Raw genomic sequence first — 72,089 nt, forward strand, 5'->3', positions numbered from 1 at the left:
CTCACAGTCGGTGTCCTGCTGTCCCTCTGCGCACATTCCTCTTTCTTCCTTTTTGCTCCGTCTCCCTGCACCCGCATCTTTCTCTCTCTCTCTCTCTCTCTCTCTCTCCTCCTCATCTTTTCTTCTTTTTTTACAAAATAGTCTCTTACCCTTCCCTTTTACTCCGTCAGGGGCCCTAGTTGTAACATTAACACAGAAATTATGTTGACAATTAACTTGGATCAGCGGCCTGTGTTTAATGATCAGTGAAATGGAACAAGGGAGGGAGGAAGGGAAGGGAGAGAGAGAGAGAGATGAGGGAAGAGGGTTGATCCAAACACCTTCTGTTTCTTCTTCTCCTCTCATCTGGGTGACTTTGTGGTTGTCAGCAAGTTTGGCGTTCGGTGTAACACCGTCGAGGTGCGCGACTGCTGACCCCCGACACAAGCTCACCAAACAGCACCCAGAGAAAAGACCTCTATCAAATGGTAATTACACTCCGTACAGACATGTGTTCGCCTCCTCCTAATCCTTTCGTCCGCTCTTTACGCCTAAAACCTCTCTATCCAAAAGTGGACATGCAGGACAATGGAATAAATCCCCCCACCATAGAAAACACACACACTGAGTCATGCAGGTACGGCCAAACACCTGACCCACCGGCCACCTGGCCCCTCTCTGCCTTTACAATGGCCGGTCCTCCTTAGAGTGTACACTTCATTACAACATAGATTGGATTATGTCTTCCAAAAACAGACTGAGCGTGTCCAATCACTCAAGTGCGGCTTTGAATGAAGAATATTCACCTTATGTCTAGACTGGCAGGTTGGGAAGGGTGACACACACACACACACACGGGCACGGACTCGCGTGTGGAGGTGGAGACACACACACACACACACACACACATACACACACAAACTCACCCTCCTGGGGAGTGGTACATGGGGTTGATGGGGAACAGAGGGACATTAAAAGAGAACAGAGGGGGGAAACGAGAGAAAGCGAAATATCTTTTAAATGACATCCCCATTGTGAGCCGGAGCAGGACGATGGCACTTTGCAAAACTGCTAACAATGAGCGCAGGCGAAATCCCTTATCCTACAGGGGCCCGGCAGCATGCTCTCCATTACCATAGTCATTTAAATACAGTAATCTCATTTTCTGCATCAGCCGAGGGGGCATGCTAAATTTCCCAGTGTGAAGGGAGGAGGGGCTGGGGTGGGGGGGGTGGGGGGGTTACGGCGTCCAGGGCAAGGGGGTACGGGTGTGCAGGATTAGTGACTTTTTCCCAATCTGTGTGTGTGCATATATGTGTGTAAGTGTGGTGGTAGTGTTGGGAGAGGGGGGGTATATATATATATATGTGCAAGAGTGTGTGTTTCAGAAGGGGAGGTGATGGTGTAGGGTGTGTGTGTGTGTGTGTGGGGGGGGGGGGGATGGGGGTGGTATAGTAGCTTTGGGGATATCATATCAGATCTAACAACAAAAGAGGAGCAAGGGGAAAAAAAGCTGTTTCCACACAAGCTGTTTTCATTCTTCTCTGCTTCCGGTCCAGTGGAACAGTTGATGAAGTTTAAATGAAGCAGAATTAGGAGATCAAGCAGACGGGCCTGGTGTTGATGGTATCTGCGAGTCCCCTCCCGGCCCCCGGCCCGCACCCGGGGAATTGAACAGGGGACAGCTGACCTGGATGAAATCGAGAGAAAGAGAACCAGGGAGAATGAAGGGAGAGAGAGAGAGAGAGAGAAAGGGGGGGGAGAAAAAAAGGGAATAGCGAAGGGGAGGGGCTGAAAGAGATAAGGGGATGAAGTATCCCCTAAATGTGATAATCTCCAATCACCTCTAACATCAATTCTGTCAAGGCCTCGGTTAATGAGCTCACAGCCGATCAAGCGTTATCCCCCCCCCCCTCTCCCTCCTCCTCCTCCTCCCTCTGATTCTCCCTTTCTCTCCCTCGCAGTCGCTCTCATCATCATTGTTGTTCTTTTGATTTAATCCCTCTTACTTCAGCTGATTTGAGCAAGGGGGGGGGGGAGGAGGGACGGAGGGGAAGGGAAAAGCCTATTACCCAAGCTTCTCTGCTCTCAACTATCTAAATGCTAACGATGTGAGGGAGCGAGAGAGAGAGAGGGGAGAGGGAGAGAGATGGAGGAAGAGTGAGATATAGGGAAATAGGAATAGAGAGAGAGGAAGAGAGGCATGGGGGGGGGGGAGGAGGAGAGAGAGGAGAGAGAGGGAGAGAGGGATGTGTTGGTAAGAGAGGACAAGATGCGGCTGCAGCAGAGGGGGGCTAATCTGCTGTTGCTTGGGGTCTCTGGGAGCGGTTTGGTTATTTTGAAAGCGGGTTAGCCGAGGAGAAGCCCGGCATCCTGTGTGCTGACCCTCCATCCCCGGGGTCAAAGCACCTGATCTGGGCTCTTACTTCCACTCGAGCAGTTCTGACACGCTGCAGTTGCACCGCGGCACCCGTCGCGCGCCGGGCTGCAGTGCGCTCTCATTTCTACCTACTTTTCACTTGGGCTATTGATTAAAACATAGGGGAGTGCGTCTGTCTACTACACAGAATTAGATGGTATAGATTGATTCTCTTTGGCTGGTGTAGTTGGTCGGAAAAGACTGGGGTAAAAGCTGTGGGTCACCTTGAACTGAGAGTAATGTCTGTTTCGATCTGGCTCTCAGCGGCGCACCGAGGGACCGGAGGCATTTTCAATTGTTTTGTCATGAGTTTTTCTTTGCTCACTCTGTCTCCGGAACAATTGTTTTCTTGGTTAGACTTCTTGATACAGTACCCAGAGGCCCTAAAAACAACTGAGTAAATATTTGGCAATTGCTTGAGCTGAAATAATGATTACGTGCCAAGGTTTGGCACAACCAGATATACAGTATCTGTGCCACCATTCAAACCTACTGAGCTTTAATTGGACTGCAAATTCTCAAAAGGCAGCGCGCAAGATCCAATGTTCTGTAGTTTAATTTCATTTTTTTGTGAACTTTACAATTACTCGGCGGTAGGTAGCGGGCGCCTACTGTACGCCTCATGACTTAATTGCCTTGCAAGTTTGCACTGTAGCTCAACTAATTTACATGGTGATATGAGAGGAAGAAACACTGTGCAATGTGCCACTCTTTCAACTGTAACAATCATTTTGATTTAGATATGTTTTCACTGCCAGGCATTCAACATTTCAATTCATCTTGAATACACAAGAACAATGGGAGGAATTTGCTCGAAAAACACACACACACACACGCACACACACACACACACACACACACACACACACACACACACACACACACACACACACACCTGCTCGTTCAAGTCTGCCTGAGAGGGAGTCACTTGTTCTGTGCATAACAACTCTACCCCTCAGATTCTCCTCTTTCAAGAATCCCATTTGATTTCATATTGGCCAATGAAACAGTGGAGGGTGAGAGGCAAGCGAACAATCAATCTTTGTAATGTGATCCACGGATTGAGTACGGTGAGTAAATGTTTGCACAGGCAGCCATCCAAGCCTGCAGTCAAACGAATTCTGGAGAAAAGGAATCTATCCAGGGCAGGCCTCTCTCTTTATCTCTCTCCTGCCCGACAGCAGCAGGGTATCAAGCACATTATATTCCAGCGCTCTGTGCATTTTTCATATAGGCTCGCCTTTTATGTTTTATGTACGCCAGCTCAGGGGAGAACAGCTGTGTGGGCGCCGCATCCTCTGTAAGTTTAGAGGGAGAGAGAACTCATTTCAGTGGGAGAAGTGGAGCAGAATGCCAAACGCAGGCGCAACGGCAAGCACAGTACCTGGGAACAAACAGGAGCGGTGCAGACCAAGGCCTGCCTGAGCTATTACATTACCATAATACACGGAAACAACACCTCGCATGCTGTTACAGCAGTAATTTAAAAACAGATTGACAGGATTTACAAGTTCTCAGCTTATCTTCGCCGTGACCTCCGTGACCTCTATCTTTACTGTGAACTTTTTGGAGTAAAATCATACATCGAAGGCTTATCCACAGATGTTGCTGTAGTTTTCCAGGATAATCTGGTATTATATATAATAATGGAAATTGATTTCTCTCATGTTGCATTTCATTCTGTGGAACCAGGCTGAGACGGACGATAAAAAAATATAGTGTGATTTTATAATTGACCCTACTTGCTCCTTCATGCAAAATTGTTAAATCTGTTTGATCCCCTCCGGCTCCTTCAGTGGCTGTAAATGTTTTGCAGTATGAAACACTCCTTACATGTAAGATCCCATTTGATAAAATATTGTAATAAGAGCAACAGATCTTCAAGATATTAGATTGCAATTTAGTTTATGTGTTGTCTATGTGTTGTTAATGGTCAACTTTTTGTATTCCACCTGTCTGATCAAGGCTCAAGTGAACAAAACAAAAAAATTATCACAATGACACTATGGCTGATAAGATTTTAGAGTTAAACCTAAAAATGTAAAGGTTATAATATGTGTCAATATGTCATAAGGCTTAATGACAAATAGTTTAAATGTAATAATTCAAATGTCACATAGTTTCTCAATATGTTTGAGCTTCAGAAGGCTATTCAAATTTTGAATATTATACTAATTTCTTCAAACTGCAAGGACTATTAACTAAAAAAAATGGGTTAAATATGAAATCAGGGATCAGTAGATCCATCACAATTACATATAAAACATATTTTCATGTAAATTAACTTAATATGATTTTATAATACAAAGATGCATATTAGCTTTAAAAAGTGGGTACAGCAGCTACATCAGAGAAGCAAAGCATCGGTCATACAGTATACTGCAGTCATATTTTTCAATGAATGGACATCGCATCATGTTTTTGGACAGGTTTAATGAAAATAAAACTCAAAATTGACTGACTTTGAAAGCTTTCACGTTTTTGATACGATCATTTCAACTTGAAATACAATTCACTCCTACAGACACATCCACCTGTCGCAAATAACCAATATTTAGGCATATTATTTTGAGTATTTTATATCCACCCAAACTAATATTTTGTACCTTTCTATGTCTGAAAGCTCATATTACGAACTGCCCATTAGCAGTATAGATAGACAAAAATATATAGGACCTATATGTTAATTTTGCATGCATAGTCTAACAAGTGGAGCAAAAACAGAATATGTAGTTATGTGTGGTAGGTGCAGAACCTGGCTCATTTTTAGGATATTATACTTGTATTAAACTTCAAAATGGTCCAACTTTGCACACTGGAAATCTCCGCAAAAAAAGAGAACGCCTCTGACTTCCCACGGACTGTTCCTCCTTCAGACTGAGCAGCTGATATCCTCTTGTTTAGAGGGCGACACTGCCACCCAGTGTTACATGCTGAGAAGCAGGAGTTACTGTGTGTTATAAGTTTGTCCTTTCTACCAGCCACTCCTCCGGCGCCCAGCCACACAGCAGTGAAGGCCCCATTCTGCTAGAATAACCGTGTTTGCTGTTAAAGTGGATGAGGGAAATTGACTGGGTGATGCTGGGATTTATCCATCAAAGTGGCTTGTAAATACCAAAAATTAAAAAAAAAACATTTTTTCCCCCCCTGAATGGTGTATTACACCTGCTGTAGGTCTAAATGAGAGTGACATACAAGGGGTTCACCGTTTTGTTTCTTTTTCATAATAAGCTCAAGGTCTGCATGTAAGCCTATCAGGCACTGAGGATTTACCTAAATCTGTTTTGCCCTTCAGACCAAAATGGCAGAGAGGATCAAGGAAAACAGCCAATAGACATTGTACAATGATAGCCTATACTCTGTACATTGGATTATAAATGAGTAAAATGAGGGGGAAACTATAGCTTCTGGAAAAAAATAAAAAGCAACCATCAACTCCAGACTCATGTAAAACGCACATGCGTCTGTATTTTATAGATGTGTGTTTAGGCTACAATTACCGTTATATTTTAAAAGGCACGCGTCTGAATCTGAAGCCAAATATGAACTTCTGAATTTCAAATTTGCCTGGCGCGACAATTTAAAAATAGACCTTGAAGCTGTAGTGGATGGTTACTCACACATGTCTGGATGACAGCTGTAAAGCACATATAAATGACAAATGTAAAGCACCATTTCTTCCTATCTCATAGTTTCCCACATCCTGTAGTCTGTGCCCTCGCATTCTCAAAAAACAATTTGGCAAGGTCTACCTAGAATTAAAAAAAATATATAGGTCTATATGTACTGTCGCGTATGAATTGGTCATTATCATCATGTGTGACAGATGATGAAGTTTTCCCCTCTAACATTAGTATGTGAATGAAAAAAATAATTTCAACAGACTGATGCGTTGGAGAAAGGGGAGAATAGGTGACTTTCTCCTGCAGAGCAACAGAGAAGCATTTGGGAACATTTCGTTTTTTGTAATTATTACTAGCCTATTTATAATTTGGACTGGATAACGGGTGAGATTTGTTGATCAGGCCACTGAATCTCATATGGGTCCTGTAGTCTATAGGCTGTTCTTTATGTTGATTAAATTGTCTTGCTCACCGCCCTCATTTTTACTGCCGATAACAATTTAAATTGCCAAACACAGTAGGAATGAGGCTTTCTTGACATTTTGTTTAGAGACACTGTGAAAATACTTTCTAGATAGATGTCATCTGTTGTTGTGTTTTCTTTCTCTCTATAAGGCAATGCTCAATAATATTGTGAAAATGTTTTAGTCAGAAAAACGGTTGATACGACTGAAGACCCTGCAAGTGTATTAGAAAATATTTCTTATACTGAGAAATGTTCAAGTGCTCGATAGAGACAGAGGCGTTTCTGTGGTTCCTACTCCCGGGAAGCTTTAGGAAGAAGGGGATAAAATCTCTTTTCCAGATGTTTTTTTCCCCCTGTTATTTCAATTTTGTACCTTAGTGTAAATTTTTGGATCTTCCTTTTCACTTTGATGGAATGAATTGCTTTGTGTAGATTTCAGAAGAATCCCGCATGGATGCATTATGCAATCCGTTTGTAACGCAAGAAAAAGAAAAAGTGCAAAAGACTCATCATGACCAAGCATCACATCTCAGTGACAGCGGCTGAGAGCTGGCAGCAGCTTAAGCAGTGGAGAGAGAGAGAGAGAGAGAGAGAGAGAGAGAGAGCGAGCGAGCGAGCGAATGAGCTCTAGTACTTGTGGTGCCTGCTGGGCCCTAAAGCCCGCCAGGTATAGCCTAACCCATATGTGAGAATCAGGGGAGGAGCTATGGGTCTGTCCGTCACGCACAATAGCTCTGATGTCACTGATCGGATTTTGACAAACTTCGGGGAATGATCCGCGTCATTGCTCCTCCATTCCGTCATTTTCAAAATGACTCAACGCACAGACCTTGCATTCTCCGGGGAATCCTGCAGGACCCGTGGGACCCCGATGTAATATTTTGCAGTGTAGGACTAAATCTTAGTGCTGCGGGTGGGAACAGGTGGTCCAAGAATCACCTGAGGGATGTTGAATCCCTTTTTTTAAAGTTTCAGCACCATGGGATGGGAACAGCACTGGAAAGCAACACTTGGCGCTTCAGTTCAGAACCAAACAAGTGGAGAGTGAGTAGGTGGATCACGCTCTCTCTCTCTCTCTCTCTCTCTTCAAAGACCCTAACTGTACCTTGAAACTATTGTTCCCATTCCCCTTTCCTCTGAAGTAGGTTGTAAAATTACTTGGTAAATCTATACAATATTCATCTGTTTAATATGAATTACACAGGACAATGTTGACAGATCCCAACAGAATGAATTAAATCACTATCATTCACGACTCAATTTCACAATCGTTTCTCATTGGCTAGAATGTTACAATATGATGTCAGAGGACAAAACTTTTCAAGAGCAAATCTTTTAGAGTCCGTGCGAGAGAGCGGGATGAAACCTTTAGGGTGTGGGTGGGAGTGAGTTGAGTGAGGGAGTGAGCGGGAGTGTGATGGAATATCTATTTTATTATCTATCTCTATTTTCAAAATTACACTCATCAGTCCGGGGGGGGGGGGGGCAGTACATAATATGTTTCCTCATCCATGTGTCTCAGATATGGGCTTATCAGATTTTGACAAAACTCTGGGGAAATAATGAATCTCACTTCTGCATTCCAGCATTTAAAATGACACTGATTGGCACAAGGGGGAGCTGCAATTACCAGCTTAAAACAAAGTGACATATTTGTTAATGATTGGCCCAGACGGGGACTTCATCATTCATAGGGGACTACACTTTTTGCCTCGTCATAGGATAAATCAGAGGTTCCCAAACTTTTTCACGCCAACGGCCCCAAAATAGATGCATTACACCATGGACCTCCATTTGGGAAGATTTTGTCCTTTGTTTTCTGATACGACTTGATACACAGTTACATAATTGTCCATACTGTACTGGGGTGATAACCACAGCGGGTACAGTGAAACCTCTGATCAGAACGCTTTGTCACAGTCACATTTTGTCATTGTGCTAACTTATGGTATGTGAACTATTCCTCATATGCAGGAGACACACTGGAACCACCTCAACGACCCCTGGTGGTCCCCAGACTTCATCTTGGGAAACACTGCAATCAATTACAAAACTTCACCCTGATAAACAGAAATCCAAGATGTTTCTACATAAAATAAAGCCCCGCTAAACGGTCCTGGTAACATCATATATACAGACTCCTGCATTGATGCCAACTGTACTATATTTTGGGATTATTGCCCAGGGAGCTCAAGTATAGTATAATACCTTGGTAAAACCAGCTGATGCCCATTGAGCGATGCTGTGAGCTCCCAACTTCTCCAGAGGAAATGTTCAGTTCAGAAAATCTAGGAGGCAAAGACCCTAGATTATTTCATCTTTACATGTGTTTCCAGCAGCCAGATTCTTCTTTCCCTTTGTGGGCGGGCATGCAGACCTGAGAAGCACTGTGATAACTTGTGTGATAACTTGGTTTGATGTGATATCAAAATGCATCACAGCGATGTCCCTTTTGTACGTCTCTTACTGTGAAATACTGAACCAGCTGATGTCTGAGCTATATTCTTTCAGGGATAATACTCCAAATGAGAAGATAGCATCGGTTTGCTGTAATCCCTGTGTAGGCAGCACGGACTAATTGGTTCATAATTGATTCTTTTGTTCACCTCAATCCCTATCATCATGAGGTTTCTCACCTCCATTATTGGCCAAGGAAAGATGGAGCGATGGAGAAATAGACAGAGAGAGAGAGAGAGAGAGAGAGAGAGAGAGAGAGAGAGAGAGAGAGAGAGAGAGAGAGAGAGAGAGAGAGAGAGAGATAACGAGAAGGGCAAAGTACCCTAGGATTAGCAAAAAGGGTGGATAATAGGGTGCGAGTGTGACCACAGACACAGTAGCCTATCAAGTGAGAGCGAAAAAATGAGAGGAGGATTGGAAATGAGTGAATCATATGCTGTAACTTATCCTCCCGGCTCACCAGAGACCAAAGATCCTTTAGCATTAGGAGCAAGAAGGCCAAACTCCAGGTAGCCGCTGGGAGAAGGAAGAACATTTTTTCACGCATGAGAGAGTATTGCCACTGCTTAACTGGCCACCGGCAACCCATCACTGGTACACTGGTCCCTGCTCGGTGCTTTGTCAATGTGCTGTGACTAATCCAGGAAGGGTCCTGCATTCCCTCTACTTACCCTAATTAAAAGAGGATTAGTCGGCACAGAGTTCCAGGCCACTCCAACATGCATAGCATCCCTCCATCCCTTCGCTTTCCCGGGATAATCCTGGAATTGCCTGGATGTTTTGGGCCGGCCACCATCAGAAGTCCATCGCTGAAATGGCTGGCACTAAGTCTGAAGGGGCTGTTGACATGGATAGACATTGTAATGTTGTTTAAAACAGTGATTCCCAACTCCCCCATCCATCCTCTACACCCCAACCCTGTTTCATTTTAAATGTTGAATATGATAGAACTGATTATAGGCCTTAATCCTGTTGATTTTATCTGTAGTGACATCATTTGTATTGGCCTGAATGATGATGCACAGTGTGTGTGTGTGTGTGTGTGTGTGTGTGTGTGTGTGCGTGTGTGTGTGTTGGGGGGAGGGGTTATTTACAGAGATGAATTACAGGAGCCCATTTACATCCTTGAAAATACCCAAATTCATGTAACTTGCACCTGTCTGATAGTTTAAGGATGTACAATGAATTTATATAATAAAGAATTATATTAGCTTGTGGGTAAACTGTTTCACAAATAGTTTCACAACTCAAAGTTCACAACTCAAACTTCAAAGAGGTGGGTAAACTGAGTTTGGGTGCGTTTACTCTCCTGTACATTCCTGATAGTACACACACACACACACACACACACACACACACACACACACACATAAATCAGCCTACATACCACCTTTGTTAGAGGCAATGGACGCAATCTATTTCACATAGTATCTTACTCTGTGTTTTAGTGAAATAGCAAGTGAAAAGTGAACTGAAGAAAACAATACACATTATGAGGAGATTAACTGATTAATCTAAGAAAATAATCAACTAGGAATGAAGATGCCCTCAGCAAAAAACATCAGCCTGACAGTGGGCCAGAGGGTAAAGTTTGCCCTGCAACTTGACGTGTAGGCAATTGAATTTGGACTAGCCTTACAAGCAGTCACTAGCTGGGTTTCCATCCAAACACTTTTTTGCTGTCTTAATTTTAATTATGATGTGCTGAATTAGAAAAACTGAATGGAAAAGGCAAATTTCGCTAAATGTCGTCAATATTGCAAAAATGTTTTAACACTCGCTTGAGGCATAAAACTTTTTTGTCACTAAAGAAATGATGCAACAAATAGCAATGGAAATGCATGTGTCAAATAAATAATGACATAGTGACATTTGTTTATCTGTCCACCACTACCTCCCAGAAATGTCATGCCCATTGTCACGCATATGTTTAAGGCGTCCATTGTGTTTGCAAGGCTGTTAGTTGGTGCATTAGAAAATTGCAAAGTGCTGTTGTTTGTTTTTGTCATAGCATGAAATATGACTAAATAAGCCTAGCCAATATAAAAGAACAACAGAACTTTAATTCTTGAAAGACTCCGCTTGCCTCATAGATGTGTTTTCTTGTAGCTACTTGATAAGTTCAAGAAACCTATTTATTCACTTAAACGCAGTTGATGGGAAATGCACTTAATTTCCATTTTATATTTTAAAACACTTCAAAGATTTCTTAAAATTTGCTTGACGGTTGTATGGAAACTAAGGCCTAATGGGAGTTGGCACACACGTCAAGTCCAAGTCCACTGAAAAGTGGATTCAAGTCACGTACTGCAGCCCAGGACATTTCAGCTTTGGAATTAGTTTGGGTGATATTTGGGTGATATTACAAAGCCAGTTAAAGGGCATATTAATGGAAGCTGCTTTCATCTGTTAGCTGATCATCCACTGCATAAATAGCCAGCTGAGATTAGCTAGCTGAAAGTGCTGGCTAATTTAGCAGCCTTCCACCAGAGAGACAGATCACTGTATTCCCATTGCACATATAGCAACCACTGGCCTTTGGTATCTGGGGATCCCGGTCAAAATGTAAATTTGGGGCCCTGACCTCAACCAAACCATGACGCCAATACCTAGTATAGGGCTATTGTATTTATTAACACCTAATTTCAAGTTGATTTGCAGCTTGAATTATCAATTTTATTACAATAACTCCTACATAAATCCTAAAATATTTTAGGTTTGGGTTTGGGGATCGAGTTGCTACCAGTAACCTCTGCAACTATCTATTCAATCTAGGCTCTATTTCCCCTAAGATCTTTCCATGTTTGTGACAAGATGCTTTGGATTTTCTTTTATTTATTTATTTATTTTTTATCAGTGTTGTTGTTCTCAGTTATACCCTCATGAAAAGGAAAAGGAAACAAATCAAAAGAGGATAACAACAGACTAAGAAAGATCATAAAGAAAGCCAGTTCAACTATAATCTTGAATCATTAAATGTACTGTATAATAGAAGAGCCTAGTCTAAATTTCAGAGTATCCTGGACAACACAGATCAGCCACTTCACAATATATTGATTCATCACAGAAGCTGCTTCAGTAACAGGCTTACACTTCCCAAAATGTCTACGGAGAGGTTCAAACTGTCATTTGTTCCCAGTGTGATGAAAATGTTGAATGATTATAATGGATTTTTTGCCTGATCTGTCTGTTTAGTATAGACATGGATGGTTGTGCATATGCATGTGCTGTTTGCTTTGTGTATGCCCTGTTTGTGTTTGGTACTGTGTCTTGCATTGCTAGTGATTTATCTGTCATAAAGAAATTAATAAAGTACAACTACTACTACTATTACTACTACTAATATTATCTATGGGTGGATGGATAGCCCACAAGTACGCAGCCGGTTCTTTTTGCACCATGGACAGTGCTGAATTAAGAGGAACATTCTCTTTATCAAAAAACAAATAACTCCCATCAATAAGCACAAGATGATTATATGGAAGAATATATTGATTACCTTTTATAAATGTATCTGTGCCTTTGTGTTTTTGTAGGTGTGTGTGTGTATGTGTCAGTCAATCTCTTGGTGATGATGAGCCTAACGTACTACATCCATGACTGTGATATACTTCACCAACCTTTTTTTTTGGGTACATGTTTTGGTTTTACTACTATTTTGCAATGCTCAGCGCCAGCAGGATAGCTGTATTTCCTATTCCCCCCTCACAAGTCTTGTTAGCTAATGCTAACAAAAAAGACTGTGTTCTAGGAAAGGAAAGTGAAATTAATGTTTCATGATAAACTATTTCAGTGGTGGAAGAAGTACTCTGATCCTTTACTTAAGTAAAAGTACCAATACAGCAATGTAAAAATACTCCATTACAAGTAAAAGTCCTGCATGAAAAATCCTACTTAAGTAAAAGTACATAAGTATTAGCAGCAAAATGTAGTTAAAGTATTAAAGTAAAAGTAGTGGTTTGGTCCCTCTGACTGATATTTTATTACATATGACATCATTAGATTATTAATACTGAAGCATCAGTGTGTAAGCAGCATGTTACTGTTGTAGCTGCTGGAGGTGGAGCTAGTTTGAACGACTTTATATTCAGTTAGCTAATTTAGTCCAGTGGTTCCCAACCTAGGGGTCGGGCCCCTCCAAAGGGTCACCAGATAAATCGGAGGGGTCATGAGATGATTAATGGGAGAGGAAAGAAGAAAAAACAAAGTTCTGATACACAAATCTGTTTTCAGTTTTTGGACTTTTCCTCTAATCTTTGATTTTTGCTGAAATATTGGATGATTTGAACATTTATTGAAATGAAACCATGTGAGGTTTAGAGGGAAAAATCACTATTTGGTGGAGCTGTTAACAACTCATAGACATCTGAAATGTGACACCGACTACACACTGCTTTTTGTAAGACGTCAAAAGCCAAAAAGGTTGGAAACCAATGGTTTCATCTTTAACAATGTGTTGTATTTTAAAAGCTTGTTATATTATCCATTGTGTCAAATCTCCATCTGAAAAGTAACTAAAGCTGTCAAATAAATGTAGTGGAGTAGAAAGTACAATATTTCCCTCTGAAATGTAGTGGAGTGGAAGTATAAAGTAGCATCAAATGGAAATACTCAAGTAAAGTACAAGTATCTCAAAATTGTACTTAAGTACAGTACTTGAGTAAATGTACTTAGTTACTTTCCACCACTGAACTACTTGATCGTTTGAGCCGCGCCCCTTCAGTCCGCCTGCCTTGAGCAGCTGGCCTACGTCAGTGGTGAACAGTAAACACTACAGCCCGTCAGCCGCTCGGTCACCAGTTTGCCCACAGACCGCTGAACCGACGTCAAAACAAGGAGATAACTACTTGCCGTCTCCAAATAACTGGCCATTTGATGGAGTTCGAGAAGGAAACTGTCGCCATGAAAGAGGCTAGAAGACGAGAACGGCAATCGGGTAACGCTTGCTCAGTTCACAAATATTTGAGCTAAACGTTAGCTCGGCTACGCAAGGCGGGCTACTTAACATTAACAAAGCTACTTTAACTCACTTTTAGCTATTCAATGGAACAATGTGCACTTTAGTTGGTGTAACGCCTCGGAAAATACCAAACGTTAACTAACGTAGCGTTAGTTAACGTTTAACGCTACGTACACGCCCCATACACATGCTAGCAGCCTAACTTAATTAAATTGCTAACGTTAGCTACATAACTGATCCGCTATTCTAATAACGATGTATTCTTTCTAACGGTTCATTACTTGATTGGGTAACGCTGGCTGTGTTTTACAGATTATGCAGTAGCTGGTAGTAGTATCTGTTTAACGTAACGCTAACGTTAGCTGTTAAATGTTAAATATTTGCTTTGGTGGCAGTTGGTTCTAAGGTAAATTAACAACAAGGTAACTTACATTTTGTGTTCGAAAATAAACGTAACGTGCGTGAACGTTTCTTATTTTCTGTTTTCTATGTCTGAGAAACAATGACTCTCACCGGAGTGTTGGCTACACGGTGTATGTTAATTAGCTAAACATCACTTTCTTACATTTTGATGTTACTGACCCACCATTCAGTTCATGCATACTGTAAGTCGTTCAATGGCGTTTTGACGTTCTTGAACTTTCTCTGTAGGTTCAAGCAGCCATGAAGGTACGGATCTCAAACAGAATAGCTGCATGTCAGCGTTCATTTTGATTGAAGTAACGCCGCAGCGTTGATGATGTAATTACCAATGTTTAGCCTAACAAATGTGTAACAGCTGGATAATAGACTAGATTTCTGGTAGTGGGTGTGTACGTGTGTGAACGTAATCATAAACATGGCTGACCTCAACACTAACACTAAATTTTGGGGTTCAAAGATTGAAACATGCATGGTTTAATCTGATGTCAGTATGACTCTTACTTCCAGAAATGCACCTGAAATAGGCTGCTCTTTGAATAGCCTGGTGTGAAAGTGCCAAATATGTTGATCTATTTGTGCCTGCCTTCTGTTTGAATGAATTGTGTTTTGATCTAATTTTATAACTGTGCACATATTTGTCTTGCTTTCCCCAGCCTTGGAGAACCCAGAGACGGACATTGGCATCTGTGGCTGGCTTTTGGTCGGGTTCTCTGTCTTACTGATGATGGTTACCCTCCCAATCTCCATATGGATGTGCATTAAGGTCAGAGCAGGAAACAGTCTTTTTTATTGCCCTCTAGCCACAGTTGGTGGTCAATTTCCAAAGTTTGCCAGCCACATTCTCTACTTTACCAGCCAAGTTCATATTTAGAGTAGAAACCTCAAAACCATAGTTGGTTGCAAGCCAAGTGGCTGGTTAAGTACACTCACTGAGGGTGGCCTACTCTGTCTATTCATTGCTTTGGGAAATGAGTTTGCACTACAAGGTCACTCCCTGTATTGTGTGTATTATTTAGAGAGTCCATAGAAACCGCCTTTCTCCTATTGCCATTACACAAGTAAAGCTGGTGGACCATTGCTTTGTATTTACTTAGTTAACAAGTAACCTTAATGGGTAGGCTAAATTGTCAAAGCTAGTATTGACCAGCATCCATGATAACATCTCAATTTCCAATTACAGGTAGTCTGTAGAACATCAAACAAGGGAAAGAAAGGAGTGAGATATAAACAATTTATGTGGTTTGTCTCTGTACACAGATTGTGAAGGAGTATGAACGGGCCATCATCTTTCGCCTGGGGCGCATTCTGCGAGGAGGAGCCAAAGGACCAGGTGAGAAATCGTCTGTACTTTTTCATCTACCAGCACATTTATCAACTCCACTCGTATCTACAGTTCTTTCAATGAAAAAGCACAATAGAAATGTCTTTTCAGTGTGTTTTAAGTCCCTCCATGGAGTACTCTATTTTTGTATAGTTTTAGAGAGAAACTAAATCTTTTATTCATTGTAACGTTCTCTGGAGGGGCGTAGTCCTTTAACATTTTAAATATAGATTAAGCCTCTAAGCTATCTGTATTGTGTATGCGTTGGCATGCTAGGAAGAGTCAAGCACCTGTTCAGTTTTAATGTATTTATAGATTACTGTCTTTACCTAGTGCCTTCCTGTTTTTCCTACATCTTTGAATCAGAATCACTTTAGCTGCGAAGTTCAAGAAATACACATGAATCTCTCTTGGTCACATTGGTGTAGCGACATATTGAAACCTAGAGTTTTACAGTATATAATGGCAGACATGTTACAAGGGCTTTACATACAGAGAAAAGGGGCAATGCAAGACGTTTCCAGTGCTCGACCCGATGGCTCAGGGCCAGTAAGATGTTGACTTGGGCTAGTTGATTGAAGGTTTTTGGTCTTACTATTTCTCACCCGGTGATACGCCTGTTACCTCTCTGCTCTTCCACTGGCCCACTGTCCTCTCTGTAGTTCTTTTTTTCTGACCAGCCAGATTGTACACCCCCTCAGAGTTGGTCAGGGAGTTGTATAATGAGCAGATGATTGCGGCTACATGAGAAAGGGAAAAGGAAAAGGTTGTTTCTTTTGTCAAGGAAGCAACAGTTTCAGTTCTTCAGGCGGGCGAAGTGTTTTGTCCGCAGTAATCTCCAACAAACCTAATGGCAGCCAACATATTTCACTTTCTACTAAAATATACTCTCTAAAATATATTCTAAGTTATTTAATTTATTCTCACACATTTTCTTTGGGCCTATATTTTATAAAGGCTATTGTGCAAGCTAATACTTTTCATGGTCAAGCCAACCCTGATTTTGGTTTTGGCGAAATAACCCTTTGTGCCCGTTTGCGTGTCCCGTCTCATTCTGACTCTGACTTGATTGCTTGGATTTTCTGCTCTGAATGATGGAAGGTTGCCGGTATTTGGATAAACTGCCAAAGATTAAGACACTGAAAATCTGCAAAAGACTAAAATGGGGGGAAAAAAATGAATAACAGCAGGTAGCTAATAGTGTTTTCCACAAACGACTGCCATCTAGATGGCAGAAAACTGAGGCTTATGCAGGCAGCTCCTTTTTAATTTTTGTTTTTAATTCTCCTCACTCAGATCACCATATTGATGTTAAGAGCCTTGTAGTTACACAAGATAGACTATCTATCTCCACACTTGGTTTTATTGCTCTTCCAGTGCAGGAGACAGGAGCTTTGCACTTGCTCTATCTTCAATCCAACGGGCTCAGGGGCGAAAACAAAAGTGAAACATAGGATCCTACAGAATGCTCCAACCTTCTCAGATCTTTTTTTAATGTTGTCTGATAGACAGTTATTTGACACTTTTCAGTTGCCAGAGATGTGTTAAGTTGCCCAACACACAGATATTAGGTGAACATGAGTGCAGTGCCATTTATGGTTTTTGTCTCTACCTCTCTTCCTAGTCACACAGCGTTGACATTTGACAAGGATGTTACATTAATCAATAACTCTCAACATGGGTACATTGAAAAGAAAACAGTTAAGGTGTGTTGTCTGCAGCTTTTTGTTTAGGTTTTCCATGCTGTGCTCCAGTTCAGTGGTAAATTGTAACTTGTAGCTCCGGTCCTCAGAGATTGATAGTCTGACCTACCAGCTATAGCTTACTGCCTATTCATCTACCTACTAGCCTACCTATTGAGTGACTTATTATATACTCAACACCACAGCTGATTATATACTTAAACTGGAAAGAAACCATACAGTTTGTGTTGTGCATCTGTCGAAGCGGACACACAGCCATGTTATTCAGTGTTGCTGTGTCCGCCAGGCGTGGTGCGTGAGCCGGACAGGAGGTGCCGTTCCATTCTTTTTACACTTATTTTCTATTTGTGCCAGAGCTGCTTGCATCTGTGACGTGTGGAAAATACACTATTTTGACTTGTGGGTGTATCTATACACAATAAAGCAATAATAGGTTAATCACAATGTAAACGAGTGACAACAATTTGATAAAAGAACACAATATAAAAGAACACCGAAGCAAACAAACATAAAATATACAGAAAGAAGTTAAACAGAGATGATAAAAATATTATATAGTTTTAAAAGATTATAAAAATTAATGGAAAGCCAAGATAAAAAGATGGGTTATAAGATGCTGTTTAAAACTTTCAACTGAATTTGCAGCTCTAACATGACGTCAAAAGCGCAGTCTCCTCTGGGTTTAAGTTTGGACCAGGGAATGGCCAGAAGGCCTTTGTCAGAGGACCTGAGTGACCTTGCAGTTTTTAAAGGGGTCAACATGCCACAGATGTTATGAGCTATGAGCAAAACCATGTAAGGCTTTGTAGGTTATTAGAAGAAACTTAAAGTCAATTCTATATTTAACAGGAAGCCAGTGCAGAGAGGCAATTGCTGGACTGATATAAGACCTACGAGACGTCTTTGTCAGTAACTTCGCAGCTGCATTTTGGACTAGCTGTAAACGAGTTATAGTGGCTTGGCTGAGGCAAGTAAACAAGGCACAGTAGTCGGTAGGTAGTAGTAGGTACAGTAGTCGAGGCGGGAGGAGACAAAGGGATGAATGAGTTTTCCACATCATGTAAGGACATAAAAGAGTGTATTTTTGCAATGTTTCTCAGTTGAAATAAACAGGTCTGAACCAATGACTTGACATACAGTATATATTGAATTTAAAATGTGGGTCAAAAATGACACCTGGGTTTTGGGATGCTGACTTAATATAAGGAGTGAGAGGACCAAGTCTTTTGCTGATCGGGCCAGTCTTGTGAGCAGGGCCTATGACAAGAATCTCTGTTTTATCAGAGTTTAACCAGAGGAAATTGAAAGCCATTCAATCTTTTGTAGCGGCCAGACATTTTGCAACATGGTTAGTTTGTCAAGGTCATTGGGCTTAACAGACATATACAACTGTGTATCATCAGCATAGCAGTGATAGAAAATGCAACCAAAATTGCGGATAAGGTGCCACAGGGGGAGCATAAACAATGAAAATAAAGTGGGTCCAAGAATCGAACCACTTGGGTGCCTCACAAGTTAGTGGAGCACAAGATGAGAAATGATTACCAATGTAGGCTGTGAACTTCCTGTTTAGCAGATAAGATAAGAGGAGAACCATTGAAAAGCACACCCGGAAACACCCACCCACTGCCTCAGTCAATCCTGTTACTATGATCTATGGTATGATATCTGGCATAAAAATAAGGAACAAATCATGAATGCAGCATTTTTCTCTTAATTACAGTACAAGTATGTATTGTTGCGACTGTTGGCAACCCTACGTGGCAAATAGACATATATTGTTCCAGGCCTAGAGAAGAAGAATCACATATACTGTTGCTGATTATGTGTGTCTCAGATGTGTTTGCTATTATTCATATCCTCCTGGCTTATCAAGGGAGATGCAAACCAAACCATGCCATCTACATCAGCCAGGTTGAACAGAGCTAGTGGAGACAAGGCATTGGACTTGTGTTGTCCAGTCTGGAGTCTGATTCTTATTCTCAGCATCAGCAGTAAAAGACCACATGACCCAGCCCTTCCCCTCTCCTTCCTGGTCCTTCATCTCTAATGCACCCAATTCATTTAAACCCCTGATTGATGGCTGCCCTCCCCTGCAGGCTTTATGACGTAGGTTGCCATGACAATATGTGGCTATATGTGATTAGGCTCTTCATTTTTCTTAGTGAAGAGCAGAGTGGAAGATGTCTGTGTGTCTGTTGGATGGCTGAATACCTTGTAATCATTCTGTTGACCTTTCGCTCTGATTCTGTGTTTTTTTCCTTTATCCACGTCAAAAAACAGTGGGAAGAGAAGAGCTTCCAAAGTGGCTCAAAAATAATCAAAGTAGAAGGATTGGAAGCATCTTACATGTGCAACATCAACGACTTATTAAAGCTTCAGAAGCGCATCGGTAAACAAACAGCGCATAATGAGCAGGTGAACCTATATAGGCTGTAAACGTGTATAGACGTGTTTCGAGCTCAGTACTCTTCTCCAGGCAGCCAACTGCCTGTTTTTTGTTTTTTTTTCTTTTGAAAGAGAAGCTATTGGTTTTAAAAAAAATAATCAGTGTCCCATGAGGAATAGTCCTAGTTTTACATATCTCAACTCTCACTGACAATCTTTTTGTCTATGATTCTTGCTTTGCTGGATCTTAAAACTGGGGATTGGCCTCTTAAATAGCTGAAATATGACTCTTCAGAGTGCCAGGGAAGTCTGTTCATGATAGTATGGGGTAATAATAGCCCTCTCTCCCTCTGACAGCATTCCCCACATTCCCCTGGTACCATGAGAACCAACGCCAAATGTTCAATTCAGTATTTAGTTTCCCTAAAAGACGTCACCTCCCCCATACCTGGCTCCCTCTCCTTCCATAGTAGGCTTTATACAGTAGTGATTTAGAACACTTTCCCATACAGTCTGCTTGGAATAGGCTAGTGGGGATAGTTTCTCGTAAACTGCTAATGTGCGTCTGTATACACTTAACTCTGTAATAACAAAGTTGAGGCAAGGAGGAGCAAAGCTTTTTTTTTAGTATACTCATCAGTGGAATTTTCCATTGCATCCCGTGATGCTTTGTGGAAGTAAAGAGAGGGTATTCTGTGTGGGAGCAACTGAGGCTGGCTGACTTGTCTGATAAGAACAACAATTCTTGAGACTCCTGGAAATTGCGGTGGAAATTGCATCATGCTATTGTTTTATAACTCTGCACAGTATCCTGACAGGAAATGCAACCCACCGATTCCTGACTATTGTGGCATTTTTAATGTCTCTTAAATGTTTGCACACTTAGTCCATTAGTATTGTTGTACTGTGCTACTTCAGTCATTGTGAGTGGAAGGGGAGTGACTTATGAAAGCAGCTAATATCCACGGCCTTGCCTCACTGTCACCCCAGCTGCGGTCACAGAAGAGATAGCATGACTTGGTCTCATGCCAGAATAGTATTCATTCCTGTGTTTTCAAACATTTGCGGAGGCGCTGACATTTCCTCACTATTTGTATTTATAGTGGCTTCAGTTTTTGTTAAAGCTGTGTTTGCATGTATGTGATTCCACAGGGTTGTTCTTCATCCTGCCCTGCACTGACAGCTTCATTAACGTGGACATGCGCACCATCACCTTCGACATCCCTCCACAAGAGGTGAGACATGCACACATACAAATGTGTATATGTCGGCACACATTCCTAGAAATTCAAAGGACGTAAAAAACTTGCATAGATCCTTGATACAAGCCACCAGCAATGTGCTTTTCACCCTTCTCAACACACTTTGTACCGCATTTTTCCATTAACATCCTATAATTTTTTACCAGTTATTTCCATATGTTCTTGTTCCAATCGCTCCTCTGCTCCCAGGTGTTGACTAAGGACTCTGTGACAGTGAGTGTCGATGGTGTGGTGTACTACCGGGTCCAGAATGCCACCCTGGCTGTGGCCAACATCACCAACGCGGATGCCGCCACCCGCCTGTTGGCCCAGACCACCCTGAGGAACGTCCTGGGTACCAAGAACCTGGCCGAGATCCTGTCTGACCGTGAAGAGATCGCACACAGTATGCAGGTAAAGTACGGTAGAAGTGTGAGACTGATAGGCCCTGATAGACCCCTAAAATAATGCACAACAAGGCTTATATATTCCTGCAGCAAACTAGCTGTAGTCTGATGAAAAATAAACGTAGCCAATCATATCGGACTCTGATAATGCAGACAGAGAGCAGAACGCTCCTGTAGAAGCACGAAGAAGGATTATAATGCCACCTTGCTTATAAGAGCCAATGTTTTCCAGCTGCATAATGCAACTGTCACCTGAACTCTGTGTTGGTGTCAGCTAAGTAAAACTGACAAAATGCAGTCATATGTGTGTCAGCTGTGTGTTGGAAGGTGGGGGAGTCAAAGTGGTTAAACAGACTGCAATTCTTCTTGTGGAAATTGCTTATAGGCGTGGTGGCATCACGATGGGAGCTTTGGCAAAATGTTGCCAAAATGATCAGGAAATACTATATATGACTTTTTAAAGGTGTCTTAATGATAATACTAATAATACTACTACTAATAGTATTAAACTATGAAAAACACAAGTTCTTTTGGAAAGAGCAAATATAACCTTAGTGTCATCCAAAACTCACTTAACTGGCAAAGTATTGTGCGCACCTGTTCTCTCTCCCAACAAGCAAGAATTAGCTTTAGCTCCCTGCTCCCAAAAGGTGTGTTTTGGGAAAACCAAAGAAGGCTGAAAGTCTGAGCCACCATGGAGGACCCATTTGGAAACCACCAACAAAATGAACGCGATCTAGTGTTAGGCTAGTTTAGACCGTCATCTAAACCTTGCAAACAAAGGTTTGCAAACAATCTGCAAACAAAGTGTGGTTTCCATGGAGAATCATAGACTTTCACTCTAAATAGAGCCACAAAATCTTAAAAATCTTAAAAAGCTGTAAAAAGAAGACATCATGGCAAATGTTATTAGACCGTTATTAATTACACAACAAATGTGTAACAATCGTCTGAGTTTGGGTATTTTTTCTGCCTTTGTTTGGCATGGTGGCAACAGGTGTGGCAGTACGCCATGCCAGAATGTTAACAGCGGAAACCCTGAACTGTGTGTAATTCAAACTAAGTAAAACCTAGGTGGGCCTATGTTCCATTGATTGCACAGCGGTTAGTTTGCCAATTTAATCAATTATTTATATTATTTATTCATTAAACTTGTACTGCCAGTTTATGCTACTGTAAATGATTCAATATTTATGGCAGGTTCATGTTGGTGTCAGTGATCAATAAATAGTTAATTAATCTCAAAAGTACTCTATGCGTTTAGTATTTTTGGACACTACAAGATGGTACTCAAACAGGAGAATAAGAAAAAAAAAAATAAAACCGTCAACACAACAAGTATCCTGGTACTTAAGACTACAGATCCATGGTAAACCTATTGGGCCACTTGAAGCAGAGCCCATTCATTAACATTCATTTTAACCCTTCATACTGATAGCTTTTATGCTCTATTTGGACTATATGCAGATTAGCCATTTGACTTTCTTCACTGCTAGCTTGCCCATATAGTGCATGGACAGAACTTGCCAACTTTCACTGGTGTGAAATGGTAGTAAAGATAACATGTGTTCATGGCGTCTCTGGTTTGGCTGCTTAGGCAAGAACTGGCAGAGTAGAGAATAGCCCCGACTATAGAGAACCAGAAAATCTTACAAAATTTTGTTATTGATTTGTTTACATGCATTTTCCTTGTTGTTGTTTTTTTTATTATGCAAATCTGCTGTGTGTTGGTCAGTGACCATTATTGTGAGATTCCTTGTTTGAGCTCTGAAAGCTGGTTGTGGGACACACACCTGAGATGGAGTAGCATTGAGCTATTGAGGATGCCAAAAAGAGAAGGGCAGCTTCTCTTTTTGGCGTTAGTGCTCACAGCCACTATAAACAAGTTTAACTTCTAATCTATGCCGTGTACTAAGTATGTAGGACTTAGATTGTTGTCTTCCAAAAATACTTCCTTTCGTTATGGAAACTAACATTACTTTTGAGCCTTACCATCATAAATAACAGCTGAGTCACATGTCAACAAAGTAGGGGTTACACCTAACAGCCATGCTAACTTTATTAATGATGCTGTAGAGCGGCAGAATTAAATCTTGTATAACTGAGTATTGCAGTTTTAGTTTCCACTATTAATAACTGCAGAATTTTGGCATAATGGCAATATTATGAAGATGCTTATATAATATGGTGTGTAAAAATAATTTTGTTCCTCCAATCATCAAGAGTAATAATTGTGTACTTTGCACAATTATTAGTGCTCAGCTCTTTGTTTTTCCCGATACTGTGTCCTTTCTAACGATCCTGCCAAAATTGTATTCAGCACCAAGTGTACTGTGGCCTTTGCAAACACATACGAGCTGTGTGTGCAGCATAGACTCTTCAGTTTCACTTTCACTGTAGGACTGACTCTGGCTCTCATCCAGTCTGACAGGAACACAGCTCCTTTTTCTCTGTTCATGTCCTTTTTTTTGTATGTGCACACCACAAAAATTAAGTGTGGAGAAAAGTTTGTGCGACGGTAAAGCTCCTAATATCAATATGGTGACCAGATTCCAGATAATATCCTGCATAAAAAAGTTAAATTACAAAACTGTCTGAAAAGGAGCCATGTAATCTGGCCAGCATCCAGAAAACACTGAAAATAATTGGGATTATCATTTTAGCTATGAAGGTGCAGCAGTGTGAGGCTGGCAGCGGTCCCAGCAGTGCCACGATGTCATGAGATAAAACAATCAAGTGTTGTAACATGAGTATGCTTTGCACGCACCTGCCATCACTGTTTTTCCAGAGTTTCTTGTTTATTCCAACTCTTTCTCCCACTGCGCTCCCTTGTTAATTCTTTGTTAATCTCCCATTTCTCAGAGCAATTCCCAATGATATTTAAGGTTAAGAATGCGTCTTTCAACCAGTTGTTTGAACAGGTGACTTGTGCATTGAATCAGATGTTTCTTTGTGTGTTCCTGTTCAACATTAATATGAGGAGTCATGTAGTGTGACGGAATATATGAGAAATATTGTTGCATACATAAGGGTCTGTCTTCTCGATCATTTAGGCTAAAGACAAGTTTTAAAGAAATACTTCAGAAATCTGAGCAAGGGAATGCTGGCTATGTAATTGAGCACTGCCTGAAAATGAGAATTAATCTCTCCAGGAAAATAGATAACCTGAGCGTTAATCTCCTTTTGCTCTTTTTGTATTTCTGATAATTTTCACAAGGTAGGCTTGTCGCAAACTAATTAAAAGCCATGATTAGGGAACCACATTTAGGACAATTTAGGTCTAAAAGCTGTTAAGCTTTGAAATTGTCATAGTATATCCAAACATAAACCACACTGTTTTACAGTTTGACTTGCAGGTGATAGGGCAGTACAATAAAACATGTTTCATTTTCAACTTTATAACAATATTTGCATTGTACTTTTCATATCAGACTTGTTAAGTGCTGTAAATTAAAATGATTTTTCCAAGTCAAATTCACACTGATGGGAAAGGAAGGCTGGTACCACTTTTGCGCCTGCAAGAGACATTGAGTTATTGCAGTAACCTTGTAGGACGTGTTTACATGCACACAGTGCTCCGGTTTCTGTGAATAATAAGGTTAAACTGGATTTGAACTTGAATTCAAGTGTTTACTTGGTTCAAAGTAATGTGACTTTTTCCCCAATAATCTGGGTTTACATGGATAATCAGTTAGTTTACTCAGAATGTCACACAATGACTTCCAGCCTGCAGTCAAGATGTGAGACGAAAATCGTCTTTTGTCAGATTGTTGATGTCTTAATATGATGTTATTCTCAGTGCTCGTGGAAAGCTCTAATTTACTCATGCAGCATGTGACAAAGTGGGTGAGAACTCTCCTCTACTCACCACTTGTCCCTTACATAGTCATCTTATGCAGTACACCAGCTTATTTCTGTATGTGTCCATGTGGTTATAATTTACTATTGCTTTTGTAACATTGCATCACTTACTATCCCGGGTTTGTTTGTGGTAGCATTCTGTTACAGTTCACATCAAAGCACATGAGTAAGTTAAAGCAAACACACAACCATAAGTTAGTTTAAGTTACCTTTATTATGTTGCAAGTTGGAATAGTGTTTAAGTGTTTGTTCCTTTGTTCATACTTACATAGTGTGTTCCTTTGTTCAGACCCACCATGCAGGACTACTGTTTGGGAAGGGGCCCGCCCAGCATTTCCTGATTTTATGGTATTGGTGATGTCATGCTGACATCACTGGGCCAGACCAAGTGGAAGGGTTTTCTTTTTTTTGTAGGAATGTTTCTTGGGGTTTGTTTAAGGCATTCTAAAAGTAATGTTAAGATTACTTACCTTTAATGAGCCATTTAGTAATGTAAATGAGCTTGTAAGTGAGTCAAGAACATCGTTTGATTTCCTTGTATTAAGGTTACTGTGTAGGTCAACCTTTGTATGTTATGGTACTGGCTGAATTAGTCTGTGTGTGAATTGAACGCCCTATAAATTCAGAAGGGTTTGTGCTCCTGGGGAGAGGGGAGGCCGTGCTGCCGCAAACACGTGCCGGTTGTTTGATTTACCATGATTTAACTTTCAGAGATTATTTTTCTTGTATTTTTTTTGTTATTTAGCCTGAGTTACACGTGTAATGGCGAACACTGTAAATAAATATGCACCTCTGCAAACTCAAGATGTCTGCTGAGTCTGCCTACCTACCACCTTCCTTGCCATCCGAGCTAGACTACTTTACACAGCATATGACATGTTACACGCAAGTGTCACCATGTTGTCATTTTTTTGTAAACACACACACACAGCCACAGCATCATCACCCTCTGTCACATTATCGGCACTTACACACTTGACTAAAAGGTGTTTACCTGGCCAAATAAATTTATCTTTAATCAGGTTAAAATCTGATTATTAATGTGTATGTAAAAGTACCCATTGATGGTAAAGATACCACATAGGCCTGACAGTAAGAGAGGTGAAAGTCATGACTTCCACAATTGGTTGTGTTTAAAGCTCAAAGAGAGCTTGGCTTTTCCATGGGGATTTTTTAAAATAGTTTTATAAAATTGGATTACAGTTTTCATTGAAATAAACATGACATGGATTCCCTTTCCATGTTAAATGAATTTACTTTTATTTATTGTAATGACTTGCAACCTTTAGGTTATATACCTAATCTGATCAAATGTGAATGTTCTGGTAAAATTGTACAGTTATTTATTAGGAAATTATTTCAAATTTCTCAATGGTAAAATAAATGGTGAATTTCTCAGATTTTAACACATCCAACGGCTATTGTCCCGTGCTATACATTATCCTATATGACAAAGCACCTTTACTATGTGTTCAGTTAGTTCTCCCGTTAGTTTGTTTTCCAACATAACAGGTGTGTTGCTTGAGATGTAGAGATGAATGTCCCTCTCTGTCCTTCGTAGTCCACGCTGGACGATGCTACAGATGACTGGGGCATCAAGGTTGAGCGGGTGGAGATCAAGGACGTCAAGCTGCCGCTTCAGCTGCAGAGAGCAATGGCAGCCGAGGCTGAGGCGAGCCGCGAGGCCAGAGCCAAGGTATGGTCTCTTTCTCTCTCTCTCTCTCTCTCTCTCTCTCTCTCTCGCTCTCGCTCTCGCTCTCGCTCTCGCTCGCTCTCTCTCGCTCTCTCTCACTGTACGTCCTGGTTCATTTTCTGGCTGCTAGCAGTAGCGTTAGCAACATGGCTAACGCTACCGCCAGCAGCCTGGCTACTGTCCAAAGCAAGAAACAACCGTAAGAATCCCAATTTGAACTAGAAACCCCGATCTCAGTGCTATGATAAAAGCAGAGTAAAACATCTGGTAGTATTAATAAGTAGGCAGGTTGTGTGTTTTCCCCGGTAGCTACCGATAGCTACTGGGGAAAACCTATTCTATTCTTCTTCGATCGTACCCGGTGGCAGACAGAATTGCATAGTGAAAGCGAGGCTTATAGGGAACCAATCTAAACACCAATGGTGTCATTATTCTATAGCCATTGCACTGTGCAATCAACATTTACTTCATAATGATAAGTTAAAGCAAAAAAGTTGTCTATAGGGTCTTTAATCCTATCTCAGTCCATCCAATTTCAATTAAAACAAAACATTCACTCATTTCACCGGTTTTAAAATTTTCAGCTCTCCTGCGCCAAACAAATGCTGCTCTGAGCAAGTCTCAGAATGAAATACGTTGCCCCAGAGTCTCTTGTGATTGGTTCGCTCACACTATGTGAAAGCATATTCAAGACTATTGTAATCTTTTGCGTGTTGAATCTTAGGGCTTTTGTCCACACTAACGTCGCAAATCATTCTCAGGAAATTCATTAGGTCTTGAGGGGGGAAATTGCCGGATCAAATTTTCCGCTTCGATTTTTGGGTGAAGCTGCATGAAAGAAGCTACTCTCTCGCTTTTGTTCACTCCCTCTCTCTCTCCCTCTCCCTCTCCCTTTCTCTCTGAATCACACACAAAGAGTTCAGTCTTCTTTAAGTAGAAGATAATGGTTGATGATGATTGTTTGACCAGCATGTGTTTTTGAAGGGTGATACTGATACCATTATTTTTACACTTAAGTTGCTGATAGCTGATATTTTTTTTGCCAATATTGAATTGCTTCAGATGTGAACATTTTGATGCCAAAAATGTACAAGTATTCATTGTTTCCCTCAGAATAGGGGAAACTTAGTGATACATTAGCGTTTTAAATGAAGAAATAATTGACACAAGCCTAATCGAACAATTAAATGAATAAATACAAAGAAAAGAAAATTTCATTGCAGGTTTTATGTAATGTTTTTATGTAGCTGTGGTCAGGAAGGAACTTCCATCATATGGCTGACACTGACTGGCCGATATCTGATATTCAAGAAAAGGCCAATATTGTCCCAATATATGGGCAAACCAATACATCAGTCTAAGCCTAATAAACAATATTAGATAAAATGTCCTATCTTTTATCCTGTCAGATGAAATGGGGAAGTGAGATGGCATAAAAAAAACAACGATCAAAGAATTAGAGAAGGATAAAAGGACAGAGCACAATAATAATGAGAAAATCAAATAATAAAGCCATTTCACATGGAAAAAAGTCTCTGAAAATGGGATTTGAGACTTTTTCTGAAGGAGATTGATTCAGCAGATCTAATACTTGGTAGAAGTTTCTGGCAGTGGGCAATCTTTATTTTTTTATTTATTTTTTTCTGACCCGGTCGACAAAGCAGGAAACAGGAAGTGTTACAAAGAACATCTCTGAGACAAGGTCAGAGTACGGCGGGCTGTCCCATTTTTGGCAAAAGCATAGTCTAACAATAGGTGAGATTACGATATTTACAAGGGCCATTTAGGAAGTATTTTAAGTAAGTATTTTTTAAGTATTTTTAGTAATGCAGTTTCCCTTTAGAGTAGTATGTGTGATCTGGGACATTTCAATTCAATTCAATTCAATTCAATTCAATGACCACACAGCCAGGCTGGTGGAATTTGTTATCAATGCAGTGTGTGTCAGCTCCGTTCCGACATTAAACAACAACATCAAATAGCCACAATAATAAATACATGATATCACATACACATAACAACAACAACAGCATAACAGTGGGAAACAATTTACTCATCTCACGCTGAGCATGTGAGAAAAGGATACGATTGGAACTCATCTCTACGCATTGAGTATGCTGTTTAAAGGGCCTTTGATTTTTCATCTACCCATCTCTCTCTCTCTCTCTCTCCCCCTCTCTCTCTCCCTGAAGGTGATCGCTGCAGAGGGAGAGATGAACGCGTCGCGGGCGTTGAAGGAAGCCTCCCTGGTGATCGCCGAGTCTCCGTCGGCCCTGCAGCTGCGCTACCTGCAGACGCTCAACACCATCGCCGCGGAGAAGAACTCCACCATCATTTTCCCACTGCCGCTGGAGATGATGCACGCTTTCATGAAACACTGAGGAGGACGCTCAGAAGGCATCAGCCGCATGTACACACCTGCACAACATACATACGTACACACACACACACACACACACACTTACACTCATTCGTTCAGGCCCTGTGTCCACTACGCATGTCTCTTTTAACCAGTAGTGCTTATAAAACCCTTGGGAAGCGCTAGTCACGGCTCCTCGTTTTGCTATGAGACGGCGAGCTAGCAAAGAAAGCTACTGCAAGTTAGCTAACAGCTACCAGCTGCATATTTACAGAGCTGTACAGCTAACTTACTATAGCCAAGAATTAGCCAAAGTCGGTGCTTGCTGAATCGTTATTTTCGGTGTTGTGTCACAGCAGTTGGTTTAGCTTTTATCCTGTAATTATTCCAAGTCACATGCCAAACTATATACTGTTTGTTCACTTTTTGCAAAACAAATGTGGAAATTGGGGTAAGTGTCCCTCCGCAGCTGTGGAAGTAGAAGCAGGGAGGCCCGGCTAGTCCGTCAACACATTTTCCCTCAGTGCAAGAGTCTCACTTTGCAGTTGTTCAGTTTCATAATATTGAAAGCTTTTCAGACTCATACTGTGTTTGGATTCACCAACAACAGTCCACATATTTCCGTCTTATTGCACTCGGTGCTCTGGTGGCTAAACACGGACCAGCACATCCGCTCCATTGGAAAATAAAATTAAATGAAGTAAGCACTGTAAAGGAAGGTGCCTGCCAGACACGTGGCCTTACACCTCACTTAGATGCACCCGCACACACACACACACACACACACACACACATACACACACACACACACACACATACACACACACACACACACACATACACACACACACATACACACACACACACACACACACACACTCACTTTTTCCCTTTGTTACACACTCAAACACTTTTTCCACTGTTGCCAATACTGCTGGATTAGTGAAAGCTAGAACTCGGACAGTAAGAGGTTAACTGTTACTGGTCATCAAGCTGGATATTGTACATGTTTACAGTATGTATTCTAAGTATACACTACATATATACAGTATATATTCTATATAGTGAGTTCCCAGTCCGATTTTAGGAGATGTAAAACCTGCACTGCAAGAGGGCAGGAATTGGGGACTGTCTGTGTCTATATGTGAAAGAAACTCCTTTTATCGCAACTCTATCAGCCAAAAGCCTTAAGCTACTGCCATCGATTCATTTTATGATCTCATGTCACATTCATATTACATTTCTATGCATTTCCAAATGGAACCCCAAATGGAAACTTTTTTTTAAACTGTTTTTGTCAAACAGCAGTGTTTTATCACATATAGTCTTCGAGGTGTTAAAACAAATCCAATATTTTCATACATCTTCATATTTATCCAGCTCACACCTGCCATGCATAAATATATCACTACTAGGAATGATTTTTTTTCTCTCTCCTTTTGAGATAGAAGGGTCAGTAGTGTGGGGCAATGTGAAGTGGCTATTGTTACAAGAACTACAGTATATACAATAACTGTATATTTTAGTTGCTCATTGTTACTGTATATAAACGCAGTACTGTGATGTTTATTATTTTGCTATAGCTAGAGAGAGAGGGTTCATGTTTGTCGCTATGGGACCCAGGTTTAGTCTACTACTTGTTTTTGTTTCCTTCTTCCTTTTGAATTAGAAAAGTCGGTGGGAATGTGTGTGTGAAGGGGGACGTTCAGATATTGTTACGTAAATGGCTGTATATTTAAGTTAGTCATTGTTTATTTACAGAATGATTTTTGCTATTTTGCTGCAGCTGTGCAGCATAGAGTTTTTTCAGTATGGGTAAACCCAGATTGAGTAAATTTAGACTAGAACTTATTTTTAACCCGGCGAGTTGACTATAAGAACAGAAATGTCTGGGTGTTGTAGGCGGGGGGAGAGAGGGTTACATACACACATAGCTGCACAGTACAGCCACATTGCACTTAGGGCCGTGCGATAATTCAATATTATTGTTTATCATCTTTTAGAGGAATCATAATGTGATGATATGGTGATTTGGGGATATCGGGACGCACAATTCTGCTGTCTAAACTGATGAAAGGAAATTTTATTGAAAACCTCTGACAAAATGGGGTATGGTAGGAATATGATTTGTTTGTTTTGTTTCACATCACACCTAATATTATCATTCGGTTCAATGGGATGAACATGAATTTGATTATTTAACATGTGATTGTGCATACGTGAGGCGCATAGTGATATGTATCGATGTTGAAAATAAGTCCTTATGATTATCGGGAAATTTATTTCAACCATATCGCCCGGCCCTAACTGTGCTGTCAGCCACTGAGCAGCTACTCTGGAGTATTGTTACAGGTTTAATGCCTTGCCCAAGAGCAAGTCAGTGGTAGGTCGTAGTTCCTCGACTTTCTCTTCTTGGGATTCAAAGGAGCGACTTTCTCATCACAAGCTCACTTCTCTAATTATTACATTTCCACTCCAAAGGTCATTAAAGCAAACTAGTACTTTAGTTTTTTTGGTAACAGATCTATTTTTGAGTTTCACTACATCAAAAAACATTGTTGTAAAAAATGTTGCATAAATCAGTTTACTACATTTTGATTGTTTTTCATTTTTTAAGGATTTATCTGTTCATGATTGCATGTTAGTTTTCACAAATAACTTAGTGTTCTTTTTCTACAGTTTGCTAATGTTTGATATTATTTTATTATATCTTGACATATATTTTAAGACTACAAATAAACACATTAACTATCCTAACAGTTGTTGTTGGTTTTTTCCACGATTGTTGTTATTTGTAACCAGAACAGTGTTAAAAGTGTCAGTGAATATAAAGAGAGACAGGTCATACCAGACACGTGTTTTACATTTGGGTTTTATTGGAACAATAGCAAGGCTTGGGAAACCACAGAAAGTGTCTCGGGGGATGTGATTGGTTTGGAAAGCAGCAAAGCTTTGATTTCCCATGAAAGTAGGCCACTGCAGCATTTCTCAAGCTTCCTGGGTAGGTTCTCTGGAACGGGCCGCAGCCAAAAGAGAAGCTGTGGAGTTGTTTTTTTTTTGCAAATAAATACCATAAGTAGTATCGCTCATGACAAGGCCTCTAAACTGTTGAAGGTACAAACAACTTCTCTAACAAGTAATCCTTAAACTATGGCGTAGTACCTCAAAAATAACAGATATAAACTGAAGGAAAGAAGATTAAGGCATTGGTTGTATTGCTTTTTTTTATAGGTGATGTATATTCTTGGCAGTGAGTTTTCCAATGCTACTACACACACCGAGGCTTTTTATGTCTTACTGTATGTTACCTCTCCTTTACTATTCAACAGTGAGCAGGTTCTTACTGTCAAAACCTATAAAAACAAAATAGATACATTTAAAAAGTGCTTCATTAATAAAAGACACAGCAGAGTGCGGTGAGTGCAAAATCCTACAGGAAGGCTGTGTATCCGTTAAAGCTCTATTTCTATTGGTCGCTTTCACACACTCCTTTCATAATAGGTATAAAAGCGTTACAGTTGCATGTGGGAATTAAAAAGTGAATTAAAATACTAACTGCACCGTTGATCTGTATCTCTTACACAGGATTGCTCTACGCTACAAGGTTTTGACACAAAGTAAAAAAAAAAACAAACAAACAAAAAAAATCTTCCTGTCATTGCGAGGGCAGGAAATTGAATCGGCAGAGTTTTGGTGACTGCCTGTTAAAAGTCTCATGACTGGAGCTCAGTGCTTGGCGGTAGGGCAGCGGGGTCAAGGGTCAGGGTTGAGTAGGATGGGGGATAGGGAGGGAGGGAGGGGGAGGAGAGGGGTGGGGTTGGCAGGCGAGAGCTCACAGCGCCAGTTCGGCCATGGCCCGCTCCAGCGGGTCGGTGGTCCAGTAGTCGTGGTCCCAGCCCAGGAACCAGCCGGTGAAGGTCGGAGGCTCGAAGCCCTGCTTGATCTTCACGATGGGAGTCCTGCGGTCTCGGTTGGCGGGATCTGTCTCGATGTAACGCACCGCTGGGGGACAAGACGATCGGATTACTTAAAATCCTTAATTTCCACATACTGTACAGTTCACAGGTTTCCCTCATAGAAGCAGACAATCACACAGTAGGATGATGTGTGTTTGCTCTATGTAAAACAGTAATAATATTATTTGTAACATTATTCTGGAAGTAATATTCTCCTATCCAAATTTAAGACATGCAAACTGACCAGTTATCTATATGAATGTCCATAATGAGCAAAATACGTGGCGATGAAATGCAAAAAGATATTGTACGACCGACTGTAATTATTTTCTTGATGCGTACGATTCTGTCCAATCCATTTGGAAATGTGCAAATTTCATATTTTGAATAAGCAAAATTTGGAAGTTTGACATGGGAAAGAAAAGCATGACTAATGAATATTATTTCAACTATTTCAGGCAATCCAGTTTTTCAATTTTCTTTGATCTTGAGAATGCAAAACTTCAGAAGAAAACAACAGAAAAACAACAGAAAAAATAATCAGAGTTAAGAAATATTTCTCCTTCTGCAGAACAACTTAAATGCTAAGTTTGGTGGAATACCCTTAAAAGTATTTGTGTGATTGGAATCAATTGAAAAGTTGATATTAGCTGTATTTCCCTTTAATATTTCACTGGTCCAAATGATTTCTGTTCCTGAGTGGTTCACATTATTGAGGTCGTACTGTATGTATTTTCCCATGGACATAATAGCATGATGTCTAGTGTTTTAGCTTCTTCCCATGTTTCCTCACCTGAGGTCATCGCTTCAGTCTTCTCTTCTTCGTGGGCTTCATTGCCGATCCAGACGAACACCTGAAGATGGGATTTGGGAGTGAAAGTTAGCTGATGCATGTTTTTCCTCACACTGCAGCGACTCTCCTCTGAACAATGAGGCAAAGGAGTCACAGCTCTAGTTTACTGACCTGCTCCCAGGTGTCCAGGATCATGACATCATCAGTGGCGAGGTCGTCCTGGGTGATCTCCCCAGGCACCTCCTCAATCTGGGAGAGGGGAAAGGATTAGTGATGCTGTAAAGGATTTACTGCATCCCAAAATGCAATAAATCAATAAAAATGCAAATTGCTCTCGTCATCTCATCGTCGTTCTCTGACAACTGAGGACTTACGACGAAGTTTCCAGTCTTGTTGGAGCAGGCGAAGAGCCTGGGTGGATGAGCGTCCATCTTGTCCTTCAGTCTGGTGGAGGTGCGGTACTCCGCCTTTCCTCCCAGCGCCTCCCAGAAGTCGTCTGCACACAAACAGAAACACATTTTCAGTCATAAAGTGATTCTCAGTGCTGGTTGCATTTAATTACCTTATAAATTTAACCATACTATATCCTAATAACGTAATTGTTTTTCAATAGATAAGTTTACAAACTATAACCTACAATCAATTTCATGTCAGTAACAAGGCAGGATCAGCATGGAAAATAGCGCCCCCAGTGGTCGTATTTATTCCATGAGATATTCCCTATCGACTTTGCCATTAACAAATCCAAAAACAATTCTCATATATAATTAACGGCAAAAATTTGGAATATAACTTTGAGTAGTAGTAGTAAAAAAAAAAAACTATTTTGCCTTTAGCAACCCATAACTAATTCCAATACAAAAAGGATTCCAGTTCATAATTGTTTTATATGAAATGCAATCGCTGTCATGTTTTGTACTGTGGTTTTATATTAAATTTGTAATGGAGAAATCAATTTCTCCCTGCGCTTTGAAAGCATCCAAAAATGTCACATGATGACTTCCCATTCCCACAGCTAGAGGGCTGATGATGTTTGAGGGATGATGATGAAATGAAGTCTTCTTTGCTTTGATATAAATGACATGCATCCCCCTTATTTGTACTGAAATACCAACAGAAATCAATAATTTACATACACATTATTCCCCTGTTTGAACAGCCTGACTACTGTTTATATCTGACCAGGACTGAACTGAACACTTCAACAACCACTTTTCCTACACAGAGAGTCCATCAGCTAGTTTTAGTATCATTTCTACTCAGAAAAGTAAAACAGGACAATAACAGAGTTCTAGTCTGGGATAATTTGAGCGTCTTGTTTTCTCACCGCTCTCTCCTCCCTCAGGCAGCTCCGAGGCAGAAACTCCCAGGATGCCACACAGCTGCTGCGCTCCCTGTTTCTCCGTGTCGCTGGCTCCCTGTCCGACCCACATGAAGGAGCCTCCGGGACTCACCAGGATGAAAGCATCGTTGGAGTTCAGGTTGGAGGCCGCAGCGTCAAGCTAGATGGGTTTGGACACACAGATTGTTGATTAACATGCACAGTCCTGCTGCCTCTGTGCTGTGTGTCTCACAGCGTATTGTGTTAGTGTGTAAGCTGTCAATTAGGGCTGCAACTAACAATTATTTTCATTTTCAATTCATAACTGAGTCTAAAATGTCAAAAATAATGACAAATGCCCATTACAAGTTACCAGAGCCCAAAGTGATGTTTTAAAATTGCTTACTGAGTCTGACCAGCAGCCAAAAAAAAAACACTGTAGTAAAGTATTCATTTTATAATGATATGGAACAGAAAAAGGCAGCAAATCTTGTGAAGCTGTAAGAATTGTTTGGTATTTTCACTTGATAAATGACTAAAACAATCAATTATCAAAATTATAATCAATTCATTTTCTAACAATTGACTAACTGATTAATCGACTTATCAGTGCCACTAAGACAAATTCCTGTAGACTGATTGTATTAGCAAAGTAAAGTGTCTCTTATTCTGAAAAGACAGTAAAATGTTTTATAAACAAGGCAATGTTCTTAAGAGTTCCTAAAAAAAGCGAGTGGTTTGTGTTCTCTTACCTCCACAGCTCTCGTGTGTCCCGCTGAGTTGGAGCGCACCTGGAAGAGGCGGGTTTCGCCCGGGGCGGACTGACCTCCGTCTCTGGACGTGCCTCCCCTATACACCACCATGGGCTGCCCTCCGAACAGACTCATCAAATGGGCCGGCTCCTTACCTTGGACCACCCTCACCTGACACACACACACACACACACACAAAGATATAAAAACACCAGCTATGATTATATGTTACAGTGATTCCCATAGTCTTTCTCCACAGCGCTGTGATTCCCATAGCAAACCATGCTTCATCGTTGTGTTTTGACGTTGTGATTCATCTCAAAGTGATACAACAAATACAGAAAAAAAACCCAAATCATCATAACCTCATCCTCTCTCCCTCGCTGCTTCCCCAGTATTGTGCTTTGTGAAATATGCAGAAACTACAGCGATCCCAAAATGTCTGCAGCACTCCCCACACAAGATGGCAGCATTGAGCTGTGTGCCAAGTCACTGTCCGTGTCCAAGATGGTGAGTGACAGGATTTCTGGATTCAGGACGCTAGGTGATGACGCAAACTACGTCTGCACAGTATTATGAGTCTCTTATTGTCATGAATATTCATGACTGGGAGAAGGGGGGGGGCTGTGATCAGTTCATCCAGTCGTCAGAGCAAAATATGCTAATCTTAAATATGCATGAAGAGAATGGGGAAATGGTAAATATTCATTGATGAATTTACATAATTGTGATCCACTGTTGTGCACTTCCAAACGACAAACAGAGCTACAAAAACATTCCTGACGCTTGTAAATTCCTGCTCTTTCTTTTTCTCTATTCTCTTTGTTTCTCTGTTGTTTAGTGAATTCCCAGCATGCCGTGCATCTGTCTATCTGGCCATCTGACAGCAGGATGCTCTGCCGCTCAGTGGACGCAGGCGGTTTCCCTCATCCCCGTCCTGCACAAAGGGTTTTCAGTTCCCTTCCCTAACTTAAAATCCCTTGTCAAATGAGTGTGACATTCCTCCTTACGGTTGCTTAAATGTGAGCTTGTTTTCCGCTCAGCTCGCACAAAGCCTTGCTTCAGCTTTTTACTCAAAACTGGAGACTTTCAGACTGGGGCATGGAGAGAAATCTGAGGTATAATAATCCACAAAATGGACATATTTTGATTATAGCTCTGTCACTCTCTAGTTGTGCACATTGAAAAAAGATTTGTCACTATAATTTCCTATTTCCATGTTTTACCTAGGAGTAAATCAGTCAAGTGAACTAAATCATAAACTGTGTGCACAAAATTGATGTTTGACAGCTTTTCTCGATTTAGATAGTGAGGGAGGGGAAATTCCCACAAAGATAAAGTTAACGGCTGCGAAATGTGTCCAGAACGAATGGATTCACACACTTGACCACGTCACGCGTCGTCACGCCACACCACAGAACACGACATGAACATGTGAGCTGCACATGCAAAATGAACGTACACATGAAGGGTGAAAGGCAGTTGCAGTGAGATTGCAGAAACAGTCCCAGAGACTCACATGAACATGACACCTAATACAGAGCCAGGGCGTCGTCTAAAGCAGTGGTTCTCAACCTGGGGTTTGGGAGCCCCTATGGGTCGCAATATAATTTTTGGGGGGTCACGAGATGATTTATGGGATCCGAAAAAACACATTTCTGTGACACACATTTATTATCTTGTGTATTTTTCTGATTTGTCTCCAATTTTTGCTTTTTTCTTGTGAAATAGTTTGAATATTTTTCAGGCTCAAGGCCTCCTCTGATAATTAATCAAATGAAACAACTTGAAAAGGGAAAAATATTAATTTGTAAATAGGCAACGTTTCGTTTTAAGGGGTCGCCAGCCAAAAAGGTTAAGAACCACCAACTAATCTTGTTTTATAGCACCATAATTATATACAGACTCTCTGTAAATACATTAGATACAAACACTGCAAATGTGCATTAGATATGCACATTTGCAGTGTTTGTCTGTTCAAAACATAAGGTTTAAGCCCGTTTAAGACTTTATAAGGTTGTCCTAATGTCAGGCCAGGGAATAGTTTGGAAACTGTACTTTATTTCTGTGTTGAGCAGACGCAGCGAGGGACAGAGAACGGAACTTCCCATAAACATCGCCACTGGAATGTCCTGTTTGTGTCCGGCCACGCTGATTTCACTGTTAATTAGACTCAGTTTATTTCTCACTTTAAAAAGCAAAGTACAGTCCTGAGAGAGCCGAAGTTTGTTTAACTGTAGCGCTTCAGATTAATTTCCAAGATCAATCGAGATATTCTGGAATGTGGGAAAGGAAGTGACCTAAAAACGACTGAGTGATTGATAAAAAATAAAAGTCTTCTTGCCACTGGCTCTGGACAAAATCATATGAGTCAGTGTGGGAGGATGGAGAGAGAGAGAGAGGGAGGGAAAGAATACCTGAGTGGTTATAGGAGCACCAACAACCTAAAGAGACAGAAAGGCAGGGAGTGAAGGAGGACAGAAGCGATGAGAGGAAGACCAGGAGGGAGAGGAGAAAGAGTGAGAGGACACAACAGTCATAGAGGTGGTTACTGTGCCAGGTAAGCAAGAGGAGAGCAGAGATATCACAGAATGAATGAAAATAATAATATACGTTTACAAAAAACGAGGAGCACATACATAAACATACAAAGCCAAGCCCAAGGACAGGTGTGTTTTACCTGCACAGGCCCGCCGCCGAGCTCGTCATCCAGCTGGGCCCCGAGGATGGCCGACGCCCCGATCTCATCCTGACTGGAGTCCATTCCCTGCCTGTGAAAGTGAAACGCTCAATTCAATTTATATTTCTATTGCATGCTCTTTTCTTTACCATTACAAAGTATTAGGGACACGATACCTAGTTCTAACCTCTTTTTCTCGGCCTTTTTCTCAATCCTTAAATGCTTCTTGAACCTGTGTCTTCCTTTCCGTCTACATTTCCCTTCTCTTCATAATTTAAGTGGATTTAATTGGTGAAATCACTGATCACTAATCACAGCTTCCACCTGGTTTCACCTGGTCAGAATAGTGATGGGAAAAGACATGTGTTCCTACTTTTCTGTACGCTTAGTGTGTGTCGTTATTGTCTTAAAGCTGCACTAGGCAACTTTGCATGTTGGCAAATGGCAGCGAGAGATAACTGCTCGAAAATGTTAACTTCAAAACCCAGAAACTCGTTGCAACTGAGTAGTGAAATCAAGCCTATATTTGTGTTCATTTATTGCTTTGAAGTGCTTCTATTTGTTTGCACTATTTATAGCAAATAAACGACTTGTTTTGTGCATTATACGGTTTCCAATGTTTGCTATTTTAATTTCAAAACCCAGAAATCATGTAACATGACGTCAGTAAATTGCACATAACACACTCAAGTTTACCAGCCAGGTCGGTCTGTGATGCTTTAAACCAAAGGATACTTAAGGGATGAGAGAGGAAAAGATCTAATGTTGGTGAGTCCAGCTTTCTGGACTCACTGCTGTTTAGGACAGTGTTTCTCAACGTGGGGTCCGGGGACCACCAGGGGTCCTTGAGGGGGGTTCCAGGGGGTCCCCAGCAAACTAATGAATTGTTAAACTTGACCATTATTCCATTTACAAGAAGTTAAGGCAATTAGAGAGTGTAGAAGAATGACTATTTTAGTTCTCAGATTTGGGTCCAAGAGACAAAATCTCATTAAATCGGGGTCCGTGGCCCTAATGTGGACTAAATTAGGGTCGTTGATATGAAAAAGGTTGAGAATCACTGGTTTAGGAGACAGTTTGGATTTCACTCTTAAGTTTTGATTTGTCACTTTCTCTGGGCAAGTGTCCATACCCAACACTAGAATTTAATTTGGTTAAATAGGGTGAATCTACAGTGTCTAAATTAAGGGGGATGGGACGCTCTTCTCTATTGCAGCCCCACTTTGTGATTTCAGCTGATAAGATGGGTGTATTTTCAGATAAAAGCCTTGCTTAGTGCAGCTTTAACTGACAAAATGACAAATGTCGATCGCTTGTCTTCTTACCACATGTAGATGATGTGTCCCTGGCGTCCTCCATGGTGGTAGTTATACAGGATGATGTAGCTGTCTCCTCCGTAGAACTGTCCATATGTGGACGGGTCCACCGCCACCTTGTCTGCTCCCTCAATACGCCAGATCTATCAAGACAGATAGATAGATAGATAGATAGATAGACAGACAGACAGACAGACAGACAGACAGACAGACACTTTATTAAACCGTGGACAAAATTCGGTGAGTGAATTGATTCATACTGCCAAACAATGGTCTCTGCATGAAAATTAAGTAGATATTGAGCAGAATCTTGCTCCTATGACTCTCACAGGATCTGCTCTTGTGATTCTGTGTGTTTGATAATTTAAAGACCGAGACTAAAATAATTGCTATCTGAAATTACACCACAGATACCTCAAGGGAAATGGTGGTAAAACTCGCGCTCTCATCCTGGTACATCGTGGTATCTTGGTAACCCACAGCCCAATCAAGATGGTAATATTAAAATCTGACTTATGACATTAATCATGGTATTACTGGCATACTATTACTGGCATTACTAAAAAAAAAACTCTCTGAGAAAAAAGCCTCAGTGAAAAACGAATAGAAAATGTTGAGTATATCTATTGCATTTATGTATTTTTGATTTATCATTTGGAAAGCATATTTTGTTTTTTGAATTGTGCTACAAAAATAAAGTGTATTATTATCAGAGCTAACTGACCTATGCATCCACCAGTAAAGGGCCTGAATAGTAGAAACCCGACTGACTCCTCCCTCTCACCTGTTTCTCTCCATTGCCGTCATCCACCATGCCGTGCTGGGCGGCCATGGCGGGCGAGTCGTGCAGGGTGGCGGCGTCGAAAGGCACTTTTTCGATTTTGGCGATGCTGTTAGAGATGTAGGCCACGCCCAGGCCCTCTGTCTGGTCCTTGTCCCGCCAGTTCTTGAAGAACTGCTTGAATAGCGGCGTCTCGCCCATCTCCGGCAGGATCTGCACCTGGGTGTGTTTGGGATAGCCCATCTTCTTGATGAAATCGTCCGCCGCCTTCATGGCTGCCTTTCGCTCCTCCATGTTGGCGTCTTTGCCTGAAGGGACGGGAAAACAGAGAGTTGGAAGCAAGAATAATCAACTAAAATGAGCGCAAGGGAGAAAGAATTATAGGATTTACTGAGTTGGACTCCCTAAAAATGTAAAATGAACAGTAATGTGCAGACAGGAGTGAAGATTTGTGTTTAGAAACAGTTAACAAGAATACTCTCCCTATTTTTGACAAGCTGACTGTGGGAGTGCATCATGTGACGGACTGGGAGAAGCAACAATATCCCATTCTTCCCATGGATGAAGTGTCAATATGGCATGAAGGCCAGAAAGACAACTGACATCAAGTCAATCTTTTGTCTATTCAAAGAAGCTGTGATGCAGAGGACAAAACCCTCCACTGTGGGAGATGTGGGTGGCTATCATGTTATCGATTAGATCAGTGACAGCGACTGAATTTGTGCCGGTTGGACTTTTATTGTGAGTTCATGTGCTATCGGATCGGATATATCGGAAAAACAAATTTCCTACTTGGAAATTTCACATGAACGCTCTCCAAAGACGGATACTAAGTTGGAAACTGAGAACATTTTGCTACCCGAGTTTCTGAATTATGACTCAACGGTGACTTTTAACCTTCTCAACAATGTGAAAAAATAAAGTTTTGTGAGTAAACCGTAAGAAAACACATACATATGCACCTTTATTGCAAGTTTGAAGTTAACCAGACAGCTAACATTTGTTTGAATGAAGTTAGTCTAATTAGCTTGTTAAGTTGTCTGTGTTTGTTTACTGTATGACTTCCGGCTTTTCCGACAAAACAGCACATGAAGGCAACGCTGTTTAGCAGCCGACTTGGAAGTCCTGGATGTTGGACCTTCCCAGCGGCACATGAACACACAGTTAGCTATACACACTCAGAGGCAGAGCTACTCTGGAGGAAGAAATAATCTCATTGGTTGAGTTAGACTTAATTGGGCGGAGCCAAACCACCTACCACAAGCCTACCACTCTTGCTACTAACTGAAAAAAATGCAATCTTACCATATAGGTTGGCTAGTTAGCCTATCTGACCTTCCAAATTCAAACTAGCCATACTAGCCTATAGCTATCTTGGTAAGCTAGTGAGCTGCTGACCTTCCAACACCATGAATGCCATGGTCATTAATGAATGAAAATAAGTAATTCAGCAGAAAGGTAGTGTATTCACATCCAAAAAACTATAACAGGTGCTTGGTATTAAACCATGAATTCATAAAAAGCAAGAAATACCCATTGAAGGCCAATAGAGTCTGGAATGTTGCTGCACCAAGGCAGCACCAGTGTGCAGGTATTTTCTTTTTTTATGAAAAGAAGTCCTTGCCATTTATATTTTTCATTGATATATTGATGAGATTGCTTTGTGCCCATTCAAGTTTGCAAGGTAGCTCAGAAAAATGGTGGTTCTTTGGCTCCACTCACTGAAGTTTAACTCAACCAGTAAGATTTACCTCTGCCTCCAGAGCAGCTCTGCCTCTGAGAAATGTTTAATAAACTAAAACTGATAAATTTATGAGTCTGATTGAACTAACCAGCCTCTCTTGATGCAAGACAGAATCCAGACACACAACACAGATGAGTAAAAGATCCTCGTCTAGACTGTCTGTCTGATATCTGAGCTTGCTTGATATTTCACACCCACCAGCCCTCTCCTGCCATGTCGATGATCCTGTATACATTTTTGTGGCAGTACTAGATCGGGTTATTTTTATTGTTAATGTTTTATTCATTATATTTAAAGTGCAGTGTTTATTTTTTTCTTTTATTATTTATTTGTTTGTTTAAATCCAGGGAAGAGTTATGCTGAGCATGCACACTGATCCAAACTCACATCGACGCAACAAGCTTGTCTGACTCCAGGGGGAGTTTCCTATTGATTGATGATGTAATTTTCTGATTAGCTGTATTGATCCTGAAGTCACATTGATTGAGATGTGTGATCGTCTATATCTATTGATCCCAAAGTTGCATTTGCGTGAGTGACAGTTCGTCGGACTCAGGAGAGTAATGCTGAAGCCGCATTAAGATGTGTGATGGTTCGTCAAATGGAGAGTGTCCTATTGATTAGTGATGTCATTTAAGCCCCTCCCCCTTTCCTGATTGGCTTTATTTTGATCATCTATATCCATTGATCCCCAAGTCACACAGAGATATGAAATTATTGTTAAAGCTGCTCTGATATGAGTGTTGGCTCGTCAGACTCAGGAGAGAGTTTCCTATTGATTGGTGATGTCATTAATGACACTCCCTCTTTCCTGATTGACTGTTTTTCATTGTCTATATCTATTGATCTCAAAGATGCATTTTGCATTAATGATAACTATGATGAACCCAGTATGCAGGACTTCACAGATAAATATACCTTTGTGCTATATGAATAAATTTAAGCACTAAAAATAATGTGAAGGGAGCAGGATGCATTGTGAAATGAAAATAGCATCTTATCATAAATTACATGTTATTTTTATTCTATTTGTTTCATAAAGCTTCATAAAGTTATATAAAGTTAATTATTATTATTATTATTCTTATTCTACAGTCAAATCAACCGTTGGCATTTGTGCAATATAACATTTTACAATTTTTTTCCACATATCCTTTAACAGTGGTGGCAATTTTCTAGCTATGATAGCACACTACTGCTAAATGAACATAAGGGGAATACTGCACTACCCGCTGTGACCTTGACTGACCTTTCCAGACGAAGATCTTGCCATCAGACCCATGGTCCAGAATGAAGCAGTCGCCGGACTCCAAGGCACTCTGGGAGAACGGGTTCTCTGCTGCCACCAGGGCGATGGTCATGTCTCCACTGCCATTGGACACCTGGCAGAGGGAAGAGAGAAGAGAGAAGAGACACTTGTGGATTTGAGAAATCAGTGGAACAACAGGCACTGAATCAGATGCAGCACTTCAGTGTGAATTAGTTTACCGACCGGCCATTTAGAGCAACAGGTTGCCCAGGTTGCTCTACTTTTCCTGTAGAACTAAGATATCAAGATTGCAAATATAAATCACCACAGTGACCTAACATTGTAAATATCAGCTGCAATAAAATCACTAGTTACTTAGTAATGGCCATGAAACAGAGCTGCCACGGAAAAATACAACACTTTATCTCTTTATTGATACGCATGGTAAACCCTTCAATAAAATTGTATTATATTAAGGAGATAAGCACTGTGATAGACAATGACAACATGCATGTGTGGGGTTTTCCCAGTTCTCTCACTTTGTAGAGTTTGGCCATCTTGCGGTTTGAGGCGTCAGCTTTGATGTCATCAGCGGCTCCTTCAGGCAGATCTGGTTTATCGCCGAGGACCTGAGAACAGAAGAATAAGAGTTTTGCATTAGCACTGATTTTAAGATATAAGTCCACTGCAGAAAAATACGAGACTTCAGGGCCCAAATAATTCACTGGTCTCACCTCTATCATCTTCTCTCTCTCCGCCCCTTCATCACAGACATAAACCCGGGCTCTCCCACTGCGCTCGTTGTCTCGTATGCCCTTGGCGACCTGAGTGGCCTTCAGCTTCTCAAAGCGGTTGCTCTGGGATCCACACCACTGGTAAATCTCCTGTAAAACAACAACAAGAGCAGATTGCAGATTAGGTTTTTGTGTTTCTCAAAATTAAGACCACATTTCCATTATCCCCATTGTTTCCTGTTGCAAAGAGGATGTTTCTATTCGCCCCCCCCCTTGGTGCATCACTCCATGTTTGTTTTGAAGAGCAAGAAAAAGGAGAAGAGCCGACTACAGCCCTTGATAACAGTGAATCTGCATTCCAACAAGGCCGGCTAACATGAAGTTGTGTAGTCGGAATAGTGGAAGTGGAATAAAGTTGTATGTTACTTGCAAAGTAAAACAGTTCCTCTTTTGTGCCATAAAGCGTTTTATGCCATAAAAAACCTTTTGTGCTGTAAAATGATGCAACAAATATCCAGTGAAATCTGGTGGCACACAATGTAAACTGCAGTGTAGCAGCTGCCAATCAGCAATGGTCTTGTTTGTTTACAGTAATTATACTAATGTGTCAAAATGAATGTGGTTAATATGTTTTACTGATCTTTAATACCCAATTTGTTAATGTAGTATCTATTTCATAGCATTTCTATTATCATGTATATCCAGTGATAATGATCTGCTATGAACTTCCTCATGCAAATTCAATATTGGCTGATAAGAAGAATGAACACATGCAATAACAGAATGGTTAGATTTGATAAATAATACTGTCCAACAATATCTATACTATCTCATATAATTTGTCTTTGTCCAACTCAAATTGCTGCACTAACACATATTATTATGTTTATCAGTCCAACTCACATCACCCAGGTCCAGAATGAAGCAGTCTCCCTGGTTGAAGCTGTCCCAGCTGACTGGCACCTCCGTTGCCCGGACGGCACGACGACCTTTGACCTGGAGCACCCGCTGCATAATCACCTCGTTGGTGACGACGTGCTTGAACCCAGACGCCACGCCCCCTTTCTAGAAGGTAAGAGGATTAAAATGAAATATCTGCCATTTCAGAGAAGTTGCACCTAGTTGAAAATCCCAAAATTAAAATATATGATGCTGCTTATGCTGCGGATAGTGGGAAACTTAAGTTCTTGTTTTGCAAAATGATAACACTTTTACAGACTGGATCGTCATATTTTAGAGATATTGAATTACGAAGTGCAGTTAATGATTTATTCCCCATAATGGTTATAGTGTTTTGGAAATGGACTCTTCAACATTACACATTTAAACATTTAAACTAAAGAAACATAGATAGGATGCCCAACTCCTATACAACAATTACTGTACATGATCCCAGATTTAAAATGTAAAACGAAGACAAATGCAGCTCACACAAGACCTCAGACCTTACCATGTATTTGATTCCGGACTTGAAGTAGCCCAGAAAGGCTTTGGACTCGTATCCCTGGACCTCGCGGTACTGGATGGGTTTCCCTCCCAGGTAGTCGTCCATCTGGACTGTGAAGATGGCCGCCGAGCCGCTCTCATCCTGGGTGCAGAAATCACCTGGACGAAAGAAGCCAAACACATACTCCATATCAGTTCGGTCCTCAGAGAGTTTACGCCTTACTTTCTCCTCAGTACCAGCTGCCCAGAGAGGCACATCTTCTGTCAGACAGGTCCTGTGTCTGAGCTCAGAGGACGAGATCAATAGCTGGGACAGTAGAGGAGGCGGGGTGAAAATCCCAATAGACACATGCAACATTATTCTATTTCTGGGCGCTCGCACTGGTTTGCTGGCACAATGGATGGTTACGTCAGATCCTGTTTATTGGTAAATGCTGTTTCCATGATCAATCCGCAGCTGACTAAAAGCATATAAAATCAATTCTATTAAAATAGACCCGACTCAGCTTCTTCCTCCCTGTCTGCTTTGAACCCTAGTCTTCATCCATTCTGCTGTGAACGAGATGATGCTTGCAAAAAACTAACTGCGGGGAAAAAGCATGCAAATTAGGGATGCAGTGATACCACTTCCTCTGCCAAAACCAATTCTGAGTAGGCCTACTAAGCTTAATGTATTGGCTGATCATACCCATTACTTTTACTAAACAATATAGACATAAACCTCATCCTTGTATGTGTAAAAAGGTAGAAAATCAATTCACTTTGCTTTGATTTCTGACATGTTGCATGTGGCTCTTGGTATCCAGACAAATATCTGATAACATTGTTGAAGGAGAAATCCGTCCTCAGATACTCTTGCACTGTTAGATATTGTGTGCAATACATTCCAGGAGTTATTTTGTGATGATGTTTTGTAATTTACTTTTTTGGTGAACCTACTTTCCCTCAACCTGCCTTGTTTACGTCTACTTCAGTTAGTGATATCCTACATTTCCCAGAATGCCTAACGACAGCCCCCAGAAAATGTGCTGGAACTCATTGCATCCAGCTGTTGGTTTCACACGCAGATGGAGAGAGCGATAGCAAGTTGTGCCCCTTACTGTGGCTGCATTGCATTCTGGTCTATTGAGGCTACTGTCTTCTACAATGGATTGAACACTGGTACAAAATGGTGGATCTACAAAGAAGCCCTTGCTCTTTGATTCTGAAACCAAACCTCACGTTTACCGCTGATGTTTTAGATATTTGAAAAATGTTTTCTGCTATCAAACTCCATTGTAGCCTGTAAAGCCAGATGACTCATTTGCGAGCTGATCACACTGCAAGGCATGTCTGCCCCCCCCCCCCTCAGTGATAGGAAGGTAGGAGTAAGGCGAGTCAGTCTACAAACTGGACAGTCCAATCACAGTTTTGGATGGTGGCGTTGGCTGTATACTAGAAGCCATATCTTCTATTATTTCAGAATTCAACGGCATAAATGCAATAAAAGAACAAATAATTGCGCTGAAGCCTTTTGTCAGAGGTGTTTTTGCTTTTCTTCCTACTGGATTTGGTGCATCAGACACAAATGCTAAATATTGCTCCTATGTGCTAAATTACATAACATTGTTTAGCAGCTAACCTTGTGATTCCATGACACTGAGCCTACATCATATGACTCATTGTTCTGATTTGTTTAAGCATTTAGCATAATGCAAGTCAGCAACACTCTTTAGTGTTCAAGTGTCTCAGTGGGATCAAATCACAAGACTCATCTGGCTGGCAAGGCTAAAATACACCAAGGAAAACAAGAAAAGTTAATAATAAAATACACTATAAAACAACAAAATGGAACAGGAATGCAAGCTACATCAGCCAATACCTGAGTTCAAGTATTTTAGGGTGGATTTTCCCTTTAATATCTGCACATTCATAATGGAAACGCTTAGTTCTCTGTGATAAAACAATAATCCAGCTGCACCGCACTCACCGAGCCAGAAGTGGAGGTCGTACTGCAGGTTCCCGGAGCGCTGCTTGATGGTGTTGAGGATGAGGTAGGCGTCTCCGGTGTAGAAACCGCCGTACAGATTCTGTGGAACCGGCACCAGGTCAAACTTCTCGATCCTCCACACCTGGAGGCCTGGCTGCTGCCCGGCCCGCTCGAACTCTGGGTGGTACGCTGCCATCCTGCCTGGGGGGGGGGAATCAGACACCGCTCACTTCGGATTTGCTCTTTTGTTTTTCTCACTCTGGTCTTGTGGCAACACACTTGGGATTTATGCTCAAAGTATTTAGTCAACTACTGTAGAGATAAGAAGAGTCAATCTGCGATAACCCCTTTAAGTCTCTGTGTTAAAACTCCCCATTTGTAAGGTGTTTGCTCAAGAAAACCCTCAAGCCACTCCCTGAGCCTGAGTTGTTGCCATGGATACGAAGATAAAGTTTAGGGTTATAGTTAGATATTAATGCAGCGTGCAGTGAGTCACTGGTGCCCTGAGCTCAGGGTGTTTCCTCCAGCGAGCAGGAAGGGGAAGTGCTGTGAGCCGTGACTCAGTCTGGGAACGGGAGCCTGAGCCGCCGTGGCAGACGACTGGATATTTATTATTATATAGCGAGGAAGACTCGTGTAGTACTAGGATTATAACACGTTCTGTCTGTGATCTACTGCTCTTTCTTTTTCAAACAAACCCACCTGCATACACTACCAGTCAAAAGTTTGGACACACCTGATTGAATGTTTTTCATTATCTTAAAGCCATTTTGAGCTAAAGGCTTATGCTTAAATGCTTGAAATTTGTTTCTTAGACAAATATAAATAGTGAAGTTGATCCTATGTATGAATTTCTTTCCAAAGCCTTTGCCTTTCCATCAAGGCAAAGGGCGGCTACTTTAAAGAATCTACAGATACATAGACATAGATATAGACAGTTTTGATTTTTTTTAACACTTTTTTGGTCACTGCATAATTCCATTTGTGCTATTTCATAGTTTTGATGTCTTTACTATTATTCTAAAATGTGGAAAATAGTAAAAATGAAGAAAAATGTGTGTGTCCAAATGTTTGACTGGTAGTGTACACACACACACACACACACACACACACACACACACACACACACACACACACACACTTCAGTCATATCTGACAGCATAAAAGACATGTGGCGCTGAATCAAGAGTTTCAAGTAGCTGTTGGAGCCGGATTGGATTACAACCCACTTGAGTTCTCTGTCTGGCATCTGTGGCTGTTTGAGATTTTTAAGATGCGAGTTGAGCATCGCGATAAAATCTATGTTACAACCATCTATACACTTTTTTTTTTTTTAGCTACAGTTAACAGTTACAGTAACAGTTAAAAGAAAAGCAGGAGCTGATTCAGTTTGTTCAGAGATCTCAGACAACTGACTTTAAAACAGCTGAGTATGTAGAGCCTTGTTTGCGTAAACGTGCCAGACTAGAGGAAGGAAGTTTCAAAATGAATGTCACTCTTCAGATTTTCTCAACTTCCACAGAGCAGACCATAACAGAGCAACGTAAAGCTGTTAGACCTATATCTACGTCTATGAGTATAGCCTGTTCTGTGTCATTCCCTTATATATTGTTTATTTATTTATTTATTTCCCCCCTCAGATGGACGAATAGGGATAGAGATAGGGATTCTCTGTGCAATTTCCTCAATAAATTATTAGACCTAAGTATTTACGATCAAAACTATAGTCTGTAGTTTTAGTCTATAGTAGTTTTTACAGCAGACTCCACACTGCACACCATGTATTAACTACCGCTGCTGTAAACATTCCAGAAAGAGTGTAAACAAACTCTCTGAAGTGAAGTAGTGTTCCCAAACAACAACACAGCCTCTCTAAACAGGGGCGCTGCTGCTACTGCGCATTTCTGTGCAATTATTCCTTTATTTTACTCATTTGTTTAATGACACGTTACTTGATCTCTGGTTATAAGACATTCAAAAACATCGGTGCTTCCTAGCTGCTATGAAAGCGGCATGTGTTGCAGCTGTTTATGAAGCTCCTCAGGTTCGGATATATTACAAAAGTGTTAGAAACTGGAGTTCATGCAGTTCAAGTGTTACCAAAAAAAAAACGGAATAAAGAATAGAGTACTCCACAGGAATGCATTATAGAGGGAGGCTGCTTCTCAATTTGCATGACTAACCATCCACATTTGAGCAAGAATCGGCCATTCTTCTAGACGGCAGGCTGCCCACAAACATGGCAAGAATCCGCTCCTGACCTTGGAAGGGGGAAGTGGCTCAGGATTCATGCAACCAGCACACGGTTGCATGAAAATGTGGGGTTCCTTTTCCCTCTGCTCTCGTCTTGAGCAACACCCCGACTCATTCCACGATACTTTTGCAACTATGGAATGTTGTAATTAAACATGGAGAATTATTGTTTACTCTTCAGTCTCCTGGTATGTGGTTTTAATGTTTGAAAGTCCACCACCAATATCTGATTTTTGTACGTGGGTCATTTTGGCTACAACCATTTTACAGGTCATCAAAGAGAAACATATGGATGAAGGAAGGTGGGGTTTTTTTTGAGGGTCTGCCAGCTACATGGAGTTTAACTGGAGTGACATGGAGTTTAGCCCGTCGCCAGGGGGCGGGGCGTTCAAGCAGCACTGCAGACATCATGTTCTGTTTTGCCCAATATCAAGTTCATAGAGCTGCAGGCTGGCCGTGAACTGTGACAAGCATGATCAAATAAACAACAATTTTCCATGTTTCTCCTGTTTATTATTTAGTGAGCAAAATGCACCTCGTCTATATTTCCAAACAGCACTCGCTTTTTTAAAGATGCTGCTTTACTTTCTGCTATTGTGCGCATTGCAGCAGAATCTGAATCAGAATCGTTTTGTTGGCCGAGTTTCCACACGAGGAGTTTGACCTGGTTCTTTGCTCTCAGTTCACGATAAAACAAACACAAATGGAGATAAAGCATTATCGTAAAGCTCCGGGAAACCGGAGACAGCAACAATCACTTTCTGCTTCACTGTCGATATGGAACTTTAGTGCATAGCTAGATCAAATCCCTATCTGCAATTGGTTGCTGCTTCAGCGCGTCACTGCTCATTTGCATAAAGTTAACCTCAGCTCAACTTTATCTCATCGCCAGCTATCACTGAAACTGAATGACTGCCGGCCGCTTTTGTAGCTCATGAATCTTTTGGTCTGAGCGCACGGTTAAGGCGAGGCAAGGCAAGGCAAGTTTATTTATATAGCACATTTCAGCAACAAGGTTAAGTCTACCTTCTTGATAGTGTTGGGGGCCAGATGCCGTCAGATGCCAAGTACAGTAGCTAGCGCGTAGATTTCTTGGATACAAATCTTTTGGACAGAGATATTCAACATTCTAAGGACATTAATGTGTCAAGGTGGCTCTCTGGGTCGTAGGCTATGCAGACATATAGACCTATACGATTTAAAATCTGGTTCATGCTTCACGCAGAAATGGACGGACCAGAGTGTGCGTGTTCAAATCAACGTAATTGTGGCCGAAACAATTGGATGCATTGGAGTCGCACGGGAGGTCATGCACCACCTGAAATTTGAAACGACGCAGATGATGATGATGCAGCGCCTCTGTCCAGGATTGGCTGAACGAAGAGGTACCGGGATTACTGTCTGATTCCGGAGGGGTTATTATTATTATTCTTTTATTTTTGATTAGGTACATGGAGAAGTCTTGAGAAGTGCAAGAAGCATGAATGCCAAGGTACACGGATGCCAAGTCTACCGCGCGTCTAACCACACAGGAAATATGAACCAGTAATAACAACTTTGTAACCCTACTTTGCAAACTTCTGGTAAGCATAGCCTTAACACACAGATGCCAATCACCAGATATGAAGTGGGAGCACAATGGGAGATAATAGTGTTAGACCGATGTATCAGTTTGCCAAGATGTCGGGACGATATTGGATATTGGCTCATACCATCCACCACTGATACGATGGAGGTTCCTCCCTTACCACAGATACATAAAAACAGTCTGTAAATCCTGCGATGAAATTTAATGTTCTTAGCAAATTTAATTTATTAATTTAATTGTTCCATTATGTTAATTCGTTCTTTATTTAGAGGCCTAATATATCACTGACTTTACCCTATACCATTGAATGCATGCGGTGGGTCACACAGACATAAGGAGCTGCTATACCATCTAAAATAATTTAATTAGTCTGGGTTTCTATTAAGAGTTTTAGTGTCACATGATGGTCTAAATGCTGTTTCAGAAGGTTCTTCCACAATGACAAGAATAACATTGTTGGGGAAACAATGAATACTTATTTTTGGGGGAGGAGCATGAAAAAGGTCAAATTTAAAGACTTTGAATATTGCCACAAAATAACGGCTATTCGCAAATTGAGACTAAAGCTTTCAAAGAACCATATCTATTGAACCCCAGGAGACAGAGCTGAGAGAAAAGGAGACACCATATGAGCCAGTTTGGTGACCATACTGTCTGCCATGCTGCTCTAGAGCAAATCCTTATAGAACATCCAATGTATATAAGTAGAGTGATACGTATTGTCTACTGTCCTTAGTCTGTAGGTAAGCTCATGTTATACTTGTATCAAATCAGTATGTACTGTAAAACTCTCTACACCAATGCCATTGGGAATAAAATCCTGTAAAATCACTGTACTTGGCAACTGAAGTGATTTTGATGTGGCAACTGACCTCCACTAGCACCCAAAAGAGATAAAAACTCCTCACTAACGTTGCTAACATCCCAAAGTATACCAAACACGTAGCATTGAAATTATTCAAATGTCAAAAATGCATAGATAAAATCTGTAAAAAGTGATATCTTCTACTAAAGTTGGACAGGCAATACATGGGAGATGCTGCCATATCCTCAAAACTGCTACTTCCTAAATGCCTGAGGAACCATCTAAACCGACTGTGGTGAGCAATGACAATGGCTTTATGTTCTCAAACAACTGGTAATAAATTACTTTCTGTTTGAGTTGATGTACGATACTCATTAACTGAAACTGACACACCCAATACACTAAAAAACAGCTTGCATCTAAGTTGAGTTGAGGCTCGTCATCGACATGGAAACATAATTTAAAACTGTTTACAGAGTTTTATGGATGTACAACTGTGCAACAAAGGACAGAAGAAAGAAACACAAACTTAAATTTGAAACCAAATTCCTGAAGCAATCGCTCGGCATATTAATGCCCAAAACCGGTCAGAGAAACAGGACACAACGTTATACCAGAATAGAGAGAAATTGGCTGCTGTCACAGGAAAAAGAAACTTGTTACTTCAGTTTTGATTCTCGTCTTTACTAAGTTTTACATTGTCTCTTATAGGTAGACAGTTGCACCCATGAAACTCATCCAATCCCCACGATACATTTTCAAAAATGTACTGTATGTCTAGCTGTCTATCTGAAAAATAAGGCTGCTTTTTTTTACAATTCCTGAAAAGTTGACTTGTTCAAGAGAAAATGTTTCCATCCGACAGCAGCACGATACCTTCACTCTGAAACATTTCAGTCGTGGAAAATCTCCCTTTTGTGTGACTTCCTATTCTGAAGATCTTAGTACCTGCTGTACTAAATATGATTGTCTTTGACTGTGATCTTCCCACTGATGGAGGGAAATGTTCTGTCTGTCTCTGTTTATCAAAGCAGTTACATCCCAGAGTTAGATTCCCGATAGTGTCAGTGACTTCATACAGCAAACATCTGAAGAGATATCCAGCATCTTAATAAACCCACACTTTCAACAATCAAAGCTAGTATTAAAACTTGTGGAAAGGTGAGAGGTTCCAGTGCAGCATTTTAAATGTATCTAGTAAGATAGTATGGCAGCTGGCTAGAAAACAACAGAACGACTGTTATTTCTTTGTAAAGTATATTATAAGGATGTACAGGTCTATTTTTTCAACGTCGACTAGTTGGTGGTTTGTCAAAACGATTAGCCGACTAGTCGGTCTCAAGATAGGCCTGTATTTAAATCAGGCTGTACTGTGGCTTAAGAAGTTTTGTGGCGATCTTAATAATGAAAAAGCATGAACAGTGTGTTTTTTGAGGCAGAATGCTTATCAAATTCTGCTTAAAATTAATTAAGGAAAAGGAGAAATATAAAGGATCTTCCTGGTCTATTTCTTCCTTTGTGCTCGTGTTGAACACGGACCTGCAGCCTCGGTCTAGTTTACAGTTTCTGCATGATGACATGTTTTAGATGAAACTTTAATGGGGCAGATTTAAGACAGATTTCCACAAGCTTTATAAAATTGGTGGGATTAGGCTAACTTTGGCGTCGTCACAAAAAAAGGATGAATAAACTAGCAAGCACTGCTGCATGCCAGCGTGTGCTGGTTCAAAACATAGATCTAGGTCTTATTGCTTTATATTAGTAGACATGAAAACACTAGTAACATAGTTTAAATATACTTTGACCTACTTTGATAATCAAAATAAACAATAGTTCAATGTCAATAGTTCGAGTTGACCAACTAATCGACTAGTCGACTATTCTGGCCCATCCCTCATATATTAAGTAGTTTTATACACATAAGACAGTTACTATGCAAATGCTTGTAGGACAAAAATCATTTGCAGACTAACAAATCAGGAGAGATCTTCAGTAACTCAGTAATGTTTCTGTTTCTGGGACATTCTGGGCAGCACCAGTCTGCTGCTGAGTGCTTACTCCAGGTTTGGCCAGTGACTCAAGAGGGGGAGGGGTGGTGATGGTGGGGGGGGGGGGGGGGGTGAGGGGGGTAGTTTGGTTGATTCAACACACAGCACAGCTTAGAGCGTAAATAGAACAGGTCACGTGACTACTGGTTAGCGCTTCATAGGCATGCTGGGAAAGCAGATGGTGTCTGCAGTCCACCCACCTCTGCAGAGCCGTAGAAACTCGGCAAGTTGCAGTCCTGCCCACTTATTAGGGGTCTTTGTCCTTCCCTCTCCTCCAAACCAACATGAAGTGAGTCGGTCATTCCAGGACTCTCAGCCTCAGATATTTCGACCCCCCACACCCACCCCTCCCCAGTTTAACAGCTCACTTTCTAGCTCAGTCTGGAAAGAGATATGGAAAGCTTTTTTTGGTGCAGGCCTTCATTTCAGAGGCCCGAGCGGAGGAATGATTCGCAAAACTTGATCCGCTGAACTGAGACGCACTGTGCAGAAAGCTACAGTCGAATTAAATGCTGTTAAAGAGCCGTTTGAGGCACTTCAATGTGTCTATTTGTGTGTTACTGTCCTGCCACTAAAATCAGACACATAATCAGGCGTCTCTGAAAAAAATCTTTGAGCTTTCTACCGTGTCCGTCCTAGGTTTCTCTCCAGTTCTGCTAAAAAAGAGATTCCTCAGTCGGAAAAGGGGATTCTTGGGTGACTCATGTTTTCCATGCATGCCTCTCTCATCTGCTGTGGGCCGTCCAGCTGCCCTCCGGCTCTCACAGGACCCGTCAGATGGCACTTTGCTTGGACTGTACACACTTAAATAGCCGCCCCTCTGCTTTACTTCCCTCTCATGTGTTTACACAATGTAAAACACGGAGAAGAGGAGGGTCAAAACGCTCTACTTTACAACATTGTAAACAATGGTTATTACAGGAACAGATGGTTATCAAAAGGAACAACCCACCCTAAATCACTTTAAAACTGTTAAAAAAGCAGCTATTGGCAATGTACCTTGCCTTTCGGGGGCCTGTTTTGTTGTTTGGTGGTGTGTTTTTCATATTCCCATGGATAACAGGCCAAATGTAGATGACATGAATCACACTGAGATATTTCCAGAGCAGCCACAATGGAGTTTGATGGCAGAAAAATTCTCAGCTGTCTCAAACATCAATGTCTGGCTTTGGTGATTCAAAGAGCGAGGGCTTCTTTCTAGGCCATTCTCACCATTTTGCACCGACATATAACAACATCATACAGGGAGAAACCCATCCTAGAAGAGACAGAGAGACCAATTTCTCCACAAAACAGCTGCCTCAGTAGACCAGAATGCAATGCAGCCGTATGACACGTTGCATTTTGAGCAAAAGGGGAGCACAACTCTCACTTTTTTCTCTCTCTCACTGGAAAAACTCTTGCTCTTACTATGCTATCACTGCCGCTATCCCTATCGTTATCGCTCTCTCCACCTAAATGTAAAACCCCCGGCTGAATGCAACATCTCTCGGGGTTGTCGAAAGGCATTCTGGGAAACGTAGGAAAATCAGTAAATGAAGTAGAAGTAGACGAAGAAGAAGAAGAACAAAAAAAATGAATTACTATATATCATCACAAAATATCTCTGGGAATGTACTGAACATCACAAATTGATGATATATAACAGTGTAAGAGGATCCGAAGGTGGATTTTTCCTTTAAACTCACTATATCAGCACTATAACCTGCTGTACTACTGAGAGAGTCAAAGTCAAACAAAAGATTAGTTTATATTTTCTTGGTTTCTGCTCTTTCCTTGTTTAAATTTATGGAGAATACCGTTCATATGCAAGTATCTTCCCCTTGCACACACACACACACACACACACGCATAAAGGCCAGGTTGTTTCAGGCTCCGTCCAACACAGTGGATCTGAAGTGGGGTGTCGGTGGATTAGGTGTCCCGTAATCTTTGGCCCTGTTACAGCTGAGCGACACAGCGCTTTCTGATTAGCTGACCAAACCAAAGGCCGCTCTATCTCTTCCTCTCTCTCTCTCTCTCTCTCACACACACACACACACACACACACATACGCACACACAGACAGACGCAGTCATACACATGCACAGACAGCCTTACAAATAACCACATGCAGGATGTTGAGACTCATGCAAACTTCCTTAGTGATTTCATGCATAGTCCCAGTATTTAGTTGTGTGTCTCCATGGAGACCGCAGATGTCCCTAAATAGATTTTAAAAACCCAGCTGTTGAGAAGTGAGAAGTTGCCTACACACTTCAGCTTTTACTCTTAAAACTACTGCTGAGCATTCCCAACATCTGATATTTTGTATTATACTGCAGCAAAACTACTGTAGGTTGTGGTAAATTATAGTTTTGATCAGTTTTATTAGTTTAGTGTCATACCAGGACAGCCCAAACTCAGTTTAACAGTGGAAAAAAATTACTCAAGCCCAATGGCCTGATGAAGTGGACCCATAGAGCATTTTTTTTTTGGTTTTCACCAGGTTTTCCACTGTCCATATATGGCATCATTTGCGTAGGATTTTGGCAAATAAAAGGCTGGCCTAGCATCCTTTTCAACAAGTTAGGAACAAAGAAACACCAGATATTGGGTTCACATAAATAACCCACTCCTTTACATAATTGCTATCTACAGCAGACAGAAAACAAAACATATTGCACAAAGGACTGAACAGATTTACACAGTATCTCCATTTTGTTCTATTTGCATGAAAAGATAGAGGCTAATTAAATAACGGTCCGTTTCATTGATTGGGTATCACATTACTGTGCTTCAATCTGTGCTACACGGCCTTTAACAAACTGCGTTTTTATTCACGGCGATGCGATTTTCTCCGCTTACCTAAATGCTGAATGTGGTTTGGACCGCGATGAGTGCTTTGCTGCTGCGGGGAGAGAGAGGCTTTGACTCGGCGGGGCAGAGTCACACAGATCGGCTGTTTATGCCTTTTGGTCCGGGCAACTCCCCGTTACGACACTCCCCCGGTCTGCCTGCCGCAGGAGGGACACACACACATACACACACACACACACACACACACACACACGTACACGCACACTCACGCTCTCTCTCTCTCTCTCTCTCTCTCTCTCTCTCTCTCTCTCTCTCTCTTTCTAGCCTCAGTCTGTCTCTCTCGCCATTTATCTATCTATCTATCTATCTATCTATCTATCTATCTATCTATCTACCTATCCTATATACACGTGCACGCGCGCGCACACACGCACAGAGCGCACGCAGCCACATCTCTGATTTCAGGGAGACTCACTATAACAAAGGCTCTATGTGAAACTATTTCTAACATGGAAGGCTTACGGGTTCTGTTACATGGGGCAACGCTTGACTCATTCAATACTGAGTCAGTGTGATTTACACTGCTGAACTATTGCCAATGCAAAACCACCACCAATGCAAAAAAAAAAAGTTGTTTGCATTGTTGATTTGTTTACTTTAATAATTATAAAAGGCATATGTGTCCACACTTCCGGCCTCTATCAATATATGACGTCATAAATATCGTCAGCAGCAGGACCTGCTGCTGGAACAACACTGCCCCTGTCTGGTGCTGGTGCAGCACTGGGTGGCTCTGATTGCTGATGCAAACAGACTATCCAACACGCATGTGTGCCCACTATTGACAGAGAAAAAAGGGAAGATGCTGGCTGCGCTCAGATGAAATAGGAAAAATAGGAAAGTAATTGTGCATGCTGCAAATAAAAGGCTTGGACAAAAAAAAGTCTAGTTCAAAAAAACGAATTTATTGCAAAAGTGCCCAACTGTAAGGTGCAAGTGAAAAAAGAAGAATATATAGAAAAGAGCTGGGAACAAACGTTTCAGCTACATGTTTTCATCAGAGCTCTGCCCACCATTAACAAACATTCATTTAATCTGGTGAGGTGATTTTTTTTGGAGGCTACATTTTGCCAAGGGTCAAAATAATCTCCCCCATAATACATGCTCCCTGTATTTTAGGTGGGCTCCCTAGGTTTTTGTGTCAGTTTTTCCTTGTTCTCATTGAAGGTCTAGTGTTCAAGGTTGTCGTTTTCATTTATTGTTTCATAATGTGGGTGTTGTGAAGCCCTTTGAGACTGTAACAGTGTTAAGGGGTATACAAATGGGGTAAAAATAAAAAAGATTTGGCATGACTATGTGACAGAAAGAATAAGACAAAAAGTTAGCAGTGGGATAAGTAACATACTGTTGTGTTCAACCAAATTGTGATGCGCAATTTCCCCTGAAGGATGTCAAAATATATCAGTTGTCAAGCCCAAGTTTCTGAAAATATGATTCAGCTAAGATAATGAAAGGCGGTGAAAAATGTATTTCTCGTCACAGTTCTCACAGTGTGTGTGTGCACAGAAACACACTTGAGTTGGGGAGAGGATCCACTATCTATGGCATCTTGGTTTGATGTTCATGTGCAAAATTAACACATTTTATTTTACTTTTGACCAGCTTATAATAATTTATAACACTCGCTCCTAATTCCTAAATCATTATACAGTTATAACTATCAAGTGATTGCAATTGCCAAATTCTTAGTTGTGTATTATTATATTATTGTATTATTTACTGTATGCATATGAATGAAATGTATAGTTGGCATTTTTCCAACCACTTGGCATGATATAAACATAAATATATCTTTAGTGTTTTTTTTAAATTTTGTATCTGTGCCTTCTGCTGTGCATTAGTTGGTATGTTGGTGTGTTGTTTTTATTTGCCTTGAGACACTGTCCAAAAATTACCAAAGTTAGGGTGAAAGGCACACAGAGCTTATAGTGTATTGACTTTGTAAGAAAAGAATTGATAGGATATCTTTGTTTTGACATGTTTTCTAGCACCTAAAGATGAAGGATTTTTCTTTTAGAGGTCTGACTTTAAGCTTTAGGGAACTCTGCCTTTACAAGAGCATTGTCAGAAGCTGCACTGTCAGAAGCTGGATAATGTGGAGACAAGGCCATCTGTAGCAACTTTACACAGCAAAATTCCTGTTGGAAGTCATTGAACACTCCCTGGTGGATCTGTTTGATGATCTTTTTTTTAGATCCTTGGGGCCGGCCTCAAATAGTGCAATCTTCAGCTCTAATGGCTCCGGCGCAGGTGCTAGTCGCAGATGGTGACTTCTGCAGATTTTCAGTTGACTCAGACAAAGCAGTAACCATGGAGAAAATGTCTTTGACTTGGCTGTCTGTCAGACTGGTGCAGGTCTATCATAGTGTGTCCTCCATTATCACAGATACACCAATAATGAATATGGTTTCACCGTGTTTTGATGGTTCCTCGGATGTTATTAGCATTGTCCTTTGGTTTTAGGTTGCTTGGTCGACGCAAACAGCTCTTCATCTTATACAGGAACCTTTTTTAAAAATGGTTAACTGCCACATCGAGGTACACCGGTGCAAGAGACAGAGCCGCTGACAGACATCACAGGGGCTTTGGACTGCAGAACGGGGGTCTGGATGATGTGACAGATGTGACATCCTGGACCCTCTGAGAAATCTCTCCAACAGTCATCTGGGTACGGTTTCTGGCATCCATCACGGCTTTGACGTCCATGCTGCTGAACGTCAAGAATATAAGACGGTGACAACTGGAGAAATGAAGCTAACAGTGCTGCCAAGGAGGAGATCCTCAGTCTTGCAATACTGCTTCAGCCTGAAACCTTTAAAAGAACCAATCAACTGATATGCTTATTATATTATTTCTCAGTGGTTCCTTAGTACTGTAGTTGTTTATATTATATAGTGCTATAAATACACATGGAGGGCGCAGTTAAGAACTGCTAGAAGTTAAGAAAAACATGCTAGAGGAGCAAACTGTGGGTTTTTAGATTGGTAAAGATCCAGTGCAATGATTTCAACTCAGTCAGGAAAAGTCTGATATTAATATCTAACACAATGAGCATCATTTTAGTTTTAGTTTTCGTTGGTTAGATGGTACAAAGCTTGTAGTACTGAGTGAGAGCCGAACCTTCATGTTCATATTTCTACCTTTGGGAACAAATATCCAGAGTTGGAACTTCAGCATCCAGCAACAATGGAGGCACAGAGATTTTGGCTAGTTTGGAAAGTATGGGACACCTCATTAACTATGCATGCTGTTGACCAATCAGAGCATTGAGGTAGGTGACATCATTTACACCAAGAAGTAGATTGGAATTCTGTTTGTTTTTCAAAGGGCGTTAGTCAAATTTCCACAATGTTGACATTTATAATAATCTGGGTAACAGATCCTTTGTTAAATTATATCATGACATTGAGAAATGCAATTCTTATTGCACTGGAGCTTTAAACATATTTTGTGTTTTTGTTAACCTGTCTTGTTGATAGTTGTACTATACAAATGATACTGATACGACTAGTACTACTACTACTACTATTATTAATTATAATAATATTAATTCCAGCATTTTCAGTATTGTAAATGCTCTATATTGAATTGTGGATGTAATCCACATTTGGAATATTAAATCCCAACACTTTGTGATTTTTTTGGGTGTTGAAGCTGCAGACAGACACCAAGGAACTGTAGGCTCCATCTTAGAGCAGGAGAGTGGCTAAGAGATGAAATGATATAATGCTGAGGTCTTGGTAGCTTTTCACAAAATGGCTATTTCATTTTATTTTTTTACTATCTTATAATATTGGAGAAGAGCAGATTGATTCTCTATGATTGCAGGGAAATGTAGCCATAGAAACCTTTCATCAGACACAAAGTGAATTATTTTCTTACAAAGGAAAGCCCTAACTGGCCTTTATGAATGAGGAAAGACAGTGTGAGGTTAAAAAATATCTAGGCTACAAAAGACATGTAGACTTTGATATTGAATTCTTAAGAAGCAGTCTTGAAAACAAAAACAAAACAAAATGGAGGATATGCATTGTGGATACAAGGCTCAAACAACAACGGGGAATGTCTTTGAATGTACCAAACAAATAAGGAATATCACACAGATTTGACAGTGCCATCTGACAGATTTCTCCATTGTTTATACAAAAATATTATTAATTCTGGGTATACATTAACATGCAAAGATTATGGGTACATGTGCCCATTGAGAAAGAAACTGATATAGTACATAAACACACACACAAACAAGCATAAAACAAAATAAAACAAACAACACTCACATCGATAGCCTCCAACGCCTCCTAGAGCACACAAACACTCTCCAGGTCAATTCTCTGAGGTGTTGATGATCCGCAGCCGAGGGCCTGTTGGGTGTTTTGGACCGATGCCCACAAACATCAAGCATCAAGGAAACAGATGCTGCTGATTGGTTCGGCCTTTGTCTCTTTATCCTCATGATTTTCATCACCAGCCAATTAAGTCTGACAGAATCCAATGAGCCACTGCTATTATGAATCATTAACAGTATGAATTAACACATTTCAACACTTCATTATAAACCAGAAGGCAGACTTTGGCAGCTGGTTATAATTGCAGTTTACCAATGGTGGTTTATTTACCAGATGAGAAAGGTAATACAAGGCATAACAGAATATTTAGACAATCACAGGAAAGTAATTGAAAGTAAATTTAGCATGAATTTCCCTGGCTGACACTGTCCTGATCAGGTAAACCCACCTATCCATGCTGGTTAAAGAAAAAACACTGGAGGAAAAATTCTCCTTCAATGTGAGATCCTTGGACAAACATAAAAAAAACTATTAAATAATGGTTACTTATCTTTGGAAATTATAATAACACAATCTTAATTCAGACTGTAACTGGAATAAATTCCCTGCAATTTTAGCCTATAGGCTAATGCATAGATTATGGAGACAAAGTGTAGTCAGATTGTGTTGCTGAATCTGAATAATTCAGGCATGATTTACAGCAATTATTCAGTCATTTCCAGGGATGTAGTGGAGGGTAAACCCTCCTAAACCTTCTAATTTCTGGAATAGTTAACCAACATTTTCAAGCTGACATAAATGCTTATAATGTAAATTCATAGTAGGCCCACAGGCTACATTATAGCAAATAGTAGCCTATCAAACGGATTTAGTTTATATGAAGACACAGTCGTTTAAGGAAAAAATTATCAATTAACGCTTTTCTGAGAATAAAAATGATTTTTGTTTATATCGGTGGTTGTTTTCCTTATTATGATCAACGACTGCAGTTTATCCATCTTTTTATTTGCTGCTGCAACAGTGGTAATAACAGATTGTACTGTAACTGTAGTAGATTATATTGTAAAATTCCCCTTTCTAACCACAAGTCTGGCACATGGGGTAAAAAGTGTATTTCTTTGACCAGCCTTACAAAACAGATAGCCTAACAGAGAGGTGATGCAGTCCTATGTCACCGATAGCTGCCAGCCGGAGACTTTGCACTGCAATTGCGCGACAATCTCTCCTAATGAAAATATGAAATACACCAAAGCAGTATGCAGCCTACCTTGTTGTCCATGTGGCCGGCCAAGTTCATTGTTACTTTGAGGAGGGTAGTCTGGTCTCTGGGGCGCATCTGTTGGCCAACTGACCGCACGCGCCGCAAACAAGCTTTTATATGGGCGACGAGATCCTACGTCATGCAGCCTCTTTTCCAGCCGACAGTGATGCAGGGAGGAAAACACACTCAGCCCCTGTCAAAACCTGATCACCCATCAGCACTGATAACATAATCAGTCACGATGAAAGCTCCGATGCGAAGTAATATGTTTTTCTGCTGTGACACGATGAGGATAAAACCATCTGATGAAAAAGCCTTCTGACAAAAACTGACTGGTAACACTTTACAATAAGGGTCACTAAGTTAAGGGTTAGTGAATGCTTAACAAGCATTAATTAACAGTTAACTAATGTGTCTGGTAATCATTTACTAATGGTGTTCATGTTAACTAAGGTATTCATTTATACATTATTTAATAGTCATCTTTATAAACTATTAAAGAATTTATAAATGAATACCTTAGTGAACACCATTAGTAAATTGCACATTAGTTAACTGTTAATTAAGGGTAAGTTAATGCTTATTAAGCAGTAACTAACCCTTATTAAGCATTAACTAACCCTTATTAAGCATTAACTAACCCCTAACTTAGTGACATTTATTGTAAAGTGTTACCAACTGACTCAGACTTATTAGGCTATTATCATTATTAATTGTATTATTATTATTATTATTGTTATTGTTGTTGTTATCATTATTACTACTAAGTAGTAATAGTAGTAGACTAGCAGTAAAACAGTCCTCCTAATAGTCGTAGCAGTCATAGTAGTAGCAGTAATAGTAGTACTAGTAGTAGCATAGTAAGTAGTAGTAGTTATAGCAGTAGTAGTAATAGCAGTAGGCTAATAGTAGTAGTAGTAGTAGTAGTAGCGGTAGTAGCAGCAGTAATAGTAATAGTGATAGTAGTTATAGTAGTATAGCAGTAGTAATAATAATAGTAGTAGAAGTAGTAGTAGTTGTAGTGGTGGCAGGAGTTGTAGTTGAAACAGTAGTACTAGTAGTAGTAGTAGTAGGCCTAGTAGTAGTAGCTGCAGTAATAGTACCCTAGTAGTTGTAGCAGCAGCAGCAGCAGCAGCAGTAGTAGTTTCAGTTGTGGTAGTAGGCTTAGTTGTATAATTGATTGTTTCTGGCAAAGAATTAGAGCAGTAGAGAGCAGTAGCATAAGTTTATATCAGTACTTTTATTAATTACCCACTGAGCCAGTAATATCATTTTGCAGGATGACTCTCCCTGACATTCACTGCCACAAAGCCACACAGATACTGACCAAGAGAGACAGACAGACAGACATGCACAATTTCTTCTTCTTCTTCTTCTTCTTCTTCTTCTTCATGATTATTATTATTAGTAGTAGAAGTAGTATCATCATCATCATTATTATAGTTGTAGTATTAGTAGTATTAGTAGTAACATTAGTATTATAAAGTATACACAGTTAATATTCTAATTTCTAGTGGATATATACTGTATGTATTACACTGCCTTACTGATGCAAATTTAAAACAAAGAGAAACTACTGATTACTTCACTCATTTTGAGCAGCATAAAAATACACAATATTCCAACTTTAAACACAGAATACAAACCAGGCAACAAAAGCAGAGCCAGCACACTGAAAGCTGGTGGCTGAGAACAAATTTACGACACAAATACATAGTTGTCCTTTGTCTGATGAAGAGCGCTGGACTCTGAACATCACCTGTCAAAGGAGTGAATACATTTATAAACCCTGGGAGCAGCTTTCAGTGTGCAGACTCTACTTTTGTTCCCTACTTTAATCATTTCAAATTAAACCCAGCTATGCCTCAGCTCTCAGCTAGTGTCAGTAGCACATTACATAGAAACATATGAAAGTCTTACCAGAGCAACACTGCCCCTGTCTGGTGTTACTGTGACACTGACTGCTGACAGGCTCTTCCTAAAGAGTTCATAAACCAAGCAATGCATCCAACATGCTCCTGTGCACAAGATTAAGCAAATACATTAATTTAAGGTAATTGTTTCCTAAACTAAATCCCTTCAAGTCCAGGACATCATGCCCCATAAAATATAGAAATTAAGGTTTTTACTACCACTGCCATAATCAATGTTTTGGAGTAACAGATTACATGTATTCTCAGTAATACAAATACAGAAATGGTAAAACTGTAATTAAAACTGATAGTTTAAAAAACAAACAAACAAACATGTTATTACATGCTGATTGCTATGAAATATTTTTGATGAGAAAGAAATTTAGATAATGTAAAGATGATAATAACACAATTCATATCACAATGTGTTCAATGAATATTGTAGGTATAAGTAAACCAAAAGTACCTAAAAGTAGTTATGATAGTATCCCAGTAGAATCTATCACCATCCATGGTTAAATGTTTAGCAGGTAATCTGTAATAGATTATTATTATATAATTGGATATTGCAAGTAACCTTCCTAATCTGGTTTACATTACACATTACACTGCTGATGTGTCTTGTCTTCAATGTCACATCACTGATACATCTAAAGTAATAAAGTAATAAAGAATGTGTTTCTGTCAAACACTCACTGTATTGCAAGGTATCTTACTGAGTATCTCATAATCAAAACAAAAGCTTTTCTGTCTTATCGTGAATGAGATGTGATGTTTGCTGTATGTGTAGCCTATTCTAAATCCCAGCTGGATATTAGTGCATGTACGGTAAACACACCCAGTGAGTTATGGTTGTTATGAGTGCTGTCCCTATTAATAAATTGCCAATAGACAAAATATCAAATGTCATGTTGTACTTTAATTTTTAATTGTGCCTATAATCAATTTCTGAATACAGGATAATGAGAATAAAATGAACTGACCCAACATTGACCCCATGTCCTGTCATCCCAAATTAACACACATTTTCTAGGTGAGGTGGCCCTCTAGTGGACCAAAGAGGAAAAAGCAGTTTGGCCTGTATTTATCCCTACCAGACACTGCAGTCAGACTCCCTGCTTTGTTCTTATGTCTCCCACTGCTAAGGAGATGGTGCTTTACATATATATGGCATAGTTTGACTTCAATATGAGACAGTGGACTATGCAAGAAGTTAGAGGAGGTTACAAGCTGTGCTGCTGACCTAAATTATGAGGAAATTTGACCTGATGAATGAGAAAAAATATCAACTGTAAATCACATTTTTATAAAAAAAAATATCACATATATATAATATATCTATGTGATTCTCTTGAGATAATAAAAAGCTGTGGAGTAAATATTTTTCTCTTTTGCACAGTTCTTGCTGTCACATTCCCTCTCTTACCTCTTCTTTATTGTCTATGCACCATTAACCATTATTTATGTTAATAAGCAGTTCCAAAGAATTAAGATATTTCTTGCACTGGGAATGTTTTTTCTGGTGTTCAAGCAAAAACCAACACAAACTCTCTGAATCCCTTGTCAATACACATCACAGATATATATCTAGAGCAACATGCTGCACCAGGGCAGCTGAAAAACATTTGTATTCTCCCCATATAGAAACAAAATGATAACAAAAGGCTTATGCCAATCACAAGTTCCAGGAAACATTTTTATAATTGAATTAATCTCATTGATTAGTTTACATCAAGCAATTACTGACATTAGGAGCTGTAATTGATGGAGACAGTGAAGGTTTTGGACAAGGCTCCGGACATGGATGAAAACACCCTGACAATGAGGGCTTGCTTGCGTGCCTTTGTGTCAGACAGACAGACAGACAGACAGACAGGGAGACAGGCAGACAGGCAGACAGGCAGGCAGGCAGGCAGACAGGCAGACAGGCAGGCAGGCAGGCAGACTGACAGACAGACAGGCAGACTGACAGATAGACAGACAGGCAGGCAGGCAGGCAGACTGACAGACAGACAGGCAGACTGACAGATAGACAGACAGGCAGGCAGGCAGACAGACAGACAGGCAGACAGACAGACAGACAGGCAGACTGACAGATAGACAGACAGGCAGGCAGGCAGGCAGAGTGACAGACAGACAGGCAGACTGACAGATAGACAGACAGGCAGGCAGGCAGGCAGGCAGGCAGACGGACAGACAGACAGACGGACGGACGGACAGACAGACAGACAGGCAGGCAGGCAGGCAGGCAGGCAGGCAGACTGACAGACAGACAGACAGACAGGCAGACTGACAGATAGACAGACAGACAGGCAGGCAGGCAGGCAGGCAGGCAGACTGACAAACAGACAGGCAGACTGACAGATAGACAGACAGGCAGGCAGGCAGGCAGGCAGGCAGGCAGGCAGACTGACAGACAGACAGGCAGACAGACAGACAGGCAGGCAGGCAGGCAGGCAGGCAGGCAGACTGACAGACAGACAGACAGACAGGCAGACTGACAGATAGACAGACAGACAGGCAGGCAGGCAGGCAGGCAGGCAGGCAGACTGACAGACAGACAGGCAGACTGATAGATAGACAGACAGGCAGGCAGGCAGGCAGGCAGACGGACAGACAGACGGACGGATGGACAGACGGACAGACGGACAGACAGACAGACAGACGGACAGACAGACAGACGGACAGACAGACAGACAGACAGACGGACAGACAGACAGACAGGTTCCCAGTCACACAAGCTGCCTTCAGTCTGCCAGGAAGTCCAGTATCCACCCATAGATTAGAGAGCAACAGTCAGCTGGGACAGTTTTCCATGTGTAGAAGTAGACATGTCTGGTGTAAATTGTCATTGCCAAGTATCTATCTATCTATCTATCTATCTATCTATCTATCTATCTATCTATCTATCTATCTATCTATCTATCTATCTATATATCTATCTATCTATTATCTATCTATCTATCTATCTATCTATCTATCTATCTATCTATCTATCTATCTATCTATTATCTATCTGCTTTTATGACTTTATGAGATTGCATTTTACATTAACTAATCTTTGTTAATGTTGTTATCCATGTGTAATTCATGTTACTTAATACCTTAGTTAATATTAGTTAATGAACACTTAATGCAAAGTGTTAATGTTTTTTTGTGCTGTCTGTGATGAGGGGGCAGGTGCTGGTCTGATCCAGGCTGACTGATCTGGGGTTGACCCTGTCGTTCAAAACGTCAATTAAAGGAGCTGAAATCATTGGCAGGTGAAGTGTGTCAGAGGAAAGCCTGAGAGAGTGTTTTCTGTTAGCTCCTGAGTGAGTGAACTGACAGCCACACTGGGCCTTCACTAGCGACCAGGTTCTCTAATTACAAGTGACGGGAACTCTCTGGTTCTTTTCAGTGAGTCTGATCCTTTGGCTCCCAAACGACTCTTTGTTCAATAATATCTATTTTTGTCAAAATCAGTTTTGTCTGCGATATTTTGACTTAGTGTTTGTGCACACCCATCACTTAAATTTGTAGTGGAATGTTACTGTGTACCCTAAAACAGTGAGGCATTACACACATGCGTTGAAAGTAGGGCATTTTTAATGTATTTGCTGTAATCATTAAAGTCAACCATTCAACTTTTCAATCAAATAACAATCTTAAAGTGGAACACAATATGCATCAAAACATGTAATACATTGAAATATTGCATGGTCATTTTTTTTTATCTAATATGTGGCAATAATGAGAATCCTAGCTGTATAACAAAATGAATTATAATATGGCTATTTAATAATTCCTCAACATTATACAGAGAATTATATTAAGGTTTAGTTTGTTTGATAGGTTAAATAAGAAATATTTTTGCTTATGTTCAGTGCATGACGATCATGACGAAAATGTGTGCATTGATTGATTATTAATCCATTCTGAAATTATTTTTGCATCATAGGCTACAGTTGGTGGATGAGAACACAACACAAGCCTAATAACACTTCAGTGCAATTTATTCAGTGTTAAGACCATGCAGGCTACATCACAAAAGATGGAGTTAGTTACTCTCTTACTCGCTCTCAGCTGCACGCACACACACACACACACACACACACACACACACACACACACACAAGAGGGAGACATCTCATTGGTGTCCTCCAGAGCGCCGTCCTAGGTCCCCCAAATCTTCTCTTTCTGAACTTGGTCATTTGGCCCTGTCTAACATATCACATCTCCTCCTGCCTTTGCTATATCGATGACACTGAGCTCTACTTCTCTTTATCATTGTCTCACACTCAGGTTGAACTGCCCGTCTGTTTGCCTCGCTGACATCCCCCCAGGTGGATGTCTGCCCACCAACTCAATCTCAAACTCAACAAGACCGGGCTGCACTTTTCTCCACAGAAAATCTTGCCCTCTACACCATTGATTCTCAGCCTTTTTCATATCAAGAACTCCTAATTTAGTTGATTAAGATTTTGTCTCTCTGACCCAAATCTAAGAATATTTTTACTGTTTGATATGATTTTGTCCAGAATTCTATTACTATCTGTATAGAAGAGAGATAACAGTGAAACTATGATCAAAATTGTCATTCGTCTACATTCTGTAATTGTGTTAACTTCTTGTACATGAAATAATAGTGAGGTTTAACAATTCATCAATTTGCTGGGGACCCCCTGGATCTCCCTCAAGGACCCCTGGGGAGAACCACTGCTCTACACATCCATCCAATCAGACCCTTCTTCACCAGGGTCTCTGCCCACCTTCTTGTTCAAGCATTAGTCATCTTCCATCTCGACATTGAAACTCCCTCTTAGATCGCTCTTCCCGAGACACTTCAGCCCCTACGGTTCATCCAGATCGCCGCAGCCCACATTGTCTTCAACCTCCCCAAAGTCTCCCATGGCTCTTATCAAATTCAAAACCCCTGTTGCTGACGTAAAAAGACCGCGAAAGGATCTGCACCTCCGTACCTCCAGGTCATATTCAGCCCCACAGGACAGCCCACGCTCTTCGTTCTGCCACTACCGGCGATTTAGCTCTAAAGATTTCTGCTCTGTCCTTTATCATTCGCTCTACCCAGCCTCGACTCCTCTCCCATCTGGCTGCCCAACGGTGGAGTGACACTCCATTCGGAACAGCTGAGTCACTCTCCATCTTCCATCATAGGAGGATAACTCATCTCTTCAATTCAATCTCACACAATCACCCTCTTCCCACTGAATGATATCCCCTCTTCTCTACTCACTGTTATTCTCCTCAAAACTCCCTTCTGTCTCTCAGCGTAGGTCTTTTAAAATTACTTTTCCTGCCACTTTATTCTTACATGATTGTTATATGGTCACAGGGATATTGTAAGTATGCTAAGGCCTTTACCTTTGCACTCCTTACTAAGCATAGTGTATTAATTTTAAGCATCTATCTATCTATCTATCTATCTATCTATCTATCTATCTATCTATCTATCTAGCCTATAGTGCAACAAAGTGGAATGACTACATGATGATGATGATGACAATTCTTCTTCATCTTCTTTTTCTTCTTCATCTTCTTATTGGTTCAATGGATTCTCATGGATCGGAGTATTTTTAGCCTTGATGGGAAAAGGTTGACAAACAAGATGCAGCTTTACTGATGCCCTACAGAAAAAAAGGGGTATGAGTTACATACATCGAAATTTATATTAAGAAATTGAGTACACATAGATTTTAATTATGCTATTACATGACAGGAGATATGGTGTAATAGTATGTTGTCATATTGTTTTTAGTATTCAATGTTTATGTTCATATTTAGATGTTTATATGTGTTTATATGCCCATAGTGAGCACTTGACTTGATTGTCTAATTTCAATTCACTAATAAAGAAGGTGGTTAACTGGACTTGGAACCATTTTTTCCCAATTGCATAACATGCTTTATACCAACAACAAAACCTACGAACTAAACAGTCATCCTTATGCATCCTCTCCTCCTCCCATCTTCTAATGAAGAAATTCAGTGAAATTGAACTAATCCACATTTTTGCTGAGGACCTCTAGAAGCTCCTCGAGGACCGCTGGTGGTCCCTGGATGCTGCTTTGGGGACCACTGCCTTCTAAGTTAAGACATCTTGGGGAAAATAGGGGCACCTGGGTACCTTCAGCAAAAATTGTCCCTGCTCCACCATCTGCACTGCGTTGATTTCTGGCACATGTAACCTTCTCTGGGGATGTAGTGGAGGCTAAACTCACCTAAAATCAGTTTACCAACCTTACTCAGTTTACTCACCTGCTGACATAAATATTTTTGACATAAATTCAAAGCATACATCACAGGACTACTAAGTATTATCAAACTATTATATGAAGATAGTGTTTTCCTACTAAAAGGTAATACATTAATGGGTTTTTTTTTTTTTTTCGAAAATGCAATTGAGTTTTGTTTACATTGGTGGTCGTTTGCCTTATCACCAACTTGAGGTCATATACTGATTTAACACGACATGCATGTGCTGATGATTAAACTGATTCTTATTCTGATTAAGGTATTTTTAACTGAATGTGTCTGTGATGTGTTTGCGTGTTTCATGTGCATGTTTGGGTGCGTTTATGTGTGTGCGTGCGCGCGCATTATAAAAGCCCATTGCTTCACGTGCGGGAGGACTCGAGTAGGGAAGAAGTGACTTGTGTCGGATGAGAGAGCGCGATAGAAGAAGAAGAAGTAGCCGGCTAGAGAGAGGAGAGGAGAGAGGGGAGAGAGGGGAAGAGCAGAGTGGAAAAATAACTACCAACGTTAATATCGCTCGCAGCAGCATCGAGGGTCGCACAGTCTGGGATCAAAGATTCAGCGAAGAAAAGTTCAAATCCAACGAACCGACGCGTGGGAGTGGGAATCAAGATCGTGACTGACTGAGACAAGCCCCTCTCTCGCCATGGCAGGTAACTGAAAACGGGGCGAATGCAATCTAACCATTAAAAAAATAAAACAACATTACCAACAAGTCGGTACCTTAGGACATAAGTCTGCAATTTACCGTATTATCTCTGCCTAATAGTTGCCATT

General features: G+C 40.7%; 3 protein-coding genes across 6 annotated transcripts in view; 2 read left to right on the forward strand and 1 right to left on the reverse strand.

Annotated features, from left to right (window-relative positions):
- The first annotated feature begins 13,713 nt into the window (after positions 1-13,713).
- On the forward strand, positions 13,714-32,047 carry stom (stomatin). Of its 3 annotated transcripts, XM_071534589.1 has the most exons (8): positions 13,714-13,880; positions 14,556-14,573; positions 14,981-15,090; positions 15,585-15,657; positions 20,892-20,974; positions 21,191-21,394; positions 26,810-26,944; positions 29,134-32,047. In XM_071534589.1, the coding sequence occupies exons 1-8, from the start codon at positions 13,820-13,822 to the stop codon at positions 29,320-29,322; spliced, it is 873 nt and encodes a 290-aa protein (XP_071390690.1). In that variant the 5' UTR covers positions 13,714-13,819; the 3' UTR covers positions 29,323-32,047. The 3 variants fall into 3 exon arrangements, with proteins under 3 accessions (XP_071390690.1, XP_071390691.1, XP_071390693.1); XM_071534590.1 differs by lacking the exon at positions 14,556-14,573 and having other exon boundaries at positions 13,714-13,902; positions 14,973-15,090; XM_071534592.1 differs by lacking the exon at positions 14,556-14,573.
- A 109-nt stretch (positions 32,048-32,156) lies between these two features.
- On the reverse strand, positions 32,157-57,726 carry LOC139656943 (gelsolin-like). The gene is made up of 16 exons (XM_071534588.1): positions 57,583-57,726; positions 48,042-48,242; positions 46,077-46,231; positions 45,530-45,691; positions 44,627-44,776; positions 44,432-44,521; positions 43,893-44,025; positions 40,903-41,207; positions 40,128-40,261; positions 38,803-38,893; positions 36,123-36,293; positions 35,377-35,551; positions 34,424-34,545; positions 34,221-34,298; positions 34,050-34,110; positions 32,157-33,302 (listed from the first exon to the last, which is right to left on the reverse strand). The coding sequence occupies exons 2-16, from the start codon at positions 48,235-48,237 to the stop codon at positions 33,133-33,135; spliced, it is 2,193 nt and encodes a 730-aa protein (XP_071390689.1). The 5' UTR covers positions 48,238-48,242; positions 57,583-57,726; the 3' UTR covers positions 32,157-33,132.
- Positions 57,727-71,701: 13,975 nt separating this feature from the next.
- The window catches only part of LOC139656948 (serine/threonine-protein phosphatase 2A 55 kDa regulatory subunit B alpha isoform-like), an 18,539-nt gene continuing 18,151 nt past the window's right edge, over positions 71,702-72,089 (forward strand). For both annotated transcript variants that reach the window (XM_071534596.1, XM_071534597.1), the window contains exon 1: positions 71,702-71,965. In XM_071534596.1, coding sequence (XP_071390697.1) covers positions 71,959-71,965 — 7 coding nt within the window. In that variant the 5' untranslated portion in view covers positions 71,702-71,958. The remainder of the gene's footprint in view (positions 71,966-72,089) is intronic.

The sequence above is a fragment of the Centroberyx affinis genome, unplaced genomic scaffold (genome assembly GCF_046629955.1).
Source record: "Centroberyx affinis isolate AG114_WGS23_722 - 3 ecotype Tasmania unplaced genomic scaffold, CSIRO-AGI_Caff_v1 ptg002586l_1, whole genome shotgun sequence".
In the NCBI taxonomy this organism is placed as follows: Eukaryota; Metazoa; Chordata; class Actinopteri; order Beryciformes; family Berycidae; genus Centroberyx; species Centroberyx affinis.

Excerpts from the sequence above, each read along its gene's own strand:
- stom (XM_071534590.1), top strand. The coding sequence starts at position 13,820 with ATGGAGTTCGAGAAGGAAACTGTCGCCATGAAAGAGGCTAGAAGACGA. Across the intron at positions 15,658-20,891 it reads AGGAGGAGCCAAAGGACCAG|GGTTGTTCTTCATCCTGCCC; the intron begins GTGAGAAATCGT and ends GTGATTCCACAG. Across the intron at positions 20,975-21,190 it reads TCGACATCCCTCCACAAGAG|GTGTTGACTAAGGACTCTGT; the intron begins GTGAGACATGCA and ends CTCTGCTCCCAG.
- LOC139656943 (XM_071534588.1), bottom strand. The coding sequence starts at position 48,237 with ATGGCAGCGTACCACCCAGAGTTCGAGCGGGCCGGGCAGCAGCCAGGC. Across the intron at positions 44,522-44,626 it reads AGAGAGAGAAGATGATAGAG|GTCCTCGGCGATAAACCAGA; the intron begins GTGAGACCAGTG and ends TTCTGTTCTCAG. Across the intron at positions 34,546-35,376 it reads GCCTGAGGGAGGAGAGAGCG|ACGACTTCTGGGAGGCGCTG; the intron begins GTGAGAAAACAA and ends GTTTGTGTGCAG.